Source organism: Amborella trichopoda, chromosome 2 (assembly GCF_054954075.1).
Source record: "Amborella trichopoda isolate Santa Cruz 75 chromosome 2, AtrichopodaSantaCruz75HAP2 v2.0, whole genome shotgun sequence".
In the NCBI taxonomy this organism is placed as follows: Eukaryota; Viridiplantae; Streptophyta; class Magnoliopsida; order Amborellales; family Amborellaceae; genus Amborella; species Amborella trichopoda.
The window spans coordinates 22409065-22481153 of NC_142337.1; the positions used below are offsets into that span (position 1 = coordinate 22409065).

The following is a 72089-nucleotide window of genomic DNA, read 5'->3' on the forward strand; positions in this document are numbered from 1 at the left end:
TTCCTTTGAATATGTATCACGAATAGTATCTCTTTAAGTATCGTCCATCGATAGGGGGCATTGCCTTCGCTCTATCAGGATGCACCAATATGTAGGCTCCATTTAGTGAGACTTTTTTACTATGGGACCTTCCCACTTATGCTCAAACTTCCCTTTATGTCGGCCATACATAACAATAGGCCTCTTGACAGCTAGAACTAGGTCGCCATGGGTGAATGAGTGGACCTTTAATAGACGTGCCAAAAGCCCTTTTCATTCTCCCTTGGTTGAGTTCATGGTTTTGCTAAGCCTCTAGCCTCTTTTCGTCGAGCGCATCCAATTCTTGATACCGAAGTTTGACTCTCTCATCTTCGGTTAATCTTTAATGTATAGCGACACATAATGAAGGAATCTGAATTTCGAGGGGTAAAACTGCTTCACCCCTATAGACCAAAGAATAAGGAGTGAAATCAGTAAGTAGCATTTCGTGTAGTAGTACTAGAGGCCCATAATGCTTCGGGAAGCTTCTCATGCCAGTTCTTTTTCGTCTTTGATACGGACTTTCTTAAAACATTGCACAGAGTCTTATTGAAGACCTCAGCCAAGCCATTCGCCCGAGGGTGGTACATAGTCGAGTACCTCCATTCGAAACCGAACTGGTTAACCAAGAGATCAATGTGGTGACTCCTAAATTGATGACCATTGTCAGATATAATCCTGTCGGGCACTCCGAAGCAATATATGATATGATGTCAAAGGAAGTGGGCCACCTTTGTCCTAGGAACTTGCTTACAGGAGACCGCTTCGGCCCACTTGGAGAAATAATTTGTTATAGCTAGAACAAAAAGATTGCCCATGCCGAAGGAGGGTCAATAGGCCCTACAATGTCCATACCCCATTGTGAGAAGGGCCATGATGCAACTGTAGGGTGTAAGGGCTCTGGAGGCTGGTGAACAAGGCTCGAGTGTATTTGGCACACTTGGTACTTTTTAGCATAGCTTAAGGAATCGGCGATTATGAAAGGCCAATAGTATCCCAACCTATGTATTCGTTCATAGAGCTTAGGACCGGACTGGTGTAGTCCACAAATGCCTAAGTGGACTTCTTCTAACACCTTATTTGCTTCTTGGACGTGCACACATCTAAGAAGAATACCGTCGAACGACCGTCTGAAGAGAGCCCTTCAAGGAGGGTATACTTAGTAGACATTCGTTGTACATTGTTACGCTCAGCACGATCTTCTGGGAGCTTATCATGGTTTAGGAAATTAGTGGTGGGCTCTCTCAAATCTTCTACTAGTTCAATTTCCACACATATTGGGTCATTTCTTGTTCAGTCTTAATTACTTCCTTAGCTTATAGAAGTGCATCAATAGGATAAGGAGGGCACTCCAGGAAGATATTTCTCTCGTCATTCGTGTCAACCTCGGTTCTTAGTTCAATGTGTCTCCATTCTGCCACCAAACAAGCGTGGGTCCTGATGAGGACAACTGAATTGTAGCGCCGAGTTTTGCAAGTGCGTCAGCTTGTGAGTTTAGCCTCCTAGGGATGTAACTCAGGGATACGTCCTCAAACTGCGCCATATATGATTTTCCAACATCGTGATAAGGCTTGAAAGTGTCTTTTCTGACATCATAGATCCCTTTGAGCTGTCGGATTACCAACTCAGAGTCGTCATAGATCTTGAGCTGCTCCGAGTCGAGGTCAAAGGCTATCTCCATCCTGATTATAAGGGCGTGATATTCTGCCTCACTATGAGAACCAGCTTAAACAAGAGAGAAAGAAAGTGGTAATACTCCTCCTTTCGGAGTCAGGAATACCACTCCAACTCCTTCTCGATCAGATTGAAAGGCTCCGTCGAAGTACATTTCCCACTCATGAAAGAGATAAGCACAAAACATTTCTTCATCAAGGAGGTCGCTTGATAGAGGAGACTCTGCCGGTATGGGTGAGCTACAAGAAAATCAGCCAAGGCTTGACCCTTGATGGCCTTCTATGGGACATACGTAATCTCGAATTCCATCAGCAATAATGCCCATTTAGCAAGATGTCTTGACAAGCATGGATGTGTCATGAGAAACTTTACAGGGTCAGCTTTTGATATAAGTTTCACTTCATGACCAAGTAATGGTGGAGTTTTGTACTGCAACGATCAGGGCCAAGCACAGCTTCTCAATAGGGGGATAATTCTTCTCGACCCCTTGCATCCTGCGACTATGCTAATATAACGCAGTGCCAACAATGCCTCGAGTGACTCATCCAGAGCAGTCACGTATAGGATAAGGGGTTTTCCCAACACCGGTGTAGAAAGCAATGGGGGGTTGAGTAAATAATGCTTGATGTCATCAAGGGCTGCCTGACATGCTTCATCCCAAAAGAATGGGGTATCTTTCTTTAGCAAGTGTGTAAAGGGTTTACAGTGACCCAAGAGGTTTGAGATGAACCTGTGGATGTATGCCAACTACCCTTGAAGAGAGCGCATGTCACACCCCAAGAATTTACAATACTGATATTCCTGAGATGTGACAGTCAAAACAAAGCAATTTTAGATATCTCCCATGCATAGAATCAAAATCAAAACCCCCTTTTATTTTATTTTTTTATTATTTTAGGATTATTATATAAAATCTGTCCATAACTAATATTAACATAAAGGTCGAAACATATATACAACTCTTAACAGGACAAATTTACAATGGCGAATTCTTACAAAGTAACAAAAGAAAATTTAAGCACAACTACAATATCTTCCAAAGTTGTTCCTGACGAGCACTCAAAATGAAACCACAGTTATCCTGAAAAAAATTGTTTACCATAGTTTGATAAGTTTGGCTACTCAATAAGTGATCATCATAATCCAAAATATAATCATGATTGAAAGATATCATTATTTTCAAGAAGGAGATCTATTAACAGAAATGCATCAACAATTTCACTTTCAAAAATGCATAATTCAGTGTAATTCAAATAATTGAAATGCGTATAACATTTTAATAGCAGTGCATAATTCAAAGGATTTCACAAAATACCCTACTGGCATCCCAAGTAGGTCACCTATATACCCCATCATCATCCTGATGGGTCCACTTAATCCCTATCGGTATCCCAGATAGGTCCACTTAATCCCTACAGGTCAACTTATATCTCACTGGAGTACCGGATGAGTCCACTTAATCCCTACCGGCGTACCGGATAAGTCCACTTATACCTCACCGGTGAACCGGATGCGTCCACTTGCATACTTAAAGTATTTCTAAATCTCTTTAAACATTCGAAAGCAGCAATATCATGTACTCAACATATCACTGCAATTAATATGAATTTCACTGAAACCATTAATAACAGTCACTTTCAATAACATTTCAAAAATAACCATTCAAATATTTTGGGCTCAAATTCAGAAAGGTAGCAGTTCATAAAGACGTTCTAGCATAATTGCCAATCTAGCATGTATAGAAAAACTCTTATAAAAATCCAATAAAAACGGAATTATCACAATTTACGCGATGTCAATTTGTAAATAAACATTTCACAGACAATGCTATAATCAAATGCAAAAATATCAGTTTTCAAATAATAAGGCAATCATTTGCACATGAATTTTACAATGTCTAAATATTCAAAAACAGTTGAAAGAAATCTCACAATTTTAGTAAAAGCAAAAATATCACATTTATTTCTAATAATTTTACAGTATCTAAAATTCTCCAACAATAGACAAGAAAAATAAATTTATTTCTAAGAATTTATAACATTTAAAATTTCTAATATAGATAAAATATCACAATTTTGTTTAAAAGATTATTTTTCAAAATAATGAGGTCGCTTGCGTATAAAATTTATCGCGCCTAAAATTCATGATAATAAGCAGAAGTAATTATTTCATTTCATTTTTTTTTTAAAAGACCAACTTATTTTTCAAGATAATGAAGTCACTTACCTAAAATATTTGAGGGGGAGCTTCCGATAAAAATTCAGGTAGAGAGAGGAGCTCACTGTGTTTGTAAGAGGGAGAGCGAGAGTGGAGTTCTGTAAGGCGACGCCTTACCCTTTACCCTATTTAAATCTTTTGAAATGCCTCCACCTCATGTATGAGGTGTAGCGTAAAAGTCCACCTTTAACACATGAAAACCACGTCCACTAAAGGACATGGCGATGCAACAAAGCTTAAACCAAATGAAGGTAGAAGCTTTTGAAAGTTGTGACCTAAGGACCATCATGCTCATATGGACCATCACTTATTAAAAGTTTTTTTTTTTTTTTTTTCGAAGGTTTAGGATTATTACAGCGCAGGCCTCGCAATTAGTTGGTGATGACATTTCTTGGATCGCTTTGATCTTAACCTGATCAACTTCAAGCCCTCGATGTCTGATAATGAACCCCAAGATTTTTCTAGAATGCTCGCCAAAGGCGCATTTTAGTGGGTTAATTGTAAGTTGATGAAGGGGCAACCTCTTGAATACCTTTTCAAGGTATCTCATGTGAGCATCCTTTTCTTCAAATTTTACCACCAAGTCATCTACATAACACTCCACCTCCTTTTGCATCATGTCGTTGAATATGGTCGTCATTGCTCTCCGGTAAGTCGCACCAGCATTTTTTTATCCAAAAGGCATCATTGTGAAACAAAAGACCTCTTTCGGAGTTAAGAATGCAGTAGCTTCCTCATCTTCAGGCGCCATCCGTATCTGATTATTACCAGAATATCCATCCATGAAGGAAACGATTTGATAGTGAGTCGTAGAGTCTATGAGCATCTCGGTAAATGGCAATGGGAAGTCGTCCTTGGGACAAGCGGTATTAAGGTTGTGCAAGTCAATGCAAAACCTAATTTGGCTATTCTTCTTCTTAACTGGAACAACACTTGCTAGCCATTTCGGATACTTGACTTTGCGAATAAAACATGCTTGTCTGAGTTTGCTAACTTCGGCATCTATGTGCATTTCAAGGTCAGGCCTGAACCTTCTTGATTTCTGCTGGACCGGTTTGACAATCCGATCAATGTCGAGACGGTGAACGGCAACTTGAGAGTCTAAGCCAAGCATCTCATGATAATGTCAAGCAAAGACGTCTCGATTTGCTCATAAGAAGGCAGTGAAATCTTCTTTCTCTTCTGAAGACATATTCACTGAAATGAAAGTGGGTTTGGGGTCCACTTCGTCTCCGAGGTTTATCTCTTCGAGTTCGTCAGTTGTGGCCTGACCGCCTTCTTCCCATTCTTCTGGGGCTTCCTGCAACTCTTCCTCGTTGTCTTCAGAGGTCTTTTGGTCGACCTCAAGTGTTGAGACCCATGATCCTGTCATCTCCGCCTCCGATAGAGGTTCAGGATAAATCATAATTTTTGCACCTTCCCGAGATTGAGGAACAGAAGGATCTTCCATAATTATAGATTGTTTCTCGGACTGGAGGAGTTCGACTTGGAGATTACAGGGAATTTGAGATTCAATGATTGTAGCGCAAGAAGTTTGCCCATGTGAATCACACAGTCTTTGAACGTGTGTCTGCAGTGTTTGCCCCGCGCTAGTTGGTACTTCACAGAGTTGTATCATGTGGAAAGTTTCCTAAGAATAGAAGCTTTTCCCTCTTGACTCTCTCAGTCTCTGCTCAAAGTTGGGCTCAGGGGGCCACTGGGGTTTCTTTAGCTTCGACTTTTTGTGCTTCTTTAAAGAAGGTGGTTGTGCTTTGGCTCGAGCTGCCAAGGCATCAGCAACTGTTAAGAATCCTGCTTTCTAGGTCAGCGTCTTTTTCAACCGCTTCCGTTGCATCCTACTTATGTTGGACCCTTCAAGTTCCCTGTCGAGAGCCTCAAAATCTAGACATATCAAGGTTGTACCTACAGGGGACAGAGAAGAGGAAGGATGAGAAGCAGAAGAAGAAGAAGGACGAGGGTTAGAAGGTGGGGGACTTTTAAGGTCGTTCCCCTCATCAGATCGATATGGGCAGCTTTTTGCATCATCACTAGGGTTGAACGTGTGCAGGGGGTGTTTTAGGTCTTTACCTTGCTTAGACCATTGGGGAGTGCTTTTAACATCGTCACCCTCATTGGACGTGCTCTGAGTGGAAGATGGTACAGGAACATCTTCTTGACAGGATGAAGAAGGAAGAAGGATCATGTCAGGGATAAGGTCTAGTAAAGTTGGCAATGGGGGAAGGGACCTGAGAAATTCCTGCTCAACTGGTGGTTGAGCGGTCTTGTTTCTCTGGCGAGCAGCCCATGGTACCTGTCTCCTTCTGGTTTTCTTAGGTGGTGTTTGATTCGTCTCACTAGGCTTGCGAACAACCCTAGCTTGGCGAACTGCTTCTTGTCTGAAGGACTTGAGTCTGCTTCGCCCGTGGTGGACTATCCATGGCTGGGAAGTTGAGGGTTCTGCAGAGTCTGAGTCATTGATAAGAAGGTCCTGCTTCGGGAGATCCTCTTGCAATGATGGAGCAGTGACTTGGGGATAACTTACTGGGACGTTGTAAAATTCATGACATTCCCGCATTTTCTTTGCAAATATATCATGGAAGCCGGTGCATTCCTACAGGTAATGACCCCATACCTGGTGATAAGGGCACCAATGGTCATCGGTCCCCTTAGCAATGCAACGGGGTTACCTTGCCTGCTTCAGTGTGATTATGTCTTTCTGAAGCATTATAATGAAGAAGGCGTAAAGGATACTAGGCATTTCATCTTCCTCATGGATGGTTACTGCATGGGAGGCCTCCGCTGCCCCGAAGGCCTTCTTTAAGTCTTCAAGCTTTATTTGACCCTTCTGAATCAGGGCCTCGATAATATCTTTTAGCATGTAGTAATCATCTGTGGGATGATTGATCCTCTGATGGTAGGTATAATAATCGCCTGTGTGTCAAGGCCAGCTTTCTTGAGGAATTTGGCTTTTGGAAGCTTAATCGTATTATATTCCAATAACAACTGGAACAGCGCAGGGACCCATTCCTTCTCAAAGGGGTAGACCTTGTTCCTATGCTTAGTGAAATAACTGGGGTACTCGATTGCATGATTATTGTTGCTTGCCTCCCTAGGGCATTGTTTTCGCTGTGCTCACCCCTTTAGAGAGGTCCAAAGTTTGGGAGGGAGCCTTCCTTGAATCCGTGATTGTGAGGGCTGCACTGATTACTCCTTTCTGTTGGCTACCCCATGTGTTGTTCCGAGAACTACCATTACCCCGATTGTGTGCTGAGCTTGCAGACAGTTGTCATGACCCACCATGGTGGTGTGATAGTCATTCTATGCGGACTGATTTAGAGATCACTTCTGACATGGAGGTTGGATTAGAGGCCTCGACATGCAGAGCGATCTCGGGTCTCATATTTGTATGTAAGTTTGGATTGCTTCCTTCTTGGGCATAGGATTAAGATGACGAGAAGCCAAATTTCTTCATCTTGATATGAACTGGTCCACGGGCTCATCGAGATCTTGAGTCAGGGTGAGAAGTTTGACGGTTTGAACCTCTCTTTCGACCTCATAAAAGCGTTGATAGAACAGTTTCTCTATTTCCTCCCACGTATGCACTGAGTTTGGACGAAGTCGAGCATACCATTGAAATGATGGGCCATCGAGGGTCTTAACTAACTGATGGAGAAGAAGTCTCCCGTCAACCGTTGTTTCTCGACATGCTGCCTGGAAATGGGCAATATGCTGGTTCGGGGACATGGTTCCGTTGAATAAAGGAAACTTCCCTTTCTCGTAATCTAAGGGAAACGAGATCTAGTCAATATATAAAGGGTACGCCCTTTGGTAAGGGGTCGCACCCTGTATCCCTGGGATCTTTCTGTTCTTTAGGCTATGGGTAACCATAGCATCATTGTCCATCTGAGAGATGGGATGAGGGGAGCATTGTCCTATGAGGAAGAGGGAGGGGGCTGCCTTGGATGTGCACCATCAGAGTGATGGGAAATAACATCATGCCTAACTGACTAGTGTGCGGCGTCTATACGATCAATCTTTTCCATCATCGCACGCACCATATCCTCAAACTTGTTCATGCGCTCTTCTTACGTGTCACCAGGCTCGCTTACAACCATTACGCTGACTGTTTCTTTAGGGAGATCAGCTTTAGTTGTAGTTGAAGGTTTGCGAACTTGACGAGTCGTACGCGGTAGATCGGTCATCAGGGGGTCAGCATGCCATGACTGGACTCTACTCTTATATACCAATCGCATGAGGACCGGTTCTCGACGGTCTTGGGACTGTGGCTGACGAGTGGCTTGGTCACTTTCCATAACATTAACCACAGTGCAAGGCTCATGGAGCTTTTCTATAGGCTTAGTCATCTGAAGAGGGTAGAAGGGATTTAGGCGAGCTGGCTACTCTGACTGCCTTGGTTATTTGTTTGGTCAGAATTTGCATACTTCTATCATGTTTAGCCTTGAGGTTTTGACAAACCTCATGCCAAAACTGCGATCTGAGTTTCAACTGGTCAGCTCTTCTAGCGCAAGAGAGAGTTATCTCTATCAGGTGCGGCAGAGGATGAGGGTCAGAGACTGATGTCATCTTGAGCCGGGGAGGATGAAGGATTCAATCTTCCATCAGGTCATTGCCCCGAGCTCTCTTGTTGGCTTTAGAGACATGACCAAAGCGACAAGGCTGGTTCAAGGTAGTACTCTTGGAGAAAACCTTCGAGTATCAAGGCTGAAGGTGCTTGCTCGAAGAAGGAGGAGCAGACAGGAGGAGGGTTGACTCATGAGGAGGTTTAAGTCGAGGGTGAGGGGACATCTGTGATGACTACGTGTGTGCGCCCCTTGAAGGAGGGTCACGGGTGACCTGGGGGTCAACCCGGGCTCGAGCAAGTGGTCTGGCCTTAGGAGGCCGAGGACTGCGAGAAGGTGTCTGCAAGAGAACAGGTGAAGACCTGCCCCTTACTGAGTGTGATTGTGTGTGCTGAGTAGGAGCACCAGGAGGTCATCTCCTGTGTACTTGGGTTGGCGCAATGACAACGTTGCCCTGAGTAGTGAGATGCATATGATCAGCGTGCTCAGAACCTGACCTTAGGAGGTCTGATTCTGGATGTTGTCTCGAGGTAGCATAAGGGTTGCCCAGAGGTGTGGCTCGAGTGGGTGACCCACAAGCCTTGTGGTGTGTGTGAGGAGTGGATACCTCGATGTGTTGAGCCTTTAGGGATAGAGACTGGTGGTGCAGGAATGTGGGGGGTAGCCTTGCAGCGACCCATAGAAGCAATGGCAACTGGTTTACCTTTTGCAGAAAGGGACTGGGCAGCCTTCCGGCGTACCGCAGGAATACGACCGGTCAATGACTTGCGGGTGGCTGAGTGCATGTTGTATCTTGCAACAGAAGTGATGCCAATGCAAGGTGCCTCAGTGGAGTTTCCACTAGAGTGAAGAGATGGGGAGTGAGGGACCTTTAAGTCCCGCCTCACACTGGTCTAGGTTAAGACCTCGGAGCTAGACAAGGGGATTTTTGCTCAAACGAATGGTTGGGAACGAAGTTGGAAGAACTTGTTCCTTGGGGATAGTTACGAATGTGGGGATAAGAAAATCCCTGATTCGGATGAATGGGTTACAGAACCCGCAAGCCATAAGTGTGAAAAGATAATGAAAGCAGATAATAAAAGAAGAAACTAGCCAAACAAGAACGATCCGACTAAGGGGTATTAAGTCCCCAGTGGAGTCGCCAAGCTGGTTAGGTGCCTCGATCTTACCCTCCGAATGTGGATGATCGGGCGGCACGCATCTTTGTTTTCAGGGAGACCCGAGACTTTGAGATCGCTCTCTCGGGTACCTCGTTTGAGAACAAGGGCACGTATTACCAACCGGTAAGAGAGGAATTTAAGGTGGGTTCGAGACTTACGCGGGCTGACTCACGTGGGTGTCCTCTTAGATCACGAAAAAAGCCCCTCAGTAATAAAACAGGTTCGGAATCGCCTCCCTTGGATTGTATTCTCCGAGTTTGTACAATCACACATATATGGCAAAGGTTATAAGACAGATGGGCCGACAGACCTCACGTTTTACTCTTTGGTGAACATACACAAGCAGGCGCATTCAAAAGAAGAAGAGAAGAATAAGAGAAGAATGATGGGGGAAAGAAGAATTTGACCAGGCGTAGAGAACAGTGCAGTGACTAAGCTGGTGAGTGATTGGCCTGACGTGGTAGTAAAATAGACTCGGTAACTCAAACAGGCTCATAGGATTACTACTAGACGTTAATACCGATATGACTAGCTAGGAACGATAGTTAGTCTGTCATGATAAGAAAGTGGGCACAGTAATTCTGGCACAACAACATTACGGCTAAATAATAAGACTACCATGAGAGGCTAACCTCAACCCTTCTTGATCAAACGAAAGGATACATCATAAAGAGATAAAAGTAAGAGAATAAGAAAGAGAAGAGAAAGAAAGAGAGGAAGAGAAAGAAAGAAGGAGAAGAGTGCGAGAGAAGAGAGAGAAGGAGAAAAAAGGAAAGACACAGTTGGCACTAGGCATCGCCGGCAGGGTTGAAAAGAGAAGACAGAGATGGACACAGTTGACGTCAAGCTTCATCGGCTGTGTTTAAGAAATGAGGAGAGAGAAGACATAATCGGCACTGAGCATCACCGGCTGGGTTGGAAGGAGAAGAGAGAAAAGATGCAATCGACGTTAGGCTTTGTCAACTGTATTTAAACAGAGGAGAGAGGATGCAGTCTGTGCTAGGCTTTACTTTGCTGACTATGCTAGAAAAAGAAGAGAGAGTAGAAGTCGTCGGTGCTAGGCTTCACCGACTGTATTGGGCAGAGAAGAGAGAGAAGATGCAGTCGACGATAGGCTTCACCGACTGGATCAGACAGAGAAGAGAGAGAAGATGTAGTTGGTGCTAGGCTTCACCAACTATGTTATACGAGAAGAGAGAGAATCCAGTCGACGCTGGGCTTCATCGACCATGCTAGACAGAGAAGAGAATGAAGATGCAATCGACTTTAGGTTTCGCTGACTGGATCAAACAGAGAAGAGAGAAGATGCAGTCGATGCTAGGCTTTGCCAACTGTATTAGATAGAGAGGAGAGAGACGATGCAGTCGACGCTAGGCTTCACCGACTGTATTACATATAGAGGAGAGAGAAGATACAGTTAACGTTAGGCTTCACTAACTTTATTAGAAAGAGAGGAGAGATAACATACAGTCGGCGTTAGGCTTCGCCAACTATATCAGACAAATAGCATAAAGGGAGATATAAATAAGAAGAAGAGAGAGAAAGAGAGATAGAGATAAGGAGACGAGAGAGAAATGGAGATAGAGATGAGATAGAAAGAGAGAGAGGGATAGAGATGAGAAGAAAAGAGGGAAAGATAAAGATGAGAAAAGAAGGGAGAAGAGAGAAAGAGGGGAGGAGAGAGAAAGTTACCTTATCGAAGGGTACCGACCCTTTCTTCTCTCTCCTCTCTCTCTCTCTAAGACGTACCCACAAGCCCAAGCAAAATTCAGAACTTTATTGATTGATCCAAGAAAATGAATCCAACCTTTCTACAATGAGGCATTGCCTGTTTATATAGAATTAGGCTAAAACATGGGTGTACGCCCAAAAACTACCTAGAATTGAAGATAATTACAATTTAATTTAATTAAAAAAATTCTAAAATTGGGTGCAAAAGAGATGTTTTGCCCCTGTCTAACAATGTGTGGAATTTCAAAACAGTCTCTGTGCTGCCCGAGAACTTCAGTTTTCTTCCATGACTGATCCGAGGTTGTTCTTATGCCCGTTTGATCGAAAGATAATTATTTTCTTGTGGAGCTCGGCATGGCAATCTTTTTTATACCAACTTCTAGCCACAAATCATGTTTTTGAGCCATGATCATAAGACTTGAATTTTGGATAAATCTTGAAAACTTTGGATCGGTTGTGTGCTCATTCCTTGATGTTTTTCTTTAGTTTCTTCGTTGAATCATATTGAGCATGCTGTCACGATCACGTTTCAACAAATGCAGCTCGATTTCGTGTCCGGAAGAAGATTTCGTCATCTTGTGTTTTTTGACCGCAATCTTGAAATCTGGGGGCTAGAATTTACAGCAACTTTGATGCCACTATGTCTGAAATCCAACTGTCATCGTACGTGGGGTTCGGACAAGAGATAGCCACGGACCTTACGCACTTAATGCAATTGGTTTCATGCCGATCGGGTATGCGAACGTCGTGATTCGGCCCCCGAGGTGGGGCATGCTGCTGCTAAATTTTCTGCAACTTTCTTCATGAATCAGCAACTTGTCTCTAGTTTTTCTCCCTACTCGGGCATCACCATGAGGCGTATCACATATCGAATCGCTGGTCTTGATGAGACGAACACACTCACCAAATTTGGGAGTAATCTGACTTGGAACGAGTGAGATATAGGCCCCGAAAGTGACTACCCATGACTGTAAAACTGCCACCTTTAGTGGTGTTTTAGTGTAAGGTGGCCACACGGGAATACTGTGCGGCCCACCTCTTTACGGTATTTTACCGATAACTTTGTCTTGGAGTGCCCGATTAAGCCAAAACTTGACCCACAAGAGTTTTCAACAGTTTTGAATCCAATGGTGGCCGTATAGTTGTTTGATGCACCAAAAGTACAGCTCTAGTTATAGGGTCCATTTTAGGGTGCTAGAGACCGATTTTGCCGAAATTGTTTCTTTGTGTTCACTGCCTTAAGCATGTCTGATCGTGATGAAACTTGACAGGTGGTCTTTTGAAGTGTTGATGAAGCTCTTGACCAATTCTGAGGCAATTATGAGACAGTCAAAATTTCCACTTATTTTGTAGGCTTTATTGACCTGATTCCTCTTTATTCCGCATCGGGGACCAAGGTGCTGAAAAATGCGTTCAAACAATAACGTCTCTAAAGTTTTAAGGTAAAAACCACGGCTACCAATTCCAAATCATGAGTGGGATAGTTCTACTCGTACAGCTTTAACTACCTAGAGGAATAGGCTATAACCTTTTCCCTTTGCATCAATACACACCCAAGCCCTTTGTGTGAGGCATCAGTAAAAACCACAAAATATTAATTCCCCTCAGGTAAGGTCAGTATCGGGGCTATGATCAGTCTCTTCTTCATTTCTTGAAAACTTCTCTCGCAGTTATTAGACCACACAAACTGGGGGTAGAGAAGTTAACTCTTCAAGGAAGACCTCTGGATATTCTCTTACCACCGATATCTCTTCTAATTTAGATTGAACATTCCGATTTTCTACTACATAAGCCAAGTATCCCACACATCGTTTGGCCAACAAGAGAGAGGCCCGAAGGGCTGAGATGATGTGTAAAGGAGGAACATCCTTAATGCCCTTAAAACATAGTTCAGGTTGACCCGGGCATCTAAAAGTTACAATCTTATCAAAACAGTTCACTATAGCATAGTGGGTAGACAACCAATCCATACCCAAAATAATATCAAAGTCTTGAACATCTAAGAGTATCAAATTTATAGGTAACAGATGTCATTCAATCACAACCCCACATTGTTTATATATTATATCAGTTTCTATTGATTCTCCCATAGGTGTACATACTACCAAAGTTCAAACAAGTTGTACAGGCTTAACATTCAAGTGACATGTAAAGTGTGGTGCAACAAATGAATGGGATGATCCAGGATCAATTAAAACTTTTGCTTCAATTCCACATACAGAAAGTGCACCTCGAATCACAGAGGTTGATGCCTTAGCCTCTTACCCAGTCTGGGCGAACACTTGCCCTTGACCCCTTGGTCGGTCCTCTGGCCCTCTAACTGGACAGTCCTTGATCAGATGGCCCGGTTTGCCACACCGAAAGCAGTCCCTGGTCTTCCTGAAGCACTCAGCAGCTGTGGTTGCTCACACCATAGTGAGGGCAGACAGAGCACCAGTTGTTCCTTGCATCATTTGGGACAACCCCTTGAATCTTGACACCACCTTGATTATTTCTTCTTTTAAACTCTCTCCTCTGAGGTGGATGTGCTGCTTTCTTAAAATTTCTGGGCTGTGCAACCCCCAATCTTCCTTCTCTTCTAACCCGAACTTCTTCACAATATCTCTCTATCTTTAAGGCCAGCTCCACCAATGGGGAGAAGGTCTTGAGGTTTGTAGAGATAATCCTCCCCCTTATATCAGGCCCGAGGCCCCTCTCGAACTTACTGGCCTTTCGCACCTCAGAGTTAATGATATGTGGCACATATCTAAAGAGTTCATCAAACTTTGCTGCTTATTGCTCTACTGTCATCTTTCTCTGTTGCAGCTCTATAAATTCTACCTCTTTCCTCTCCCTTACAGAGTCGGGATTATACTTCTCAGAAAATACTTCCAAGAAATTCTTCCAAGTAGTCACAATTCCCGACCCTTCTCATGATTGTTTTATTGAGCTCCATCAGTGCTCAGCTTCTCCCTCTAACATAAACGTACCCAGCCTAACCTTTTGCTCGTTGGTACAGTTTAGCAATCCAAAAATCTTTTCTATCAGTCTTCTCCATCTCTCAGCCTTCTCTACTCCTTCATGCCCCACAAAGTTTGGAGGTGTCAGCCTCCTAAACCTTTCTATCGAATTACTATCATTCATATTAGAGGCGGGGGTAGACAGGGCCGGTATAGCTTCTCTCATCATTTGTGTCATGGCCCCCAAAGCTCTGGCGAGTTCACCGGAAGCCTCGGTGTTCCCATTACTTGAACTCGCGTTGTTGGTATGAGTCATCGGCATCTGCAACCTAAAACATAAACACCCACTTACTAGTCTATCAAAGAACTATCCTACAGACACTCTTAAGACTCCCTAGCCCAAGAATCCTATCCTAGCTACTCTGATACCATAACTGTCATGACCCCGCCATGCTAACCCCTGCCTGAGGGTGACAGAGTGTCGGATCACGACCGAAGGTCGCCAACATCACTCAGGTGGGAGTGGCTCAATGCATAAAAACACAGAATTGATAGCAAACCACGAAAGAAAACTAGAATAAATCCATTCATCAAACAATTATCGATCCAAAAGTACAACCATTTCATTCATTCAATATCCAAAATTTCTTACAATTCCTTTAAAGCACTATTGGCCCAAAAAAACAACACCGTATAAAGATTCCATCACAAAGGTAAGCCCACCAAAACATACTATGAAAAATCTTGGGGAGATGGCTCCACAAACTTCTCAAACTTGATGCTTCAACCACCTGAACACAAAACAACCACTTGCCTTAGCACAGATGTCAACACCCTTCACTCGACAATTATGTAAATAAGATGGAATGAGCTAAAAGCCTAGTAAGCAGATCTAAACCATTGTATTTCAACTAGCATAATAGTGATAACAATATGCAATGCAAATATGTATATGTATATGTTCACAAGGTATCAAGTGAAGTCCCTCAACGTGCTTCTCAACACTCAAACAGTAATATGATAAAAGCAATTCAATATACAATGCATAAGATTAGAAGATGGAATTAGGATGAAATAAGAATAAAATGAATGAAAATAAAATGAAGAAAAGTAAAATAAAATAAAAAGGATAAAAGGAAATGAAATAAAATAAGATGGGGTAAATAAAATAAAATAAAGTGGTAATTGAAATAAAGTAAAATAAATAATTAAAATGGAATGAGATAAAATTAGGTAAGATAATTAAAATAAAATAAATTGATAGAGTAGAGGAAGGTATGGTGGGATGAGGGATGTGAAATAAAACAAATAAAATGCACGACAAGGGAAAATAAAAGGAGTGAATGAAGTAAAATAAGATGATGAAAAGGAATTGAAGTGGAATAAAATAAAGGAAAGGGGTGGAAGAAAATAACATGAGGAGGTGGGATAAAATATTTAGAAAACAAACTAGTTTAAAAAGATGAGTGGGTTTGGGACGGTTAAAGTTCTAAAGAGAGAGCTTTTGCTGGGTTGACCGAAGTAAAACAAGTGGTGAAAACGAAATTGATGAAAACTTCAAACGAAAGAGACGAAATTGACAAAAACCTCAAGCTTTCGTTTGGAGAGTCTTAGAGAGAGAAATGAAACGTGAAGGGATCAGTATTGGGTTTTGGTGAGGGAGGTTGGACGAAGACGAATCGAGCGAAAGGAAGAAAGGAGTTTTCACTGGGGAGGGGGGGGGGGGGTCTTAGAGAGAGAAAGAAGAAGCGGAAGGTTGCTGGAATTTGCGAAGAGCTCGGAGGAGATGACCGTGAGGCGTGGTGATGGTGCCTGGTTGAGAGAGGCGGAGGTGGTTGAGGACGAAGGTGGAGCAAGCAGGGAGCGAAGGGGAGACGAGGTGAGAGCGGCCACTGGTTGCAGCTGGTTGGAGGTCAGTTGCAGCAGAGCGGAGATGAAGGTGTACGCAACAGAGTGGAGGAGGTGACAGGGGCGGACAAGTGTGGTGGTGCGAGGATGGAAATTGCAGGGGCTTTAGAGAGAGGGAGCAGGGACTGACTCGTGCTGAGTCAGGGGGCGATTGGTAGAGAAAGGCGGCTGCAGCAGGTGGAGAGTACGGTAGTTGAGGTTGCTTCCTAGTTCTGGTGCAGAGGAGAAGAAGAAAGGGGAACGAGTGAAGGTGAGGTGTGGCTGCATAGGTTAAGAATTAGTGAAGGTGGTGGAGGAGTTGTAGAGAGAGAGAGTAACAGAATGGATGGGAGTTGCAGGGATGAGAAAATGAACAGTGGCTGGTGGTAGTTGGCCACTAGTTGGAGTAGAGAGGAGGATGGAGATGGTAGGGATGGCTGAGAGCAGGAGGGCGGAAGAAAAAGCCAAAAAGGAAGATGGAGGCGAGGGACTACTAGAGGAGGTGGTGGACCCGAGGGTCCACATGGAGGAAATGGTCATGCAAGGAATAAAAGAGAAAAAAAAAAAGAAAGGTGGTGGTCATGAGGGACCACAGAGAGGAAAAGAAAGAATAAGAAAGGCAGAGAGAATGACACCTACAGCAGAAGAGAGAAAAAGAGAGAAATACTAAGCTTCAAGGTATCGACCCAAAAATTTCTCTCCTTCCTTTCTCTCCCAAGACGTGACCCAACAATAGGTAAGATAAAAATTTCATTAAGCAAATGAAGGGCTTGTGTAGAATGTTAGTACGTGATATATATAGAACTGAGAAAATATCCTATTATCCTATATTTTTAACTTCTATATCTCATCAAACCTAAGAATTGAAAATATTACTTGTAAGCAAATGGACTCATCTTTTTTATCTTCCAACTCCTTAAACCCTTTTGACCATGTTTTATTGACCTCAACAACTTATGAAATGATTCTATCCCTCTATTTAAAACTCCATCTTTCTCTCACATCATCGTCTTTATCTCTCAAAACTCTATCTCTCTCTAAAACCCAAACTCTATCTCTCTCTCACATCATCGTTTCTCTCTCAAAACTCTATCTCTCTTCCTAAAACTCAAACTCTATCTCTATCTCTCTCTCTCTAAAACTTCATCTCTCTTTAAAACCCAAACTCCATCTCTCTCTCTCTAAAACACCATCTCTTTCTCACACATAAGAAGGTGTGCTCGTGTTTGAGCTCAAGCTAAACCCTTTGGATGGTAAACTCACCAAAAAGCGAAGAGAGAGAGATGGAGTTTTAGATAGAGAGATGGAGTTTGAATAGAGTGTCATTTTAGTATTTGTTTGGGTAAAAAATTTAAAATCAAAAGGATCTAGGGGGTTATAAGATAGAAAATATGGAGACCTTTTGCTTACAAGTAATATTTTCAATTATTGGGTCTCATAAGATATAGAAGTTAAAAAAGATGATAAGGAGATATTTTCCCTATAGCATTTGCCCCAAACATAGGTTGATGATCAAAAGTAACCTTAATTGTTTAAAATTAAGATTAAATTGAATTAAAAGAAATTAGAAAATAGGGTGCAAAATGACAAGTGTATCCCTTCTTAGCAAATTGTAGAATTCCAAAACAGTCTTTGTGCTGCCCTAGAACTTGCATGATCTTTCATGGATGATCCAAGGTTGTGCTAATGCCTGTTTCATCGAAAGATGATTGCTTTCTTGTAAGGCTCGGCATGACGATCGATTTGACCCCAACTTCATGTCATGGATCGTGTTTTTAGGGTACGATCATGTGACTTGAAATTTGAATTAATCTTGAAACTTTGGATCGATAATGTGCTCGTTCTTTGATGTTTTTTGGTGATTTCTTCGTTAGATCACACTGAGCATGATATAATGATTGCGGGGCAACAAACACAGCTCGATTTCGTGTCCGAACAAAGATTTTACAACTTGGAGTTATGGCTAGAATCTGGAATTCCAGCGACAGAATTTGAAGTCATTTCGTTGGCTTCGTATGTGGAATCTGACTGTCCAGCATGTACGGGGTTCGGGTCAGAGATAGCCCAAGACCTTACGCACGCGTAGAATTAGTCTCCCATTGATCAGGCTCGCGAGCGGTGTGATTTGGCCACTCGAGTGAGGCACGACGCTGCTGAATTTCTTACACTTTCTTTCCGGATCAGCAACTTCTCTCTAGCTTTTCTTCGCGCTTGAGTGTTGTCACGGGACGTGTCACTTATCGAAACGCTCGTCTTGATGAGGCGAATACGCTCACAAAATTTGGACTTGATCCGACCTTAGACGAGTGAGATATGAGCATAAAAAACTACTAGTCGTGATTGTCCCTTCAATGGTATAAAGTTGTAGGGTGGCCGCACGGGAATAGCCTGAGGCTCTTCCTCTTTCAATATTTTGCTTATAACTTTTGCCTGGAGTGTCTGTTCAAGCTGAAATTTGACCTTTAAGGGTTTTCAACTGTACCGGATCCAAAGGTGGTGGTCCATACAGTTAATTGAGATACTGAAAATATAGCTCTAATTATATAATCTGTTTCAGAGTGCTAGAGGCTGATTCTGCTAGAATTGTTTCTCAATCTGGACCGCCTTAGACATATCAGAATGCGGCGTAACTTGGCGGGAGACTTTTGAGAGGCCTCATGAAGATCTTGGCCAGTTCTGAGGTTACTCTAAAACTGTTAGGATTTTCACTGTTTGCTAGGCTTTTATTGAGCGGGGGCCCCATGATGATGAAAAATATCTTCCAACACCACATCATAATCACAATTGCCACCGTAGTTATCACTATTAAGCCCCCGCCACTGCTGCCGCCACCACCACCATCACTCTACTACTACCGCTTAGCTGCCACCACCAACACCATTACTAAGGCACCTCTGCCTAACAGCTGCCGCCACCAATCACCAAACAGAAGTTATATATATCCTTTGTGGCGCCTTTGTGGTGCCCTTGCATGTTAGTGACAGCTTTGAAAATCAGTTATATGTGACTCATCTCTTTATTGGGTTCTTTCTTATCTTTGGTATTCAAAGGTGCGCCAATCTATTGAGAGGTTATGACATAATTTCTTATGGGCTTGTAATGCAGATGCTCGAGGTCTTCATTTGGTGATTTGGGATGCTATTGATTTAAAACTTGGAAGAGGGTAGCTCTAGTGTACGTAGCCTCCTTGAATTTAAAAAAGCTGGATTAATGAATATGGCGTGGAGAATAGTATCTAATCCTAATGTTTTGATTTCAGGATTATTTATGCATTGATTCGGATTATGGTCCTATCGGGTAGAGGAAAGTTTTCCATGTCCGGAGGGATATCATGATGAGTCTGAATTAGATATAGAATGTGTTTAGATGCCTTGAGGGATATCATGATGGGTCTGAATTTGATATATAATGTGTTTAGATGGTCGTTGAGTAGTCAAACTCTCCCAAAATGGAAAGAGGATATTTTTAGGAGGGGATTTAACTCTCAAAATGGAAAGAGGATATTTTTAGGACGGGACTAAATGGTATTGTAGAGAAAGATAGTAGATGATATGAAAGGGTACATGAGATATATCGGTTTGGGAAAAGAAATGAGATGGGTGAGACTATTCTAGATTTTACTATGGCCTATGACCTAGTAATGGTAAACACTTCCTTTAAAAAGCAAGATGAACATTTGATAACCTATAAAAGTGGGTCATATAAAAGCCAAATAAACATCTCCCTAGTTAAGAATGTAAATTGATCATCATGTAAAAACTACAAGATTATCCCAAGAGAGAGTTTGGCTATCCAACATGAGCTTGTAGTTATGGATATCTGTATAAAGACGTGGAAGAGAGGGAATAAAAGTAATGGGTGTCCAAGAACTACGAGGTGAAATTTAAAAAATAAAAAAATAGACTTATAAATTAGTTGAAGAAGGAAAATGGAACTCTGAATATGATGTCAATGTAATGGTTGATTGTATCAAGAAAGTGGCAAAAGAAGTTTTAATAGAATCTAGATGGAAAAAAATTATGAGGTTCAGAAGACCATTAGTAAAAAATGATCATATTATAAACATAGCAATGTAATAGAAATGATCAAAACTGAGAATAATATAAAAATGTTAAGAAAAAAGCTAAACAAACAGTAAATAAAGTTAAACTTAAAGTATATGATAATCTATACAATAAACTGGGAACAAGAGAATGTAAAAAAAGAGATATTTAAATTAGCAAAAATAAGAAAAAAAAAGTATAGGGATTTAAACCACATTAAATGCATTAAGAGTGATTATCAAATGGTCTTGGTGAAGAATGATGAAATCAACGAAAGATAGAGAGTTTATTTTTAAATATTAGTAAATGACGAACACAATGGTAGAAGGAACTGTTGGTATAAATGAGGATGGAGGTCATAGATACATTCGTAAGATTAGGATATCGAAAGTGAAAGAAGCTTTGAAACAATGAAGATAGGAAAGGCTTTTGGACCAAGTAGTATCTCGATAGAGATTTGAAAATGCATGAGGGAGATAGACATTGACTAGCTGACGAAGTTGTTCGACAAGGTGTTGCAAACAAAAAAAATGTCAAACGAATGGAGGAAAAGTATTGTGATACATATTTACAAGAACAAAAGAGACATACCGATTACTATGAAGCTCTGGGAGAGAGTGATTGAGCAACGACTGAGACACGAAACAAGTGTATCTGAAAACCAATTTGGTTTTATACCAGGAAGGTCAACAACTAAAGCTATTTCCTATTTAGGCAACTGATTGATAAGTTTAGAACGAAGGGAAAAGACCTCCACATGGTCTTTATTGATCTAGAGAGAACCTCGAGATTTGATTTGGTGGGTGTTGGAAAATAAAGGAGTCCCAAAACACTACATCGACTTTGTGAGATTTATGTATGATAGAGCGCTAACTAGTGTACAAACATCTAGTGGAGAGACGAGTGAGTTTTCAATAACAATAGGTATACATCAAGAGTCAGCATTGAGCTCGTACCTCTTTGTCTTAGATGTGGAAGACTTAACTAGGCACTTACAGGATGAGTTACCTTGGTATATGTTGTTTGTAGATGACATAGTTTTGATCGATGAGACCCGAAATGGCGTCAACACAAACCTAGAACTTTGGAGGGATCCAAAGGTTTAAAAATAGCCAAACTAAGACAACATACAGAATGCAAGTTTAGTAATAATTGGAGTAGAGACGAGGAAGTAATTAAAATTGACAACCATGAAGTGCAAAAAGGATCGTACTTTCGATATCTTAGGTTGATAATCTAGGAAAATAGAGGGATTAAAGATGTCGCGCACAGAGTTAGAGCTGGGTGGGTGAAATGCAGATGTGTAACTGGAATTTTTTGTGTTCACCACATACCACTGAAGCTAAAAGGCAAGTTCTATAAGACAGTTGTGAAACCAATGTTGCTCTATAGGGCAAAATGTTGGGCGGACAAAAACCAATATACTCATAGAATGAGTGTAGCAGAGATGAAGATGTTGAGATGGATGTACAGCAAGACAAGAAGGGATAGAATTCTAAATGAATACATCGATAGAATTTAGGTATGGCACCAATAGGCGATAAGAAGAGAGAGAGAGAGTAAACTTAAGTGGGATTGGCCATATATGGTGCTGACCAAGTACAACACCTATTAAAAAGTGCGAGTTCATTCCAGTGGAAGGACTGAAAAGGGCAAAGGGTAGCTCAAAGAGGATGTAGTTGAAAATAGTCCGAAAAGCTATGGGAACTTACGGCGTCACTGAGGTATAGCCTTTAATTAAACAGAATGGCAGACCAAGATTTGTGTAGCCAATCCCTATTAACTAGAAAAAAGCTATGACGATGATGATTATTGGTAATGGGCAGAAGGTGAACTTTTAGCCTAACAACTGGTGGTAAAATTTGAGATATATATGATCAGGATTAACACAGGTAGGTTGGTGTTGATTTGGATGTTGAAGTGGCTGCCTTTATTCCTACTACTTCTGGGGACCTTATTCAAGCATCTAATTCCATCCTTGCATTCCATTTAACTGCTGAGCCTATGGAGGACAGATTACTCTGGATTCTTGATCAGGAGGGTGCTTTTTCAGTTAAAAGGGCTTGGGAATTGATTGGACATTGCGGGCCTAACAGAACTCGTTTTAAAAAGCCATGGAAGGCAAGTGTCCATCCGAGGATTAAATGGTTTTCCTTGCTGACTCTTCATATTCAGTTGCCGACTTCCAAATTGCCGCAATCTCGGGGAATTCCCTGAGCGTCTCGTTACCCTTTCCGCTATGATAATGAGGAATCTACCCACCACCTAGCTCTTTCCAACAAGTTTTCGATATCACTATGGAGATCCTTAAGTTCGATGTGTGGGAGATATTTTAATGTCGAGCATGATATATGAAGGGGTGCGGTTTGTATAGAGCCGAGGCTCTAAACAATCAAATTAGAGCCCACATTCAAAAAGTGTCGAGAAATGCAGTTTTATTGTGATAAATTTAAAATATAATTTCATTTTTAATTATAAAATTTAAGGCTTAAAAAATTGTGTAAATCGAACAAATCTATATAATCTTGAAAATTAATAATCCAAAAATGCGTTACAACATACACTATTTCCAAAACTTGAAATCCATTTTTTTTTTCATGTGTATGCATCTTGATGCCCGGAGGATCAATTTGAAGATATTTGAGCATCAAAACAACCTCTTTGAGTGAAATTTCTAAGGTAAGCTCGAATTTGATTCTTTAGAGCCTTGGCTCTATATAAACTTTTTCCTATATGAATTTCGTTAAAATGACTGCTTTGTTTCTTTGAATGGAAAGAAACAAACAAATACATGAAGGCTGTTTTCCTACTAAAGAGAGTATCATTTGGAAGATAAATTCTTTTGTAGGGCAGTTGGCTGACAAAAAGTAATGGAGGTTTCACCGCTATGAACGACATTTGATCAACAGCCTTAAAAGTTTAATTAGTTGCAATCCCCCATAGTATTCCATGTACAATCCTCGGTTCCAACCTCTGATTTCCTTAAATTAAATGTTAGTGGAGCTTCTTTAGGAAATAGTGGGAGGGCTGCTATCGTTGGTCATGTATGAGATCGTCATATCCAGTTTTTGAAGGGGTTTGGCTTCACCCATTGGTACGGATTCAAACCATGGATCATAAAGGGCACGCATATCTACATTTGAGTCAGGGGACTCAAACACCATTGCCTTGTTTAGTTAAGATCGATAGGGCCCATCTCCTCATTCATTTACCCAAAAAAAGAAAGTGAAGAAACCAATCCCTTTGGCCAACTATGCCACTAACATCAACGATCCTTGCCTATCAACTAGTCCAACCAAGTCACCCAAGCCAGCCACATGATGCAAACCTCACTTTACGTACACCTTCATAACGGTTCCTGGCCCTTGCTTTTTCCACCTTGATAGAAGGCTCCATCTCCAACATAGAATTAGGATCTGGGAAGATAATTATTCCACGGTATAAATGTGGGGGAGTTGTAACCCAGTCGACATAGGAAGTCCTTACCAAACCTTTACAATTATGAGCTCAAACCCAATTTTGTCAAAAGCAATGAATGAAATAGCACAATCTTCAAAAACCTTGGAACTCAAATCTGATTCACTGGAGATCTCTTCAGATAGACTGCCTAAGACGCTTCTAAACTTAATATGCTGAAAGGAGAACAAGATACATGAACGTACTGTATCTGATAAGTTGCATGATTCACACAAGCAAAGTATGAGAGGTACATCAATGTGAAGAAGGAAAAAAAAAAAGCATGAGACGTACTTCAAGGAAAGATCTGGAACCATCAAATAAAGCACTTCCACAGTACTGTGATGCTCGAAGCGATTTGAAATACATCAAATCCATAAAATCAGAGAACTACATTTTTCAAAAAGATATTTTGATATAAATATGTAATTTTACTTACATACTTACGGTTAGTTTCCTCCACACACCAGTGCAGAATTGAATCATGTGCAGTTTCAATAAAGAGATGCAAAAAGGGCAAGGGCATGATAGAAAGATAAAACAATCTAGGAATTAGAATGGAAAAAGAATTACATCTAGTTGGACTAGAGTTTCAAGAATTATTACAAATACAATAGCAATACAAACAATGAAAACTAAAAGTATAGAAAAACAGGGAAAATATTTTTGAGATGCAGAGGTACCCAGCTCGTTATCACACTTAATTAGAGCTCTGATTGATATGTGACTTGAGTATAGCATTGATAAGCTAGTATGGCATTTCCAGCAGAAGTCAGAGAAGATGTTTCTTGATTTCTTCCTTTGAAGGACAACCGGCTATGCAGAAATCATCTCTTCAGGTCCGCATTTTTTTATTCCAATTTCCATAACATTGTCATAAGATGAGGGTAGCACACCACAACAGTCCCTTCTCCGCATCTGCAATGGTAAAATTTCTTAATGGCGCAAACTATCTCTACTGGCCAAATAGAGCAAAAATATTATTAAGCTCCATATCAAACCAAAAAGCTCAAATACCTGATTAAGGTCTGAATCTTGCTTCTCGGAATGCACAATGATCTGCCCCAGATTCCTTGCTGAATTCCTACGGAAATTACAATTTACCATCATATGCCTGCTGTATTTGCTAATGATTTTGTCTGAATAAGTGTTGACCTTGTCCAGGAAAAAAGTGGCTGGCCTTTTACATGGATCTCTAGGAAATTCCTGAGTATTGAACATATATGGAGCTGATCCATTTGTTCGGCCTCTTCTCCATGGCATAAATGTCCGCTGTAAAGGTAAGAGATCAGGAAAAAGTACAATACCGTCAAACACCTGGACTGAATAACCCCACGAAACTGAAATAGTCCATGCTTTTGATTTGTCATAGCACACAGTTCGTTGGAGAACCCTGCTTGGATCAAACCCTATGGCTTTATATAAACGTTCCAAAGCCTGGATTCTGGTCATGTTGGGAAATATTGGTTCCACAGTATCAACATGATGAAGAGATACGAGAGGCTCAAGTGGATGTGAAGATAAAAATCCAAATACATTGCCCCGGATATCAACCTAGAGATCAGATACAAGAAAGACTCAGCACTAATATTAACAATAGAAGCTGGCGAAAGCAAGGAAGCTTGCCACTTTTAATTTCAAAATCTGCATATGAAGAAGTGCAACATATGGATGAAAATCAGTGGAAGCCAACTAGTCACAATTATTTTTGTAGAAGAATAACAATTGCCAGGAATTACTGACTACCTATTAATTGGGCCCTGGGCGCTTGCAAACAAATCAAAAATAGATGCAGTTTCTATCCGGATTAATTTAAGTAAGATTATATCAGTACAGCTTATAAAGAATATTTAATTAACTGAATATTAAATTAATGAAGTCACATCCAACTATATCTCTGAGTATACCAGTCCAAACATTTCAGAAATCACCAAAGCAGCCACTAAGGACAAAAGCATTTAGTAAAAGCAATAATCTTGGTTCAACTGTTTATCATTGCTAGTTCGGTTTTTTATTCATCTTTTTGCGTTTTGTTAGAAAATCAACCCTATTAATGCACTGGCTGCTAGTCTGATGATTGGAAAAACTAAAGAGGTAGGATGCCCTGCAGTTTGGGTTTGTGGTTTCTTGCAGCCATTTAGATGAGAAAAAATGATATAATCCTTTTTGGTTTGAAAATATTATATGTAACAAGAGAATTGAAGCATTTCATGGAATGGTTACACTACTCAGAAAAGCAGCCATGGCATTAAAGAATTGGTTATTTGCAGTCAATTCAGCAAGGTTGACTCAGATGAAATGTATGAAAATATGAAAATATGTTTTACAGCTCATTGCCTAATCATGCACCAAACACAATTAATAATAACAATAGTGAGGAGCACATTGTACCAATAAAACACCATGGTTATGGCCATTTACAAAAGTGGAATAAAGATACATACGAATACCATAATGTGTCCAAAATCTGCATGCCGAAATATCCTTTATGAAAGTCACCATAAATGTCCTAAAACTAACTCAGACTCAGCTCAGGACTCGGACAAGTTCTGAGATAAGCCAACTTACTGAACCCCAAATCTACTTAAAGTGAGTCTCTAAAAAACATAGATTGAGTCTTATCCGTGTTTTAGTGTCCCTATCAACTGCCATACTGACTTAAAAAACGCAAGCTGCAAAAGCTTTTTAACACAAGGATTACCACAGAACCTCTGGGCCAACCAAGCCAGCAAAAAGACAAAATCCAAGTATTTATTAATTATGATATCTAAATCCCACAGCTTTTCCTTTTTGCTAGAACCAAATCCCAAAATCAGAGATGGCACAATCAGAAACCTAAGTATCAGAAAACTCGAGTTCAATTGGTTTCCAGGGAATTTCAGTGCTATAAAAACGTTGGTACTCCAGAACTGGTTTATTTAATAGTTTGTCAAGAGATTTAAATAGTCCTTTAATGGTCTCGAACCGTCTATTATCAAATATTAGAAGAATACAACAGGGGTAGCTAAGCTTGTTTAGTTTTCTTGGACAAATTTCAAGAGTTTGAGTCATTGATAGCAGTACAATAATTTAGTTGAATATATGAATTCCTCAGCCGTTAAACCTTCATAGAACTCCATGTTCTCAATTTTGAGTCCGGTTTCCCACGTCCTACTCTACCTATTTGTACGATCAGCTACCACTCTCCTTGGAGCTTGATCATGAAAGGGATTTATGGATTCCTCATCTGCCTCGATCTCGTTCTCATGGGATGGCACTTCCATTTGTACCAAATGTAGAGCTAGGGTTTCGACCAATCTCCTCAAATCTACTATCCCTTCTCACAAACTAGCATCAAAGGCTTCTACTGTTGCTGCTTTTCCTCTTCCTATGTGGAGGCATGGTTGTTTGATCTGGTGCACAAAAATCGCATGTACTGTTCCGCCCTTTTAATGCTACAACACCGTCCTTACATCGCTAACGTACTATCCTTACAGTTCTATAGAACATCCATACTGGTCGTCGGCATTTGATACCAACCTGACGCTAGTAGCTTGGTGCTAGGGTTTAGCAAAGAAGAAGATAGGGAAGATCCAAATTTAGAGAAAGATGCAAAAACTAGATATAAAAGAAAGAGTACTAGCTGCTCCAATATTTTGAATAAAGTCCATAACAAGATTCTTCATTATTCTTAGGCCATTCCTTGTATAAGAAAACCCTAAACAAGACTTAATCCTAGCCATCCATCTAATCTAATCATCGCCATTCATTGAATGGATGGATGCATGGTAGCGGACATCGGAGTTTAAGGAGGTTCATGAAACAAAGAAAGTACCTTTAGTCGCCTTTAAGCTAAGAGCTTCAGCCTGGTGAGAGCAATTGAAGGTGAGGCCTACACATCACAAATTGGGAGGAGACAAGGCGTAAGATGAGAGAGGCTTTTCTGCCTTTCAATTACTTAAAAACTTTGTATCAGCGTTTAAATAATCTTCGGTAAAGAAGTAGGTCAATGGATGACTATACAAACGAGTTATATCAATTGGTTTCACTGAACGAGCTCTCTGAGGACAATGAGCAACTTGTGATGCGACATATTGGAGATCAAGCAGCCAATGTTTCAAAAAGCGCTAAGCGGCACCTAGGTGGTCGGGGGGGCCAAGCTGCCCAAAACATGGGCGGCCTAATAGAATTTTTTTTTTTTTGGGTTTTCTCTCTCTAAAATAGCCTCTAATGGGTTTTAGGTTATAAATGAACCTAAAACACACAATTTTTCCCTTTTAGTATTAAAAAAATGACCCAAAAATACCCTCAAGGAGCCGCATCTCCGCCCTTGAGCGGGGCGCAGGCCATGTGCGACCGCCCGGTGGAGGTGGCCAAGCGGCTGCCTAGGCGGGTTCAGGCGGGTTCTCAGGCGCCTAGGCGGCGCCCAAGGATATCTGCCTAGTTTGGCCGCCTAGGCCTGGGCGATGCATCCAGGCCTTCTGGACCGCCTAGGCGTTGGGCAATCCGCTTTGTAAAACTATGTACGCAGCCTCTTCGGGATGTGTCGAATCTCCACACCTTCTGGACCATTTCAAAGACATATCAACGTGCCTTGGTGCTAGAGAAACAACAAAACCGAGGTTAGTTCAAATCTAGAAATATGCCAACAGTAGGGGCTAAGGATTGGACATGTGCAAGAGTAGGTTAGGGAAGTCCGGCAACAACAATCTGGAGTCTAAAGAAGTGGCTCAGCCCCACTAATGGGGCGTGCTCATAGTAACCCGAGGCAATCTGGAAACCGAATCCACTAAGGAATCGCAAGAGCGAAATTGGCCTAGAAGATTCCTATTATCATAATTGACATCCATACAAGAGGAATTATGAAGGATGAGATTCCTATTTTCAAGAATCAAGATTTGACCAAAATACCATCGAGATACTTACATAGATGGAATCAAGATTCCTAGATCTTTGGAATTGAGTTTCCGTAGTTGTAATCAACCAATATATAATTGAGATTCTTTCATTTATGGAATCGAGATTATGATATTTTTGAAATTGTGAAGTAACAAAGAGGAACAAAATACATGTATCAATGCTATTCATTGACCGACATGCCATTCATTGACCGGCATACCATTCATGCACGTTTACATTATTTTTAACATATTGGAGTTGCAATCCCTCCATGGGATCAATATAATACATACTTAAAAGAATTAAGTAGGAAACGTGCACCACCACTTTGGTTTCTATTTGTCATTTCATGCCATAAAAGATGACCATACCTTATAGCCTGAATTGAGTATCTAGCTCGAGTGGTTTGATACCTTGAAAACTTTTAAACGGGCGATGTGGAAGAATTCCGGTAAATGTGGAAAACAGTTTCAATAAGTGTAGAATTGAGATTCACCAATTGTGGAATAAAAATCAGTAAATATTGAAAATGAGATTCTTTAAGTGTTGGAATCGAGATTCCTAAAATAAAGAATCGAGATTCTAGACTTCACATAAATGAGTTTCATGAAGATTCCTAGTCGGAACCACCAAATTGGGTTTCCGAATTGGAATCGCGACCTTCGATGAGAGATTCGAGTAACTATGAGCATGCTATTGGTCAGGATCAGAACTTGAGAAATCAGGGTGGTGGTTCGGCAATAGGGTTTCTAGTGCAGAGAGGCAAGGCCACAAGGTCAAATGATTATAGGAAGAACTCTAGCCGACAGGGAAAACAACTATTGATCAAAGAGGATTCCTCAATTGATATAGAGGCAAGTGTTGATCATGTTTTTTATCATTATGGTGATGAAGAGGTCGTTGTTATTCATGGAGATATCGGCTGAAGCATCAGTGGCCAGAAGGAGCTTCTTGGCACGAAAAGACGACACACAAGAAGATTGGCTGCGAACCACTATATTTCACAGCTCATGCACAATTGGAGGAAGAGTTTGTACCATGGTAATTGATAGTGGCAGTTGCGCAAATGTTTGTCAAAGGAGACTATGACAAAGCTGCATTTAAGTGTGAAAGACCATCAACATCCCTACAAATTGTCCTAGATCAAAAGGCAATGAGGTAACAATATCTAAACATTGCCTAGTTTCTTTTTCCATTGGCCAGTGCTATAATGATAATGTGTGGTGTGTTGTGGTGACAATAGATGTGTGCCAATCTTGTTGGGGAGGCCTTGGCAGTATGATAGACAGTCCATACATGACGGGCATAATGTTCAAGAAGGCGGAGGCGAGCGGTCAGGGGCCCAAACCACCTAGGTGGACGCCCAGATACATGAGAGCCCATTTTTTTTTTTTTTTTTTTTTTTTGGGGGGGAGAGGGGTGAGGGGGGGCATTCTTTTATGGTTTCAATTTGTATAAAAATAATAATATTAATATCAGACAATATGCAGTTGTACAAGAAAGTAATATTAATATCATGGCTATGTGCATGTGTTATTGTGTAAATGTGCCACGTGTGCTTTTTTCAGAGCCGTACCCTTTATCTCTTCTAAAATTAATGAAAGGTACTTTACTAAATAAAAGAAAAAGAATAGTTTACTTTTTAAAGAACTATGCCAATTAATTTACTTTGTTCATGAAAAAATTTAAAGAAAAGATACTTTTCTTGAAAAAGGATACTTTTTTCTTTCTAAAATAAATAAATAAAAGTACAAAACAATAAAAAATCTCTCCCCATAGACTTAATTTTCCCTCACTAAATAAACAGAAAAAAATTAAGGAGGTGGTACCACGCTCGTGCCAAGACCTGCCTACACGGACGCCTAGAAGCCTCTTAGGTGGGCTAGGCCTTAAACAAGTCTGCATGGAACCCCCACACCTAAGCAGTTTGAGAAATAGGCCACCTATGGATTTGAGGGGGCGAATTTTTGTACATTTGTACGTTTTGGAAGGATAACATGAAAATTATTCTAGCCCTATCAAGGGAGATTGGACCTAATCCTAAACACAGGGAGGGTGCCAATTTTCTTTCTTTAGTGACAGATGAAATGAAGAAATCTGTTTGCAACTTGTGAGAAAGGAGGAACCGGTGAGTAATTTTGTCCATGAGGTGGTTCGACCACATCTCAAGGTTTCAAAAAATGCTAGGCAGCCCCTAGGCCGGCTTGGCGCCCAATGCCTAGGCGAGCACCCAGAACCTTGGGCACCCTAAAGTACAAGTTCTATCTCTATATATATGTATATATAATATACATATATTTGTGTCAATTTTGTAATTCATTGCATTTGTGTAAATTTTGTAATTCAATTTTGTAATTCATTTTTGAAGAAAAACTCAAATTTTATTAGCAACTTGAGAGTTAGTGCTCACATTAAAAGGATCTTTGGATGCACAATTACAACCAAGGCCTATGCTGCTCCTATACAGCCACATAATGCACTATGTAGCTGCAGTTAGTAACTAAGGACAGATTATAATGATCTTTTTGTCTTTTGCATCACTGCGTTCTGGTCTTGAACTTTTTGTTTTTGTTCTTGAACTTTTTGTTTTTGTTGAACTTGCCAAGCACTTAGTATTTGGCTATATGCAGGAGTTGCTACCTTCTAATTTCTTTTAATAGTATCATGCTACGCTTACTTTCTAAAATGCTTGGTATAAGATATATTCTTTAGTTTTCTATTGAATTTGATGAAGGGATTGTTTTATTTTAATGCTAATTATACTAGAGAATGTGACTAAAAGTGTCCTAGTTACTATATCCACAACTTAAATCACTAATATATTAGAAAGAAATAATAAATTAAAATCCCTACTGTCACATATTCATGCTACTCTTTTTATATATACTATATTAACAAGAGTTAAGGGGTGTACATGTGATGCAAGAATTAAAGGGATTAGGGGAACCTATCCTCTGAGAGGGTATAGGGTAGGTGGCCTTTAAATAGAGGAGTTTAAAGCACCGTATAGGGTAAATGAATTCATTTTCTTAGGATAGAAGATAAAGAAAAAAGTTCCACATAATGATTAAACTAGTATGGATATAATTCATTTTGATGAAAAGTGAGAGAAATGTCAGGAATTTTGGTAAGTTAGCTATTTATGTGATTCTCGTCAAATCTTTCTCATATCAATACTAAGTGGAAGAAATTTCAAGGTAGATCTCTCCATATCTTTTCTGCCCTAGAGAGTAGGATAAAATTTTCGATAGGACTCCCCAAATCTATTCCATCCTAGAGAGGAGAAAGTGTATAAATCACCTACTCGTATCTTTTATTTCACACATGGTAGTAGACCTATCTTGCAGAGAGAAGAATAGAGTAGGATAAGTCTCTGCAGATTTTTCTATTTTCTTTCAACATTTCCATTTATTTTCTGTCCTAGGATATTTTTTACCCTTGACATAAAGCTTTTTTAATTATTTTATATTTATTTTCAACCCTTTCTCAAGATCCAAGACTGCTATGTTTCTAGTAGACATGAGATGGAATTGGAGCACCCCCACACGGTCCTAGAATTTTGCTTATTTTCTAAGAAGTGAAGCCATAAGCTTTTCGGTATAACAATGATACCATCGTCATTTTTCAATAGTTTGTTCTTTTTATATGGAGATAATGTTGTTTGTTGCATGATGATATACTCCTAACCCGTTTAGCCTAGCAGATGAAACTTTTTAGTCATCTTTCAGAGTTCAGATAGTAAGAACTCATTCCCCAACCCCAAAGACGCAAACTTTCAAATGGATTAAACAAAGGAGAATAGTTTCTGTTAGGGGGAGCAGAACAATTCTTGGTAATGCACCATCTGAAGTTCTGTACTCTGGAATGATTATTAGAAGTATTCCAAGCCCCACAGAAAACTTCCATGCCAAATTCGGTCTGGGATTTCACTCAAGCCGTACACACTCAACTCCATTGAGTAGTAAATCGGCCAGTGTCTGTGTATCCACTCCTCCCACCACTACTCTCTCTTAAGACTTATCTGACTCTAACCAGCTTCTCTCTTATCAAAGTTCAAATCCTATCCTCTCTTCTCTAAAGCCCACACAACCCATCTCTCTCATACTACCTTGGGTTTTCTAAAAGGGAAGAAAAAGAAACAGACAGTGAAGCCATACTACTCTCTTTCATATTGCCTTGCGAAGGCAAAGAAATCTTCTATTTCTTATGAATTTCAAATTTTTTGAATTTTCATATACTTATCAGCAGTGTAGGAAGCCATGTGCCTGCAAAGCCGCTGGATTGAAGCACACAGGGACCCCTAGTGCCTCACACTGCATCCAACAATGGAGCTTAACAAAAGAGAAAAACAAAAGACAAGCAACAATGGAGCTTAACAGATTGAATGAAATGAAACGAACCTTAAGTTGGATGCTAACCAGTGTTGCCGTGCATATCATAAAGATCAAATCGTGAGGTTAGGCAAATGTGAATCCCACTAAGTTATGCCATCTTTCAAGAGGTAAAGGGCATGAAGCATGATCCATCACGAACGAAACTTTTAACTTGAAATAGGTACAACTAAAACAGGGGAAAATAATAAATTCTCCTGAAAATGCAATTAAAACATAAAATTTTCACTCCAGATGACCACAATTCATATTTCAAACGACAACAACCAAGAAAATCACAACATTATTCACTCCAACTAGAACAAATATGAAAAGAACCAACCCCAAAAACCAGACGGCACAAAAGGGGAAAACAAAAAGGGAAAATTAAAACTAACCTGATAGAATCCAGACAGCACAAAAGGGGGAAACAAAAAGGGAAAATTAAAATTAACCTGATGGAATCCAGCCTCTGCTGTCAACCCAACTCCAAGCTCCGAAACGCAAGCATAAATCCTAGCGTCGCTCCCATAAACATGAGGATACCTCCTCAAACACGAATCCATGACCCTTGCTAAAACCCTAGCCAGCCCATAACTGATCGCAAAACCCCCACCCCCAAACGCCATTCCAAATGCATACATGTCATTCTGCTCAACGCTCTCAGAATTGGCACCCACATAATACAAACCCCGATGATCATATTTCCTCAAAACCCTAACCAAATTCTCCACACAAAACACCGTATCATCATCTCCCATTACGAACCACCTCACATCATCAAGCCCCAGCCTAAAACTCTCCGTTACGATACGCGACACACGTATTGCAGACCTCAGGCCACCCTTATACGTGTACGAAAATGCAGAAGTGTCTTCTGATAACTTCAGCTGGGGAAGAGGAGAAGAAGTTAGGGTTTCGCTTTGAGGAGGCAGGCGGTCCAGCCATGCATATCCACGCATAGTGTTCTTCCACCACAGGCGCACATACGAACTGCGGGGCGGCCAGGTTTTGAAGGAGGAGGCGATGCCAAATACGATGTGGTGGGGAGAGGTGAAGGGTGGTGGATGGTTGGTGTTCATGAAGCAGTGTAGCCATGGGTGAAAGAGGAAGATGAGGAGGAGGCAGAGAGAGGTAGAAAATAGGAGGAGGTTGGCTTTCAAGGATGAGAATGGCAAGAGGGATTTGCCGCAACGTCCACTACTACTTCTATTGTCGAATGGCATGGCCCGGCCCGGCCCTGCCCTGCCCTGCCCTGCCCTGTTTTGGGTATCAGTGAAATGCAGGAGTAGATTTGAAACGAACTTTTTCACCCGTTCCGTGATATATTTTGGGCGTGCATATAATAGGCTACCTACCTCAGGAACATCCGATGTATTTAGTCCCTCGTGAAAGGACTCCCTTGGGATGTTATTTCCGATCTCAAATTTTGGGAACAACCTAATAACATACGGACGATTATCTCTAACATAAAAATAAAAAAATTAGATTTTGAGTCTTCTAATACTTAGATATGAAAAAAGTTTATATAAAAGTGAGGGTCTAAACAATCAAAATGCACTACAAAAGTTCACTAGGGACGCGTTTGGTTTTTTGAAAGATATTTTCTAGAAAAATTGAATGTTTTGCTCTAAAAGACTTAAATAAGTTTTGGGTACTATGTTTGATAACTTGCTGGAATGTTAAGAACGTTCTAAGTATTGTGTTTGATAACATATACATATTAACTATATAAATATAAATATATAACATAATATAATATATTTTATTAATGAGTAATGATTCTATAAGACTCTCTCCCACTCATGTGTGTAGGACCTCAAAGGATCACTATTAAATTTGGCACATATCTCTAAAAAAATCAAGTCCCACACCTATGTGATAACTTTTCTAGAGATCTATACCAAATTTAACGGTGATCCTTGAGTTCCTACACACATGGGTGGGAGAGGGTCCTATAGGATCCTTACTCTTTATTAATATATTTTGTATATTATGTATATAATATTTATATTATTATTTATTATATTATTTAATATTTATTTATATTATTTATAATATAATAATATATATCATATATAATATATGATATTTATAGATTATATATAATATAATAATATTGATTATATAAATCTAGTATGCATTATATATTATATATAATATATAATATGATATAAGATATTTATATAATATTTATATAATATTTATATTGTTATTTATTATATTATCTATAATATTTATCTAATATAATAAATATATTTGTTATACGTCATTTTTTATGTACTTGTATCTTTGAAATAAATAAAGAGAGAGTCAATAGCAACCTGGTCCTACCGGTACCCAAGATATTGCCAGACCATGGGAACACTGCAAAAATAAGCCTAAAACTGGGGCAACCTCTAAAGAAGTATGGGAACGGCTTCAAAATGCATGAAAAGGGTAGTTTGGGATACTCGAAGGACACTCGCAAAAGTTTCGTCACATTCTGATAAGTTTGGATATGATCTGAACGAAACTTGGTTTTCAAAACCAACTCCAATCATGCTGAAAGGCGACCCTATAACTACAGCCTGATTTTTTGAGTCTCAAACAGTACCAGACCACAGCCATTGAATCCAAAACGTTGAAAAACCCCTAGATACCAAATTTAGGCTCAATCAGACCCTCCGGACCATTATGGGCCTAACTTATCATAAAGTGGTAGGTTGTACCCCATTGCGGTGCAGCCTCAGCGAACCAGTTCTATTTATAGAAACCATGTCTTCTCATTTCGGGATGATTTGTAAATGATCATTTATTGCTCGTTTTCAGTCCGATTAAGCTCAAATTTGGACACAAGCTAGATCTTGACAACCCAATCTTTTTGATATAAAGCACACATCTTGAGGTGACCTGAATTGAGAGAATTTCTAGAAAGAAGATATGCTAAAAAACATGGATATTCATGAGAAAACATCCAATTCTTTGAAAGGTCATAACTCAAGATTTCAGTGACGAATCATCGCAAATATGAGTCTGTTGTGACCGTACGTCGAAGAGCTACAATTTGGTACAAGCTTTATGTGTAATCTAAAGCCCGATGATGCAAATTTTAAGGTTGACACAAGGCACGTTTTTCTGATTGTCGAAAACCCATTTTTCGACAACCTCTCGAATTTGGACAAAGCTCAATTCCAGACGAAAACGGACGAAAATTACTGTAAAATAATTGTGAAAGCGTTCTCTCCAATTTGTGACAAAAATGTAGACTTGGAACATCACAAATCAAGCAACATTGATGATTAAAGAATTTTAAAGTTTATATATTTGGCCGGATTTTGGTTACTTGTAAAATCCATTGCAAGACGATTAAAGGGTATCAAAACATTCATAAAAGTTCAAACATCAATGCTACGACGATTGTTCACCCAAATTACCATCATAGGTGTCCAAAAAAGCTCCCGAAGACAAGTCATGGCAAGAGGCCTCTCATGGAGGGATGGTTCTGTCATTTGCTGAAAAATACTAAGGAGTATTTTTTTCATTTGGTCCAAATACGGGATGATTATTTTAATTCAGTAATTGTGTATTTTTTTACAATTTAGGGTAATTTTGAGCATTCCACCCATGTTTATTGGTTGCTCTATATAAGGAAACCGATGTCACTTGTAATAGGGTCTTCAAATATTAGTCTTTGAACTCTTGATCATAACAATATGTGAGCATTTTGGAGTGAATTTTTGTTTATTCTCTTTGCTTTGCTAATAAGTTCAAGACTAAAGGGGGAGGAGAGAGAAACATTTGTTAGAGAGAGAAATACCCCTAGACCACCCTACACCACAGCCCTTTCCCTACTCCACCCTAATCCATTTCCTACACCATAGACCACCCTACACCTAAACCCTAGCCCTCTCTCTCACATGCATTCAAGAAGACCCATGAAGGGGTACTTAGGCACACATATACCATAGGTCCACTCTCTCTCTTCCCTTTCTTTCTTTCTTCTCTTCTCCCCTCTCTCATTCTTTCTTGCCTGAGGTCACCGACGCACGCCTAGGTCAGGCCTAGCTCCTTCTCTGCATGTACCCACACTCTGCTGCGTGTTTTGTTACCCACGCTCTACACACTCATCTACCCGTGCTCTATGCACACTAATCTAGTCGCGCTCTATGTGCACTCATCTACCCGCACTCTAATGTGCCCTCGTTCACCCACACTCTGCTGCGCACTAGTACTTGTGCTCTACGCACGTTCCTACTCATGCCCTTCTGCGCACTTGTACCCGTGCTCTACGCACATTTCGACCTGCGCTCTGTTCGTGCACCTGTACCTTGATGTGCACTTCTACACACAATTCTACCCACACCTTGATGTGCACTTCTACACACAATTCTACCCACACCTTGATGTGCACTTGTACACGTGCTTTACACACATTCCTACCCACGCTCTCTTCGCCCACCTCTACATTTGCTCTACGCACACTTCTACCTGCGCCCTATTGTGCACTTGTATCTGTGCTCTATACACACTCATACTCGCACTCTCTACAGTAGACCTTCACCTGCACTCAACTCTGTGTATCGCTACTTGCATTTAGCCACCCGCATTCACCTCTTTATTTTATTGAATGTACTTCTCGTCGCTTAAAACATTTGAACTTGGAAGTTCATAAGACAGTATTTTAGAGTCAAAATTTTGGATTTTCTACTCTAACTACCTTCTCATATAGTGAATCGAGGTTGTAAGAGACATTGCTTCTCTAGCTCCTGTTTGACTCAAGTTGTTGTCGTCTAGAGTTCGTTTTCTTCATAATTTTGATTCTCTTGCTATCTCGACCATCTGGTCATATAGTGTTCCAAGCCCCGAGAAGACTTTCTTCTCTCCCATTTCTAGGCCATATATGACTACTCACTCACAAAACCTACTAAAGAGAAGTACTTACATTTGAATTCCAGTAAGCAGATTCTAAGAAAAAACAGAGATGAAGTGTTGACGTTTGAGAGGGCTTCGCATCCAAACCGCGCTGCTGGATAGCCGAAGGGCTTTCGTGAATTGATCTAAGAGGGTGTTTTGCTCGGGCTTTTCCCATGACCCCAATAGCGGTGAGGTAGGTGCTCTAGTTCATCTCTTCATCGTTCTTTAAAATCCTCTCACAAGTTGGACCCACTTATCTGCACAAAGTAACACCACGAGACGCGTGAGCGACCCTCGTGAGGCCACGCGGTTGTTCGAGAGGGGCTCAGACGCAACCGATCCGACCCAGGCCCCGACCAACTGGTGACTCCACTGGGGAAAAGCCACCCTATAGTTAGCACAGACTGCTCTCAAACATACACTTCATCTCTTTCTTTCTTAAAAACTACTATGGAGTCCTCTTTCATCCAAATTGAGGATTTCATCATCCCCACATTTTCGAATTCACCCATGGTAAGTGAGAGTTTTCAATCCGCTGCTCCCATGTATTTCTTGAGTGGTCACTCTGGACCTATCACTCTAGCTCAAGCTAAGGGAAACGTGGGAAAGGGTACTCAAACCCTTCATTTCCTATCTATTGACATCAAAGGCAAGTCCATTGATGTCAACTGCATGAGTGGTCCTAAGACCACCTCTCTTCATGCTCACTGTACTACTGGTAAATGCTCTACCAGTCATAAGCTTAAGAGTGGTTCTAACACCAGTCTTCTTCTTATAGTTGGTTCTTCTAAGACCACCATCTCCATAGGTAACCGTAGTTTAGCATGGATTGAGTTGAACAATGTAGGTGGCTACAACCCACTAACACCAACATTGACGATATTGATGAATCTTTGATTCTGCTTTTTTGAGACCATGGGGTTCGAAGGTTAAGAAGTGTCAGCGATTGCATTTGTGAGGATAACGTAGCAGAGAACTCAAAAGCATGAAAAGATAAGCACAAGAGGTAAACCAAAGATAAACACAAGAAGGTAAACTGCGTTATGAAGATAAAGATCACACCCAGCAGAATCTGTGATCCAATTGGTTAGATAAACTCAAGATGAAGATAAAGGGTGAAGATCAAAAGATGGGAAATGCATTGTTATCCCTTGAATAACTATAATTCAGCACTATAAAAGTTATTACTTCTCAATTGAAGAGGAGGTCGCACATTTTTTATAGACACAGTCTAATAGAGAGATAAAGAGTTCTTCAAAGGTTGTGCCTCAGTAAGAACCAAGAGTAGAAAAGAAAGTAATATTCAAGACATGAGGAAAGAGATAATCATCTCCTACGATTCATTTGAGGCTCGTTCCTTTTTGAAGACCTGACTCGAAGGATAACAAGTCCCTACTTTGTTTTACATGCATATGGGCTGATATGCCATCGACGTTATCTTTTCCCTTTAACATGTATGTGTTTTCTTATTTAGAAACAAATGTATAGGTTTCAAAGTCAGAATCAAAGGTGTTCGGCTTATTTTAATTCTTCAAAGTCAATGTAAATGTAACATAGGATTAAACCTCTAGAATTGCTCAGTACCCAATATAAATAATAAAGTCTGTGTTTCTGATATGAAGTGCACGAGTGAATTTGGCCCCGAATGTGATGACCTTTGGTTTCTATATGGAGTCTAATGTGTATCTAACCATTCCACATTTCTTTTAATGCATCCACATTTCAAAGAGACTATAGCTGGAGATGCAGCTGACAGGTACGACTGACTCAGTGGATACTAACTCGGAAAAAGAGCTGAATAGGCCACCTGTGAAGAATGGTGAGGGACCGAGGCAGCCTGAAGGGGTTGCATCAGTTGGTGACTATACATGAACTAAGGAGGGTCACATCTGGATTGACTATGGGATGGATGGTCCTGTGGTCGAGTTGGCTCTATGAATGTTGGAGGAAAGAAGATTGGCAGTGCCAGCTCGCCAACAGGGTGGAACTCACATGACTTTGTTGTTCAGGGCACTAAAGAGGTCCTTTGACTCTGACCTGACCGATGACTCAATGCCCTAGGTGAGGCATGTGGCTCAACAAGGCCAGCACACCTCAGGAAGGCCTAGACTACAGGTAAGTTCTTAAGACACTCAATTGAAAGGGACTCGTAGTCTGTAGAATTGGATAAGTGTGAACCTTGAGAAATAGAGGCATGACTTGATGAACTCTTGGGTTTAGGCAAAGATGTTTGACTATCTAGTTTTCCTTGGTGGCTAGCTGTCACAACCCTGCCCCTGACCCCTTTACCATACGCGACGGAGGGTGACCGGGTTCCTTGACTTTAAGGTAGCGTGTGTCACTCAAGTTAGAGTAGAGTCAACGCCTTTATTTCAAAAGTCAAAGCAAACCATGGAAGAATAACTAAATCAATAATTCTAAGTGTAAATGAATAATTAAAATTTGGAGAAGCCATACATCATAAAAAGGGCATTACATAATATTCTTTTAAAAAATATTACACTTGAGTCTGGGGCACCAGGGCCCAATAGTACATACTTTCCAAGATAAACAAAATTCAGGGCTAAATTGCCCAACCACCTACAAGATCTGAGTTTCTTCTCAAGTTAATAAGACTTCAACTCCCAACTGCCAAACATGAGCTTCTAGCCCTCGGCCTGATGCTATCAATCTCCAAGAGGGGAGATATAGGGGGATGAGCTATAAAGCTTAGTAAGTAGATCTAAGTACTGGTCCATTCATGCATCATAAGCAGTTCTTCCAATTATAAGAAGTCATAATGCAGCAGTCATGGAATCAGTAATCAGATCAATGCATCAATTACAGGCATCATATTCAAATGTCAGTTATCATTCAATCATTAGCATTCACATTCACTATTCAATTATTACCCACTCACTCTGTAGTTCACCTACTCCCGAAGTAGAAGCCCTATCCATCAGGCTAAGCCAATCCCATTGCTTATGACCTCTACCGTACCTCAGGAGGGAGAGCAATGACAAGTGGGTAAATCCACTTTGTAATGCCCTCATACTCACACACACGGTCCCCAGCGTGCACTGGGGTTTTCGATAGGCACTTACCTTGCACGACATCACTCACTAGTCTCATCATATAATTTTTGGGGGGTGCGAACCTCCCATTCCATTTCACCTAACCCCCTCATATCATTCAGCAAGTTAGGGAACATTGCCAGCATCACTTTTCTCAGTGTAATAGTATCCACTATCGATGGGTGTCCCATCGCGTAGCGTATAGTATCAGTTGGTTAGGTGCCTCAATCTTGCCTTTCGGGTTGGGATGACCTAGTGGCACGTGTCTAGGGTTTCGAGGGAACCCTGAAGTTGAGATCGCTCTCTCGGGAACCTTGCTCAAGAACAAGGGCAGGTATACCAACCGATGAGAGAGGAACTTAAGGTAGGTTTGGTACTTACTCGGGCTGGCTCGAGTGGGCGCCCTCTTCGATCACGAAGAAAGCCCCCAATCCTACAACTGATTTGAAATCGCCTCCCTTGGTCTGTACTCTCCTGTTTATGTAATCACACACACATGGTTATTATTACAGGACAAGTGGGCCAAGAGACCTCACCTTATCTTTGGGCGAATGTACACAGACGTACACATCCAAAAGAAGAAGAGAAGAATGAGAGAATAGAGATTGGAGTGAGAAGAATTTTACCAAGCGGTTAGACTAACACGGTGACTAGACAAATAGATGATTGACTTGACGTGGTAGCAAGATGATCACGATAACTCGGACCGACGCAACAACATTACTACTAGACGACAGTACCAATATCGACTAACTTGACACAATGGCTAGTCTATCGTGGTAGTAAGACAGGCACAGTAACTCTGATCGGCACAATGGCATTACAGCTAGACGACATGACTACCATGACAATGTTAGTTTGGACCTCCCTTGAAGAAGAAAGAAGAAGGAAAAGACAAAGAGGATGAAAATAAAAGAAGAGAGAAGGGGAAGAAAAGAGAAGAGAGAGTAAGGATAAAGAGAAAAGAAAGAGTGAAGAAGAAGAGAAGAATAGAATGGAAGAAGGGAAAGAAAGAAGAAAGAAGAAAGAAGAAAGAAGAAAAATGGAGAAAGGTGGAGAAAGAAAGAAGAGGAAGAAGAGGAAGAAGAGAGAGAGAAGAGAGAGAAAGGAAGAGAAAGGAAAAGGGAAACATGGTCGGCGATGAAGTCCCGTCGTCCATGACAGGAGAGAGAGAAGAGGATGGAACATGGACGGCGATGAGCTTCCGCTGTCCATGACGAAGAGATGAGAAACGGCAAATTAAAAACATAGACGATGATAAGCCTTCACCGCCTATGACAGAAGAAAGAGAAAACATGGACGGCGATGTGCTTCCACCGTCCATGACGAAGAGATAAGGACAGAGAAAACATGGACAGCGATGAGCTTCTCCTATCCATGATAAAGAGATGAGGTGAGAGAAAACACGGACAGTGATGAGCTTCTGTTGTCCATGATGAAGTGATGCGGAGAGAGAAGACACAGACGACGATGAGCTTTTACCGTCCATGACGAAGTGACAAGGAGAGAGAAAACACAGATGGCGATGAGATTCCACCGTCCATGATGAGGAGAGAGAAAATACATGGACGGTGATGTGTTTTTTTCGTCTATGATAAGAAAAGAGGAGAGAGAAAATACATGGATGGTGATGAGTTTCTACTATCCATGACAAAGGAGGAGACTCAGACAGTGGCCCGGCCCGCGGCCCGGCCCGCCACTCGGGTTAAGGCTCGGTCCATTGTATGTGTTTTAGAGGAAGTCATCATGCCCGACGATAGATCTCATTGTGCATGAATGGAAAAGAAAAGGAATAGGGAGAAAGAAGGAAGAAGAAGATGAAAGACATACACGGCGATTGCCCTCTGCCATGCATGTTGGAGAAGAGAGAGAAAGAAAAAGAAAGACAAAGGTCAAAAGAGGAGAGAGAAAGAGAGAGAAGAGGAGGAAAGAGAAAGATATAGATGAGAGGAGGAGAGAGAAAGATATAGATGAGAGGAGCGAGAAAATTATCTTACCGAAGGTTATCAGCTTTGTCCTTCTCCCTCCTCTCTCTCTCTCTCTCTCCAAGACGCACCCACGATCTCAAGGAAAATCTCAAATTGTATTCATAAATGGGTCTTTTTACAATTAGGTTTAGCATGTATTTATAGAATTGGGCCCAAACATGGGTGGATGCCAAAAAACTAGCTAATTGATGATAACTACAATTATTATGAATTAAAAAAATCTAAAAATAGGGTACAAAATAATATTTTTGCCTCTGCTCAACAATACATGAAATTTAAAACAATCGCTATTACTGCCCTAGAACATGTGTGATCTTCCATAGGTGATTCGGGGTTGCTACAATGCTCGTTTTGCCGAAAGATGATTACTTTCTCGTTGGGCTTGACATGATGATCGATTTGATACCAATTTCAATCTACGGATCGCGTTTTTAGGCCATGATCACACGACTTGAAATTCACATGGATCTTGGAAACTTTAGATCGATAGTGTGCTCATTTCTTGATGTTTTTCTTGGGCTTCTTTGTTATATCGCATTGAGCATGTCGTCATGATCGCGTTGCAACAAACACAGCTCGATTTTGTGTCCAAATGAAGATTTCATAACTTTTGGGTTTTGGTTGGAATTTACAGTAGCTTTGACGCCTGCGTGTGCTAAATCCAACCATTCGTCGTACGAGGTGTTCGGACCAGAGATAGCCCTAGACTTACACACACGATGGAACTAGTCTCGCGTCGATCCAGTGTGTGAGTACCGTGATTTTTCTGCTCGAATTGGTCATGGTGCTATTGAATTTTCTGCAACTTTTGTTGCGAATCGTCAACTTCTCCCTAGCTTTTCTCCCTTCCCATGTGTCTTCACGGGGCGTACCACATATCGAAACACTCATCTTGATGAGACAGACGCGCTCATTGTATGCCTGGGCTTTATTGACCAGCTTCCTCTTTATTCCGCATCGGGGACCCAAGGTTCTGAAAAATATCTTCAAACATCAGTATAACAGTATCCACTACCGATGGGTTCCCCATCGCGTAGTGGCCAACATCACAATATCATAACAAAACAATACACACTACCAATGGATGTCCCATTGTATAGTGGTCATTATCACGACATCATAACATGCTCAAGCATTAAATTAATTCATGCTAAATCAATGCCTTATGACAGATAATTCAGATTTTCATCATGCAAAGTTTGAGTCTTACTCAGAACTATCCAGTAGTCACATAACATTGTGACATCTAGAATAAACACCCATTATATGAGGCCTGTCACATTGCATTTACGCTTAGTAGTCAGCATTAGTATTATGGCACTAGTCATGCAACACGAGTCATGGAACTATTACAGTAGCATGTCATTTACCAATTTTCACACAACACATAGCTGCATAGTACCGTTCACATAATATTATGACATTTAGTATTCATCACATGAAAATTATCATATAGCACTCACGCTTATCTATCATCAAAGATGACGCTATGCCACTTGAGTTGCTTAGTGAGCAATCCAGTAAAAGGTAACACAATACGAGCATAAGACTACAATTTTTGTGACGTATAATGGTGATGTACCCCTTTTTTCGAAGGTGTAACTCCCAATTTAGGGAGAATTTCCAAATGATTTAAACATGCAACTGTAAGCTCGCACATAGATATTTAAAATGGTGGTGGTTTGAAGAAGTTTGGACATCGTTTGACAAGTTAAAAGCTCGACACAAAGTGAGTGACAGTTGCTGGAATTTCCTGCAAATGTGAACAATGACATACCCTCATATTTCGGGGCATAACTCTTGATTTATGAGGAATTTCAAAATGAGTTCAACGTGAAACTTTAATTTCATTCATAGATCTTTCAAATGGTAGTGGTTTGAAGACTTTTCGATATCATCTGGTCACTAAAAAGTTCGGTGCAAGAAACACTCACAGTTCATGAAAATTTACTTTTTACAAGTTTGGCATGCTTCAATTAAAATACAACATTTCATAAGCCAGAATGAAATTTGGTGTAAAACGTTATTCATGTTAAACTAACTTGCAAGTGAGCTACTCCATAAACTTAACAAGTTTATTTGTAATACTCAATCAATCATTCAGCATCATTTTGATGCAACTACAACCATACCCTTTACGTCATAATTTTCCTCATCTTATTCCTTGAAATCTATTACTATCAAATCAATTGATGCATGAGCCCTAAACCTACTTACTTGATGCTCACGGTGTCTTCAGAAGTCCCACTCGCAGGCTACTTCAAGGTCCTAGCACAAGCTCTCTCCAATTGCAGCAGTTGGTTCCAACTTTGGCTCTAGGGAGAGAGAGTATGAGAGCAAGTGAGGGGAAGAAAAATGGTGGTGGAAAGGGTTGGGAGACTCAAGGTGGGTGGGATCCACTGTGGCTGACCGGGTAGGTGGAGACGTTACTGTAGCTGACAAGCACGGTACTAATAAGTGCAGCGCTGACATGTACGACAATAATACGTCTTTTCCTTCTTCTCTCTCTTCATTGTTGTGTGTGTTTTCTTCTCTTCTCTCTTCACTGTCGCAGACACTTTGCCGCACGCATTTTCTTCTCTTCTCTCTTCACTGTTGTGCTTGTTTTCTTCTCTCCTCTCTTCACTGCTGTGCGCACTCCACTGCGTGTGTTTTCTTCTCTTCTCTCTTCACTGCCGCATGCACTCTGGCACACATGTTTTCTTCTCTTCTCTCGTCACTGTCGCACACACTCTGCCGCGCTCATTGTCTTCTCTTCTCTCTTCACTGCCACACGCACTCCGCCTTGCGTGTTTTCTTCTCTTTTCTCTTCACTGCCACTCATCGGGAAGGTCTGGGTCATTACATCATCCCCCCTTTAAATAGGATTTTGTCATCAAAATCGTATTGCTGTTAACCAAAAAGGTGGGGTTACTTATCCGAGATTTCGTCCTCCCATTCCCATGTCGATTCTTCTCTTGAATGATATTGCCACAACACCCGGACCAAGGGAATCTCTTTATTGCGCAAAACCTGCATTCTCTTGTTCAATATCTCAATTGGTTGCCCAACATAGGTCAAGTCTTCCTTGATCGGGATTGGTTCGTACTCCAAGACATGGGACATGTTAGACTAATATTTTCTTAGCGCTATACATGAAAAAAGTCGTGAATGTTGGCCAATACAGGCGGTAGCGCAAGCTGGTATGCCATGTTTCCAACTTTTTTAAGGATTTCAACAGGCCCAATGAATCGCGGGCCCAATTTTCCTTTTCTGCCACAGCTCATTATGCCCTTAGCTGGTGATACATTCTAGAAGACCCGATCACTCACTTAAAACTTGAGGTCTCTCCTGCGATTGTCGACATAACTCTTTTGCCGACTTTGGGCTACCCTGAGTCACTCTTGAATTATGACAACCTTCTCAAAGGTCAATTGAACAATTTCGGGCCCCAACAATTTTCTTTCGCCCACCTCATCCCAACAGATGGGTGATCTACATTTCCTTCCATATAGAGCCCCATAAGGCACCATTTGAATACTGGCTTGGAAGCTGTTGTTATAGGCAAATTCTATTAGAGGCAAATGGTCTTCCCAGCTTCCCTTAAAATCAGTAAGACAAGCCCTTAACATGTCTTCTAAAGTCTGAATGGTTCTCTCTGATTGCCCATTTGTCCGGGGGTGAAAGACGGTATTAAAGATTAGTTTGGTTCTCAAGGCTGACTGCAGACTCGTCCAAAAGGCTGAAATGAACCCTGTAACTAGATTTATATATTTGGTGCGTCAAACAGCACTAGGACCACAGCCATTGGATCCTGCATGGTTGAAAACCTTTATTGGGTCAAATTTTGACTTAATCGGGTACTCCAGGATAAAGTTATACCAAAAAGGGGTAAGCCGCACACTATTCCCATGTGGCCACCCTGCACTAAAACGCCATTAAAGGTGGATGTTTTTACAGTCACGAGCAATTAATTTTGGGGCCCATATCTCATTAGTTCTAAGTCGGATTGTGCTCAAATTTGGCAAACGTGTTCGTCTCATCAAGACGAGCATTTCGATATATGGTACGCCCCATGACGTTGCCCGAGCAAGGAGAAAAACTAGAAAGAAGTTACTGATCCATGAAGAAAATTGCAAAAAATTCAGTAGCAGCACGCCTCACTCGAGAGGCCAAATCACGACGCTCGCATACCTGATCAGCACGAAACCAATTGTATTATGTGCATAAGGTCCGTAGCTATCTCTGGCCCGAACGTCGCCAACGATGAACAGTTGAATTCACACACGAAGTTGTCGAAGCTGCTATAAAGTTCGACTATCGGATTTCATGATTCTAGCCAAAAACTCAAGACGACAAAAATCTTCATCCGGACATGAAATCAAGCTGCGTTTGTTGCAACGCGATCGTGATGGCATGCTCAGTGTGTTTGAGCCAAGAAACTAAAAAAAACATCAAGGAACGAGCACACTATCAATCCAAAATTTTCAAGATTCATCCAAAATTCAAGTCTCATGATCATGGTTCAAAAACATGATTCATGGCTCGAAGTTGGTATCAAAACGATCGCCATGTCGAGCCATACAAGAAAATAATTATCTTTCAATCAAATGAGTATCAAAACAATCCCGAATCAATCATGGAAGATCACGCAAGTTCTCGGACAGTAGTAGGACTATTTCAGAACTCCACACATTGTTAGGCAGGGGCAAAATAGTCATTTTGTACCCATTTTTAGAATTTCTTTTAATTCAAGTAAATTGGAATTATCTAGGTAGTTTTTGGGTGTACACCTATGTTTTAGCCCAATTTTATATAAACAGGCAATGCCTCATTGTAAAATGGCTGGATTCACTTTCTTGGATCAATAAATAAAGTTCTGAATTTTGCTTGAGCTCGTGGGTACGTCTTGGAGATAGAGAGAGGAGAAAGAACAAAAGGGCTGGTACCCTTTGGTAAGGTAACTTTCTCTCTCCTCCCCTCTTTCTCTCTCCTCTACTCTTTTTTTTCTCATCTCTATCTATTTTTCTATCTTCTTCTCATCTGTATCTCTTTTTCTCTCTCTTCATCTCATCTCTTTCTCTCTTTCTCTCTTTTCTTCTCATCTCTATATCTCTCTCTCCTTCTCATCTGTATCTCTCTCTTTTTCTCTTTTCTTCTTATTTATATTTCCCTTTCTAGTCTTTGTCTAATACAGTTGATAAAGCCTAGCACTGACTATATCTTCTCTCTCTTCTCTATCTAATACAGTCGGTAAAGCCTTAGGACGATTGCATCTTCTCTCTCTTCTCTGTCTGACATAGTCGGTGAAGCTTAGCACCGACTGCATCTTCTCTCTCTTCTCTGCCCAATATAGTCGGCAAAGCTTAGCATCGACTACATCCTCTCTTATGTCTAGCACAGTTGGTGAAGCCTAGCACTCGACTGCATCTTCTCTCTCTTCTCTGTCTAGCGTAGCCGGCAATGCCTAGTGCCGACTGTGTGTCTCCCTTTCCTCTCTTCTTAAAATACAGCAGGCAATGCCTAGTGTCGACTGTGTCATTTTTCTCTCTTCTCCTTCTAACCCAGCCGGTAATGCCTAGCGTCGACTGTATCTTCTCTCTCCTCACTTCTTAAACACAACCGACGAAGTCTAGCACCGACTGTGTCCATCTCTCTCTTCTCTTTCCATCTCAACAGGACAGCCAACGAAGCCTAACGCCGACTGTGTCTTCTCTCTCCTCACTTCTTAAACACAACCGACGAAGCCTATGCTGACTGTGTCTGTCTCTGTCTTCTCTTTCCAACCCAGTCGGCGATGCCTAACACTGACTGTGTCTTTTACCCTCTTTTCTCCTTCCTTCTCTCTTCTCTCACATCTTCTCCTTCTTTCTTTCTCTTCCTCTCTTTCTTTCTCTTCTCTTTCTTATTCTCTTACTTCTTACTCTCTCTTTATGACTTTCATTCCTTCTGTTATCCTTTCATTTGATTAAGAAGGCTTGAGATTAGCCTATTATAATAGTCCTATCGTCTAGCTGTAATATTGCTATGACAGAATTACTGTGCTCGATTGATTGCCACAACAAACTGACCATCGTGCCTAACTAGTCAGTATCGGTATTGACGGTTAGTAGTAATCATGTGAACCGGTTTGAGTCACCGAGCCCGTTTTATTCAACCGCTTAGTCACTGTGCTGATCTCCCCACTTGATCAAACTCTTCTTTCCCGCATCTTTCTTCTCTCGTTCTTCCCTTCTTCTTTTGAATCTACACGCCCATGTAAGTTCACCTAAAAGGGCAGGTGAGGTCTACTGACCCACCTGTCTTATAACCTTTGCCATATATGTGTGATTGCAGAAAACTGGAGAATATGAGCCAAAAGAGGCGATTCTTAACCAATTTTATTATTGGGGGGACTTTCTTCGTGATCCAAGAGGGCGCCCATGCGAGCTAGCCCAAGTAAGTCCCGAACCCACCTTAAATCCCTCTCTCACCGGTTGATAATACCTGCGCTTGTTCTCGAACGAGGTTCCCTAGAGAGCGATCTCAAAAGTCTCGGGTCTCCTATAAAACTCAAGATGCATGCCACCCTATCGTTCCATAACAGGAGGACAAGATCGAGGCACCTAACCCACTTGACGACTCCACTGGGGGACTTACTATCCTCAGTCAGATCATTCTTGTTTGGCTAATTTCTTCTTTTATTATATTTTCACACATTACTTATGGATGTTGGGTTCTGTAACCCATTCATCCGGATCGAGGATTTTCTCATCCCTGCATTGACGACTGTCCCTAGGGAACAAGTTCCTCCAACTTTGTTCCCAACCCTTCTTTTGAGCAAAGACCCTGGGTCTAGCTCCCAGGTCTTAACCTGGATTGAAGTGAGCAGGGACTTAAAAGTCCCTCACTCCCTTTCTCCTCGCTCTCGTAGGTCATCCACTCGAGTAACAGCTTAGGGCATCCCCTGTTCTACCTCGAGTCAGCATCTAGGATCAGACCTTTTAAGGCCAGGTCTTGCGCATGTTGATCATATGCATCTCATTGCTCGATGCAACGCCGTCATTGCGCTAACCCGAGTACATAGGAGACGACTTCCTCGTGCTCTTACTCAAAAAACACAATCACACCCTGTAAGGGGCAGGTCTTCACCTGTTCTTTTGTAGACACCTGCTCGCAGTCCTGGGCCTCTTAAAGTCAGACCACTTGCTCGAGCCCAGGTTGACCCCCTAGGTCACCCGTGATCTTTCTTCAAGGGGCGCACATGTGTCGCCTTCACAGACGTTCCCTAACCCTCTACTCAGGCCTCCTCATGAGTCAACCCTGCTCCTCCTTCTTCGAGCTAGCACCTTCAGCCTTGGTAGTCGAAGGTTTTCTCCAAGAGTACCATCCTGAACCAGCCCCGTCACTTTGGTCATGTCTCTGAAGCCCACAAGAGAGCTCGAGGCAATGACCTCATGGAAGATCGAGTCCTTCATCCTCTCTTGCCCAAGATGACTCCAGTCTCTGGTCCTCATCCTCTGCCACACCTGACGGAGACAGCTCTCTCTTGTGCAAGAAGAGATGACCAACAACAACCCAGATCGTAGTTTTGGCGTGAGCTCCATCAAAACCTCAAGGCTAAACGTCATAGAGGTATGCAAATTCTGACCAAAGAAATGACCAAGGTGGTTAGGGCAACCCTTTTTGAGGATCCTCTTCACCTAAACCCCTTCTACCCTCTTCAGATGACAAGGCCTGAAGAGAAACTCCATGAGCCTTGCACTGTGGTTAATGTTGTAGAAAGTGACCCAGCCACTCGTCATCCACAGTCCCAAGACCATCGAGAACTGATCCTCACGCGATCGGCATATAAGAGTCAGATCCAGTCAGGGCATGCTGATGCCCTGATGACCGATCTACCGCGCACAACTAGTCAAGTTTGCAAACCCTCAACTGCAACTAAAGCTGACCTCCCTGAAGAAACAATCAGTGTAACGGTTGTCAGCAATCCTGGTGACGCGCAGGAAGATCGCATCAATAAGTTTGAGGATATGGTATGCGCGATGATGGAAAAGATTGATCGTATATATGCTGCATGCCAGTTAGCTAACCATGAGGTCAATTCCCATCACTCTGATGGTGCACCTCCAAGGCAGCCCCCTCCTTCTGCCTCACAGGAAAATTCTATTCCTCACCCCATCTCTAAGGCAAACATTGACACTATGGTAGCCCATAGCATAAAGAACAGACAAATCCCAGGGATACAGGGTGCGACATCTTATCAAAGGCCGTACCCTTCATATATTGACCAGATCCCGTATCCCTCAGATTACAAGAAAGGGAAATTTCCTTTATTCAACGGAACCATGTCCCCGGACCGGACCAGCATATTGCCCACTTCTAGGCAACACGTTGAGAAACAGCGGCTGATGGGAGACTTCTTCACTGTTAGTGTGTTGAAACCCTTGACGGCCCAACTTTTCAATGATATGCTTGACTTTCTCCAAACTCAGTGCATACGTAGGAGGAAATAGAGAACCTGGTCCATCAACGCTTCTATGTTGTCGAGAGAGAGGTTCAAACCATCGAACTTCTCACCATGACTCAAGATCCCGATGAGCCCATAGACCAGTTCATATCAAGATCGAGAAATTTGGCATCTCACCATCTTAACCCTATGCTTGAGAAGGAAGCAGTCCAAACTTGCGTGCGGAACATGCGACTCGAGATCGCTCTACATGTCGAGGCCTCTAATACGACCTCCATGTCAGAATTGATCTCTAAATCAATCTGCATAGAAAGTCTATCATGCCACCACGGTGGGTCTTGACAACCGTCTGCAAGCTCAGCACACAATCGGGGCAATGGTAGCTCTCAGAACAACACACGGGGCAGTCAACAGAAAGGAGTAATAGTGCAGCTGTCACGATCATTGATTCAAAGAAGGTTCACTTCCAAAATTTGGACCTCTCCAAAGGGGTGAGCATGCTAAAACAACGCCCCAAGGAGGCAAGCAACGACAGTCATACAATCGGGTAACCTCCCTGGGCAACCTTGATCGGGGTGATTATTTCACTAGGAACAAGGTCTACCCCTATGAGAAGGAATGGGTCCTTGTGTTGTTTTGGTTATTATTAAAACATAATATGATCCAACATCCATAATCTAAGTTCCCCGGGCAAGCTGGCCTTGACACTCAGGCGAATTATTGTGCCTACCATCGAAGGATCAATCATGATATTATCAAGGCCTTGATTCAGAAGCCCCAAATAAAGCTTGAAGACTTAACGAAGGCCTTCGGGGCAGCTGAGGCCTCCCTTACAGTAACCATCCAAGAGGAATACGAAATGCCTGGTATCCTCTATGCCTTATTCATTATAATACTTCAGGAAGGCATAATCACATTGAAGCAGGCAAGGCAACCCCGTCACCTTGCTAAGGGAACTGAAGATTGTTGGTGCTCGTATCACCAGATAAGAGGTCACAACCTGTGGGAATGCACCGGTTTCCATGATATATTCGAAAAGAAAATACAACGTCCTAGTAAGTGATTGCCAAGTCACTGCTCCGTCGGTGCAAGAGGATCTCCTAAAGCGGGACCTTCGTATCAATGACTCAAACTCTGTGGAACCCTCGACTTCCCAACCATGGATAGTCCACCATGAGTGAAGTAGACTCAAGCCCTTAAGACGAGAAGCAATTTGCCAAGCTAGGGCCGTTCACATGCCTAGCGAGACGAATCAAACACCACCTCAGAAAACTATAAGGAGACGCACGTCAAGGGCTGCTAGCCGGAGAAACAAGACCGTTCAACCACCAGTTGAGCATGAATTTCTCAAGCCCCTCCCCCACTGTCAACTTTACTGGACTTTATTCCTGGCACGATTCTTCTTCCTTCTTCATCCTGTTAAGAAGATGTTCCCGTACCATCTTCCACTTAGAGTATGTCCAATGAGGGTGATGACATTAAAAGCACTCCTCGACGGTCTAAGCATGGGAAAGACCTAAAAGATCCCCTGCACACGTCTGACCCTAGTGATGATGTAAAAAGCTGTCTAGATCAGTCTGATGAGGGGAACGACCTTAAAAGTCCCTCGCCATCTAACCCTTCTCCTTCTTCTTTTTCTGCTTCTCATCCTTCCTCATCTATCCCCTACAAGTACAACCTTGATATGCTCAGACTTCGAGGCTCTCGAAAGAGAATTCGAAGGAATGAATATAAGCAGGACGCAACGTAAATTATTGAGAAAGACCTTAGTAACAGTCGCTGATGCCCTGACAGCTAAAGCCAAAGCACAACCACCTTCTTCAAAGAAGCACAAAAAGTTGAACCCAAAGAAATCCCAGTGGCCCGCTGAGCCCGACTTTGTGCAGAGGCTGAGAGAATCAAGAGGGAAAAGTTTCTATTATCAGGAAGCTTGCCACATGATACAAGTCTGTGAAGTACCAACTAGCACGGGGAAAACACTGCATACACACGTTTAAAGACCGTGTGATTCGCATGGGCACACTTCTTGCTCTACAAACGTTGAATCTCAAATTCCATGTAATCTCCAAGTTGAACTCCTCCAATCTTGAGAAACAATCTCTATTTACGAAAGACCCTTCCACTCCTCAATTTGGGGAAGGTGCATAAATTATGATCCACTTTGGACCTCTATCGGAGGCGGAGATGTCAAGATCATGGGTCTCTGCACTTGAGGTTGATCAAAAGATCTTTGAAAAACAACGATGAAGAGTTGCAAGAGGCTCCAGAAGAATGGGAAGAAGGCGGTCAGGCCACAACTGATGAACTCGAAGAAATAAATATTGGAGATGAAGCGGACCCCAGACCCACTTTCATTTCAGCGAATATGTCTCAAGAAGAGAAAAATGATTTCGCTACCTTCTTGCGAGCAAACCAAGACGTCTTTGCTTGGCATTATCATGAGATGCCTTGCTTAGACCCTCAAGTCGTCGTTCACTGTCTCGGCATTGATCTGACTGTCAAACTTGTCAAGCAGAAATCAAGAAGGTTCAATCCTAACCTTGAAATGCAGATAGACACCGAAGTTATCAAACTCAAACAAGCAGGTTTTATTTGTGAAGTCAAGTACCTGAAATGGCTAGCAAATGTTGCTTCAGTCAAGAAGAAGAATGACCAAATTAGGGTTTGCATTGACTTCCATGACCTCAATATTGCCTATCTCATGGACGACTTCCCACTATCATTTACTGAGATGCTCATCGACTCTACAGCTCACTGTCAGATCTTTTCCTTCATGGATGGATATTCCGGGTATAATCAGATACGAATGGCGCCCGAAGCTGAGGAAGCTACTGCATTCTTAACTCCATAAGGGGTCTTTTGTTACACAATGATGCCTTTTGGATTAAAGAATGCTGGCGCCACTTACCAGAGAGCAATGATGACCATCTTCAAAGACATGATGCACAAGGAGGTGGAGTGTTATGTAGATGACGTGGTGGTAAAATTTGAAGAGAAGGATGCTCACATGAGAGACCTTGAAAAGGTGTTCGAGTGACTACGTCTTAATCAGCTTAAAATGAACCCCCAGAAATGCGCTTTTGGTGTGCTTTCAGAAAAATTCTTAGGGTTCATTGTTAGACATCGAGGGCTTGAAGTTGAGCCAGTCAAGATCAAGGCGATCCAAGAAATGTCATCACTAACTACACTGCAAGAATTGTGCTCCCTTCAAGGGCAACTAAAGTACATCTGCAGGTTCATCTCAAATCTCTCAGGTCACTGTAAACCCTTGACACACCTGTTAAAGAAAGATACCCCATTCATCTAAGTTGAAGCATGTCAGGCAACCCTTGATGACTTCAAGCATTATTTACTCAACCCTCTAGAGCTCTCTACAACAATGTTGGGAAAACCCCTTATCTTATACATGATTGCTTTGGATGAGTCACTCGGGGCATTGTTGGTGTAAAACAATGACGAGGGAAAAGAACCAACATTGTATTATCTTAGTCGCAGGATACAAGGGGCTGAGAAGAATTATCCCCCTATTGAAAAGATGTGCTTGGCTCTGATCTTTGCATTACAAAAGCTTTGTCATTACTTACTTGGTCATGAAGTGAAGCTTATATCAAAGGCTGACCCTGTAAAGTTCCTTATGACATGCCCATGCTTGTCAGGACATCTTACTAAGTGGGCATTATTGCTGATGGAATTCGACATTACGTATGTCCCACAAAAGGCCATCAAGGGCCAAGCCTTGGCTGATTTTCTTGCAACTCACCCTGTACCGGTAGAATCTCCTTTATTAAGCAGCCTCCCTGATGAAGAAGTGTTTTGTGTTGAGCTTCTTCATGTGTGGGAAATGTAAATCGACAGAGCCTTTCAATCTGATCGAGGAGGAGCTGGAATGGTATTCCTGACTCCAAAAGGAGAACTATTACCACTTTCTTTCTCTCTCGCCGAAGCCGATTCTCATAACAAAGCAGAATATCAGGCCCTTATAATTGGGTTGGAGATAACCTTTGACCTAAACTTGGAGCTCAAGATCTATGGCGATTCTGAGTTTGTTATCCGGTAGCTCAAAGGGATCTATGATGTTAGAAAGACACTCTCAAGCCTTATCATGATACTGTAAAATCATATATGGCCCAATTTGAGGACGTATCCCTGAGTCACATCCCCAAGAGGCTAAACTCATAGGTTGACGTACTTGCGAAACTCGGCGCTACAATTTAGTTATCCTCAACAGGACCCACTCTTGTTTGGGTGACAAAATGGAGACACATTGAACTAAGAACCGAGGTTGACGCGGATGACGAGAGAAATATCTTCCCAGAGTATCCTCCTTATCCATTTGGAGCACATTTATCGGCTAAGGAAGTAATTAAGACTGAATAAGAACTGGCACGGAGTCAAGGAGCTAAGGGCCAAAACCAAGAACCATAATTCTTTGACCCAATATGCACGGAAATTGAACAGGTAGAAGATTGGAGAGAGCCCATCACTAGTTTCCTAAAACATGGTAGGCTCTTAGAAGATCGTGCCAAACGCAACAGCGTACGTCGAATGTCTACCAAGTACACCCTCCTTGAAGGAGATGCTCTCTTCAGATGGTCGTTTGATGTATTCTTCTTAGATGTGTGGAAGTCTGAGAAGTAAATAAGGTGTTAGAAGAAGTCCACACAGGCATTTGTGGACTACAACAGTCTGGTCTTAAGCTCTATGAACGAATACGCAGGTTGGGATACTATTGGGCCTTCCATGATCACCGATTCCTTAAGTTATGCTAAAAAGTGCCAAGTGTGCCAAATACACTCGAGCCTTTGTCATCAGCCTCTAGAGCCCTTACACCCTACAGTTGCTTCATGGCCCTTCTCATAATGGGGTATGGACATCGTAGGGCCTATTGACCCCTCCTTCGATAATGAGCCATGTTTTTATTATAGCTGCAAAAGATTATTTCTCTAAATGGGCTGAAGCGGTCCCCCTTAAGCAAGTTCTTGGGACAACGGTGGCCCACTTCATTAGACATCATATCATATATCACTTTGAAGTGCCCGGCCGAATTATATCTGACAATTATCCTCAATTTAGGAGTCACCACGTTGATCGCTTGGTTAACCAGTTCGGTTTCAAATGGAGGTACTCGACTGTGTACCACCCTCGGGCGAATGGTTTGGCTGAGGTCTTTAATAAGACTCTGTGTAATGTTTTAAGAAAATCCGCATCAAAGACGAAAAAGAATTGGCATGAAAAGCTTGTTGAAGCATTATGGGCTTATTGTACTACTACGCGAAATGCTACTGATTTCACTCCTTACTCTTTGGATTATGGGGGTGAAGCAATTCACCCTCGAAATTCAGATTCCTTCATTACGTGTCGCTATACATCAAGAATTAACCAAAGATGAGAGAGTCACACTTCGGTATCAAGAATTGGATGCGCTCGATGAAAAGAGGCTAGAGGCTCAGTAGAACCTTGAACAACCAAGGGAGAATGAAGAGGGCTTTTGACAAGTCCGTCAAGGTCCACTCATTTACCCGTGGTGATCTAGTTCTAGTTGTCAAGAGGCTGATTGTTATGCATGGCCGACGAAAATGGAAGTTTGAGCCTAAGTGGGAAGGTCCCTTTATAGTAAAAAAGGTCTCACCAAATGTAGCCTATATGCTGGCACATCCTGAGGGGGAGGAGGCAATGCCCCCTATCAATGGGTGATATCTAAAGAAGTACTATTCGTGATTCGTATTCAAAGGAAAGTGACTCAACACAAAAAATAAGCGAGACAGTCCAAACAAAGTCAAACTCCTTTTATTGCAGTAAAAACGAGTTACAAGTTACAAGTTACAAGCTAAAAAGCCCATTATTAGGGAGGTTACAATTCTCTTGCATTTTAGGATAAGAGTACGGTTACAAACGAAAATCTGTAGATTTGCTCTTGCATCTAAGGATAAGAAGACAGTTACAAGCTAAAATAATTTCTCTCCTCATGAAGAAGAAGCAAACCCACGAAAGAATTGCTCTCCTTGAAGAAGAAAATCCACCAAGGAAAAAACTCTTATCAGGAAGAAGAAGCGAAACCACTTGGAGAAGTTAACTTCAGTTCATCTAACGAGTAAGAGGACGATTACAGGCTAGAAGACAAAGCGAACCCACTTGAAGAAGTTAGCTTCAGTTCATCCAATGTGTCTATCAAACATACAAGCCAAATATCTCATCGACGTGTATATCAAACATACAACGTAGGATCCATTTGACGTGTGTATCAATCATATAAAGCAGACAACTCTGGCAAGGAACTGGCCTATTATGGAGAGCATACCCTGTTCACAGTAGATGCCCTTCCACAGAATAACATGGACTTCATTGTTGTGCAGGAGGACTTGGCTTCCAACAGGTATTACAAGCCATGCCTTAGCATCATTCACCACCTTTTGCCAACCCATGACAACACCATGCATGAATATCACTGCACGTAGCCCATCATCGAGTGCCGCAAAGTCCTACATGTGACTCACTGCCATGTGCGAGCAACACTGTGTGTGTCATGGCAGGCCACACACGTTGATGAGCGCCATTTGAAGACAGCGCCGGCTGTGCCCTCCAAAGGCTAGCGCCGACTGTGTCCTCCAAAGGCTAGCACCGGCTGGGCTCCTAACTCTTAGCGCTGGCTGGGTCAGCACCGGTTATACTTTTAACCCTCAGGGCTGACTGTTCTTTTGTTAGTGTCGGTCCTGCCGTGATTGTTCGCTTCCCGAGACTCCTCATTTTCAAGGCCTAAGTTTTTACACCTCCTTATTGGTTGCACGATTTCCAAGGAAAACCATCCACCTCCTTTAACAGTCCACCTTCTGCGACGGTCCACCTCTTGCAACTGTTCGCTTCCCCTGTGACGATCAACCTTCAGCGACGGTTCATTCTCTCCTTCGGTTTCTATCAGAACTCCCCTTCAAGTTGCAGGAAAACCTTTGCAACACCACCAACGACACTGGAAAACTTTAGCCCAAAACTCGTCCTCTAGGAAAATTCCCAGGAGAACTTTCTTTTCTTGCTCCCTTTTGCTGCAACTTCACCAATCTTTGGCAGAGTCCTGCTCGCTAAAACCTTCCGTGTAAAACCTTTGTTGGAATCCCATTGCTTGCTGAAACTTCTACCGGGCACCCTCTGCTCACTGGTAAATTTTTTGTTTAAATTTTTACCCTCGGGTAAAAGTGAAGAAAATGGGGCCCTTATATAGCAAACGCTACCCTCAAATGTGCCTCACAAACTGGGAATCCCAGTCGCATCCAAGGAAAGCCAAACGATGATGGGCCGGGTCGGGCTTTGACCTGATGCCTTAGGCAACTCTCATCGTCGCCGAAAAATTTCTTTTAACAAGCAGGCTGGACCGGGTCGGGCTAGGGTCATGGCCCGATTGTTGATCCACACCCAACACTGGCTGTATGTTCGGCAACTCAGTGCCGGCTGTGTTCTTAAACAACTCAGCACCGTCTGTAATCAAGCACATGCCGTCCTCAACGTCGGCTGTGTTTTTAAGCTTCCAGCGCAGGTTGACTGGTTAAGAAGCAGTGTTGGCCGTCTTCACTGCTAGTTGCATTTTTGAAGACTTAGCACCTGCTGACTGCTCAAGAAATAATGGTTGCTGCACCTAGCGCCGGCTGTATTTTAAGCAGCGTAAGCCTAAGCAGAAGCTGTGAGTGCCCTATCATTATTATCACCAGTGAAGTTGCACTTGACTTTGGCCTATTATCCCCGACAAAGTGGAACCCAGGTTGACTAATCTCAGGCCATGACTTCTCATCCCCAGTAAGAAAACCATGCATGTACTATTATCCCCAGTAGAGTAGGGTCATTCTTACTGCTGCAACCCCTAGTGATCTCTAATGCCTATAACAGACCCACATTTGTCACCTCTTCCCCAATAAGGTTCGCTTTCCTATTTAGACCCCTCATCGGTCTGACCTATCTTATCCTCAAGGAGTCAGACTGCTGCCCATAGACCTATTTCCTATGAAGTCTCACCTACATGGTGACCCAAGCTATGGTCCGTGCTGCGTGACTTTAAACTGCACAACCTTGGTCTAGTTGCATGACCTTAAACTGAATGGTCCGCGTTGCATGACCTTAAACTGCACAGCCTTAGTCCACGCTGCATGACCTTAAATTGTACAACCTTGATCCAAATTGCATGACCTTAAACTGCACAACCTTAGTCCAAACTGCATGACCTTAAACTGTAGCGGAGATCCGTGCTGCATGACCTAAAACCGCACAGCCTTGGTCCGCGCTGCATGACCTTGAACTGCACATCTTTGGTCTAGATGCACGACCCTAAACCGTATGGTCCAAACTATAGGACCTTAAATTGTAGCGGAGGTCTTGTTACACGATCTTAATCTTCATGGTCTTGGTTGCATGACTTTAAATGGCATAACTGTGGTCCAAACTATATGACCTTAAACTGTAGCGGAGGTCTAGTTGCACGACCTTAAACTGCATGGTCCTAGTTGCATGACTCTAAATTGCATAACCTTGGCCCATTTTGCATGACCTTAAACTGCACAGGCTTGTGTTTGAACGTATTTTTCAGCACCTTGATCCCTGAATCGGAATAAGTAGGAAGCAGGTCAATAAAGCCTACAAAATAGTGGAAATTCTCGACAGTCTCAAAATGGCCCCATAGTCAAGATCTTCATTAGCACATAAAAAGACCACCTGCCAAGTTTCATCACCATCAGACATATCTAATGCATTGAACATAAAGAAATTATTTCAGTGAAATCGGTCCCTAGCACCTTGAAATGGACCCTGTAACTAGAGCCATAATGTTGGTGCATCAAACAACTGTGGGACAATAACCATTAGATCTAACACGGCTTAAAATCCCTATGGGCCAAGTTTTAGCATAATCAGGTACTCCATGACAAAGTTATGGGTAAAATACTAAAAAGGGTAGGCCGCACACTATTCCCATGTGGCCTCACTCCACCAAAACACCATTAAAGGTGGCAGTTTTTACAGTCACAGGCAATCATTCTCAGGGCCTATAACTCACTCGTTCCAAGTTGGATCGCTTCCAAATTTGGTGGGCATGTTCTTCTCATCAAGACGAGCAATTCGATATGTGGTACGCGCCGTGACAACGCCCGAGCAAAGAGAAAAACTAAATGAAAGTGGCTGTTCTGTAAAGGAAGTTGTAGAAAATTCAGCTGCAGCACGCCTCGTTCGAGCAGCCAGATCACGACACTCGCATACCCGATCGGTACAAAACCAATTGCATTATGTGTTTGAGGTCTGAGGTTATCTCTGGTCCAAACTCGCATACGATGAACGGTTGGATTTCACACATGAAGACATCAAAACTACTGTAAATTTTGGCCATTGGATTTCAAGATTCCAGTCAAAAACTCAAGACAACAAAATCTTCATCCGGACAGGAAATCAAGCTACATTTGTTGCAACGTGATCGTGACGGCATGATCAGTGTGATTCAGCGAAGAAGTCACAAAGAAACATCAAAGAACGAGCACACAATAGAGTCGAAGCTTTCAAGATTCATCCAAAATTCAAGTCTCATGATTATGGCTAAAAAACATGATTCATGGCTCGAAGTTGGTATCAAAACAATCGCCATGCTGAGCCCTACAAGAAAACACTAATTTTTCGATCAAACGGGCATCAGAACAACCCCGGATCAGCAACATAAGATCACATAAGTTCTCAGACAGCAGCAGGGACTATTCCAAAATTCCACACACTGTTAGGTAAGGGCAAAACAATCCTTTTGCACCCATTTTTAGAATTTCTTTAAATTCAATTAAATTGTAATTATCTTCAATTCTATGTAGTTTTTAGGCATACACCCATGTTTTAGCCCAATTTTATATAAAAATGCGAAGCTAAATAGTAAAGAACAAGACAGGACCCTTCGAATCATTTTTCATCGATTCAATAAAAACTTCCATTCTTACTTGAGCTTACGAGTACATCTTGGAAAGAGAGAGAGGAGCAAGAAAAAAATGGCTGCTACCCTTCGAGCAGGTACCTTTCTCTCTCCTCCCCTCTTTCTCATCTCTATCTCTTTCTCTCTTCATCTCTATGTTTTTTTCTCTCCTCCCCTCTTTTTCTCTTCTCCCCTCTTCTTGTCTCTCTCTTTTGATCTCCTCCACTCTTCTCATATCTATCTCTATCTTTCTTCTTCTCATCTCCATCCCTCTTTTTCTCTCTTCTTTCATTCCCAATGTTGGGTGGGGTCTTCTCTCTCCTCTTCTTCTTTCATTCCCAACGTCGGGTGGGGTGTTCTCTCTCCTCTGCTTCTTTCATTCCCAACACCGAGTGGGGTCTTCTCTCTCCTCTTCTTCTTTTATTCCCAGCATCGGGTGGGATCTTCTCTCTCTCTTCTTCTTTCATTCGCAATGTCGGGAGGGGCTCTCTCCTCTTTATTTTTCATTCCTAACGCCGGGTGGGGTTTTCTCTCTCCTCTTATTTTATTCTTGATGCCAAGTGAATTTCTCTCTCTTCCCTTCTAATGCAATTGATGAAACCTAGCATCAGTTGGATTTCTCTCTCTTCTCTTCTCTCATAGTCGGGGAAGCCTAGCGTCGATTGTATTTCTCTCTCTTCTTTTCCCTCACAGTTGGTGAAACCTAGCGTCGATTGGATTTCTCTCTTCTCTTCCCTCACAATCAGCGAAGCCTAGCGTCGGTTAGATTTCTCTCTCTCCTCTGTTGCAGTTAGAGAAGCCTAACACCGACTCGATCTCTCTCCCTTGCTTCTCTCTCATCACAACCGGTGCAAGCCTAGCACCGGCTGGTTCTCTTCGTCTCTTCTCTTTTAGCACAGTCGGCGAAGTCTAGCGTCGACTGCTTTTTCTCTTTCTTCTCTTCTGACACTATCGGTGAAGCTAAGCACCGACTGCTTTTTCTCTCTCTTCTTTTAACACATTCAGTGAAGCCTAGCACCGACTGCATTTTCTCCCTCTTCTTCTGACACGATCGACAACGCTTAGTGTCAACTGCATCTTCCTTCCCTCTCTCTATTTTATCTTCTTGTCTCTTCTATTTTTTTCTTCTCCTTCCTTTTGTTTGTTCCCTTCTTCTCTTACTTCATTCTTTCCTCAGAACCATTACTTTGCTACTATTTCGTTTGACTAAGAGGGATTGAGGTTAGCCTCTCATGGTCGTCCTGTCGTCTAGCCGGAATGTTGTTTTGCAAAGATTACTTGGCCCGCTCTATTGCCACGACAGACTGACCATCTTTCCTAGCTAGTTGGTATTGGTAATGATGTTTAGTAGTAATCTTGTGAGCCGATCTTAGTTACCAAGCTCGTTTTGCTACCTCATCAGGTCAATTATTCAACAGCTCAGTCACCACTCTGATCCTCTCACTCAGTCGAACTCTTCTCTCCCCCGTCTCTCTTCTCTTCTTCTTTTTGAATGCCCATGCTTGTGTATGTTCATCAAATAGGAAAAGGGTGAGATCTAACCCACTTGTCTTATAACCTGCCATATATGTGTGTGATTGTAGAAGAAGAAGACGAGCCAAGGGAGGTGATTCTGAACCAGTTTTATTACTAAGGGGGTTTCTCGTGATCTAAGAGGGTGCCCACGTGAATCGGCCCGAGTAAGTCCCGAACCCACCTTAAATTCCTCTCTCACCAATTGGTAACACTTTCCTCCGTTCTCGAATGAGGTTCCCGAGAGAGCAATCTAAAAAACGTCTCTGGTCTTCCCTCATAACCCGAGGCGAGTGCCGCCTGATCAACTAGATCTGAAAGGCGAGATCAAGGCACCTAACTAGCTTGGCGATTCCACTGGGGACTTACGACCCCTTAGTCGGGGCGTTCTTGTTTGGCTTGTTTCTTCATTATCTGCTTTCATTGTCTTTCCACATTTTTTTATGGCTTGCGGGTTTTGTAACCCATTTATTCAGATCATGGATTTTCTTATCCATGTATTCGAGAGTGTCCCTAAGGAACAAGTTCATTCGACTTAGTTCCCGACCATCCTCTTGAGCAAAAACCCCTTGTCTAGCTCTTAGGTCTTAACCTGGACCGGTGTGAGGTGGGACTTGAAGGTCCCTCACTCCCCATCTCCTCACTCTAGTGGAAACTCCACCACAACACCCTTCATTGGTAACACATCACATAGCATGCACCTAGCCATCGGCAAGCCACTTGCCGATTGTGTTCTTGAGGTATGCCGGAATGCTGTCCAGTTCCTTTCTGCAAAAGGCAAGCAATTTTCCATTGCTTTTGTGGGTCGCCATAATGCTACCCCCCACATTTCTGCACCATTGGTCTCTATCCTTATAGGCTTAACACATCGAGGCGGAAACTCCACAGTCTCCACCCCTCACACACACCACAAAGCTCATGGGTCACCCACTCGAGTCACACCTCGAGGCAACCCTTATGTTACCTCGAGATTGTGTCCAAGTTAGAACCTTCCAAGGCCAGGTCCTACGCACGTTACTCATATGCATCTCACTGCTCGGGGCAATGCCATTATTACACTAACCCGAGTACACAGGAGACGACCTCCTCGTCCTCCTACCATACACACACAAGCTCACCCTATCTACACCTATTCCCTTATGGACACCTGCTCGTAGCTCTCGGCCTTCTAAGGCTATATCACTTGTGCAAGCCCGGGTGGACCCCCAGGTCCCCCATAATCCTTCTTCAAGGGGCGCACACACGTTGCCATCTCAGGTGTCCCCTCTCCCTCGACTCAGGTGTCCCCTCACCCTCGACTCAGGCCTGCTCACGAGTCAACCCTACTCCTGTCTGCTCCTCCTTCATTGAGTAAGCACCTTCAGCGTTGGTACTTGAAGATTTTTCCCAAGAGTACCATCCTGAACTAACCCTGTCACTTTGGTCGTGACTCTGGAGCCCACAAGAGAGCTCAGGACATGGACCTGATGGAAGATTGAGTCCTTCTTCCTCCCCAGCCCAAGATGACTCCAGTTCCTGGCCCTCATCCATTGCCGCACCTGATGGAGACAACTCTCTCCTGTGCAAGAAGAGCAGACCAGCCACGACCTAGATCGTAGTTTTGGCACGAGGTCTATGAAAACATCAAGGCTAAACGCGATAGAGGTTTGCACATTTTGACTAGGGAGCTGACCAAGGCAGTCAAAACAGCCAATTCTGATGACCCTCTTCACCTGAATCCCTTCTACCTCCTTCAGATGATGAAGCCTGAAGAAAAGCTCCATGAGCCCTATGCTGTGGTTACAGTCATAGAAGAAGGCCCTGTCACTCAGTAGCCATGGTCCAAAAAACTGTCGAGAGCTGGTCCAAACACGACCAACATACAAGAGTCGAGTTCATTCAGGGCATGTTGGCCCTCTACTGACTGACATACCACATACGACCCGTCAAGCTCGCAATCCCTCAGTTACCACTAACGTTGACCTCCCTAGAGAAACAGTCAGCGTAATGGTTGCAAGCGAGCCCGGTGATGCGCAGGAAGAGCACATGAACAAGTTTAAAGATATGGTGCACACGATGATGGAAAAGATCGATTGCATCGACGCCGCACGCCTGTCGGCTAACCATGAGGTCAATTCCCATCACTCTGATGGTGCACCTCCACGGCAGCCCCCTCCGTCTACCTCAAGGGACAATTCTGTTCCTCATCCAGTCTCTTAGTCAGATATTGACGCTATGGTAACCCATAGCCTAAAGAACAGACAAATTCCAGGGATACAGGGTGCAACGCCTTATTAAAGACCATACCCCTCCTATATTGATTAGGTCCTGTTTTCCTCAGATTATAAGAAAGGGAAGTTTCCTCTATTCAGTGGAACCACGTCCCCGCGTCAGCATATTGCCCACTTCCAACCAGCATGTCGAGAAATAGCGGCTGACAGGCAACTTCTTCTTCGACAGTTCGTTGAGACCCTCGAGGGCCCAACATTTCAATGTTATGCCCGACTTTCCCCAAACTCGGTGAATACATGGGAGGAGATGGAGAAACTATTCCATAAATGCTTCTATGAGGTCAAGAGAGAGGTTCAAACCATCGAACTTCTCACCCTGATTACATACCCTGAAGAGTCCGTGGATCAGTTCATAGCAAGATGGAGAAACTTGGCTTCCCGCCATCCTAGTCTTATGCTTGAGAAGGAAGCAGTCCAAACTTGCATACGGAACATGCGACCCGAAATCGCTCTACATGTCGAGGCATCTAATCTGACCTCCATGTCAGAGTTGATCTCTAAATCAATTCGCATAGAAAGTTTATTATGCCACCATGGTGGGACATGACAACCATCTACAAGTTCAGCAAACAACCAAGGCAATGGTAGCTCTTGGAATAACACACGGGGCAGCCAACAGAAAGGGGTAATCAGTGCCGCCGTCATGGTCACTGATTTAAAGAAAGCTCCCTCCCAAACTTTGAAACTCTCTAAAGGGGTAAGCAAGACAAATGTAACACCCCAGGCTGGCAAGCAACAACAGTCGTACAATCGGGTACCTCCCGAGGGGTAAGAAGATCTCACAAAGCAGGACCTTCCTATCAATGACTCTGCGAAACGCTCGACTTCCAAGCCATGGATAATCTACCATGGCCAAAGCAGACTCAAGTCCTGGAGGCGAGAAGCAGTGCGCCAAGATAGAGCAGTTTGCCAGCCCAGCGAGACGAATCAATCATCAATTCATAATACCAGAAAGAGACAGGCACAAAGGGCTGCTCGCCGGAGGAACAAGGCCGCTCAACCAATAGTCGAGTAGGAATTTCTCAGGCCCCTCCTCCACTGCCAACTTTACTGGACTTCATCCTTGGCACAATCCTTCTTCCTTCTTCATCCTGTTTAAAAGACGTTCCCATGCCATCTCCCACTCAGCATACGTCCAATGAGGGTGACGACATTAAAAGCACTCCCCATCGGTCTAGGCAAGCGAAAGACCTAAAAGACCCCTTACACTTGTCCAACCTTGGTGATGATGTAAAAAGCTGCCCAGATCGATCTGATGAGGGGAATGACCTTAAAAGTCCCCCACCTTCTGACCCTTCTCCTTCTTCTCTCCTGCTTCTCATTCTCCCTCTTTTATGTCCCCTGCAGGTACAATTGTGATACGGCCAGACTTTGAGACTCTCAACCGAGAATTAGAAGGAATCAATATAAGCAGGATGCAGCGGAAATGATTGAGAAAGACCCTGACACATGCAGCAGGATTCTTAACAAGTGCTGATGCCTTGGCAGCTAAAGCCAAGGCAAAGCCACTTTCTTCAAAGAAGCACAAGAAGTCGAAGCTAAAGAAACCCCTGGGGCCCCCTGAGCCTGACTTTGAGCAAAGACTGATTGAGTCAAGATGGCAAAGCTTCTCTTCTCAGGAAGCTTGCCATATGCTATAAGTCTATGAAGCACCAGCTAGCACAGGGCAAACACTGTAAGCACTTGTACAAATACCTTGTGATTCATATGAACATGCTTCCTGCCCAACCACCACCGAGCCTCAAGTTCCCTCTAACTTTCGAGACAAGCTTCTCCAACCTTACGTGTTTTCCACATTTGGAGTTAACCTCTCCATCACTAGGTTCGAGAAAAACGCAGGGATCATGACTAACCCTGGAGCTCTATCGAAAACAAAGATGTCAGGGTCATAGGTCTCCGTGCATGAAGTTGGTGGAAAGGCCTCTGAGAACAACGAGGAAGAGTTGCAAGAAGCCTCGGAAGAATGGGAAGAAGGCGGTCAAGCCACAACTGAAGAGCTTGAGGAGATAAGTCTTAAAGAAGAGTCGGATCCCAGACCCATTTTCATTTCAGCGAATGTCTCCAGAAGAGAAAGAGGATTTCACTACTTTCTTATGAGCAAACTGTGACGTCTTTGCTAGGCATTATCATGAGATGCCCGGCTTAGACCTCAAGTAGCTGTTCACCATCTCGGCACTGATCCAACTGCCAAACCTGTCAAACAGAAATCAAGAAGGTTTAGGCATGACTTTGAAATGCAGATAGGTGCCGAGATAACCAAACTTAGACAAGCAGGCTTTATTGACGAAGTCAAGTAGTCGAAATGGCTAGCAAATGTTGTTCCAGTAAAGAAGAAAAATGGTCAAATCAGGGTTTACATTGATTTTTACGACCTCAATATCGCATGTCCCAATGATGACTTCCCATTGCCATTCACCGAGATTCTCATCGACTCAATGACTCACCGTCAAATCTTTTCCTTCATGGACGATTACTCCGGGTATAACCAGATAAGGATGGCGCCTAAAGATGAAGAAGCCACCGCGTTCTTAACTCCGCAAGGGGTCTTCTGTTACACGATGATGCCTTTTGGATTAAAGAAATCTGGTGCCACGTACTAGAGAGCAATGAAGACCATCTTCAAAGACATGATGTACAAAGAAGTGGAATGCTATGTAGATGATTTGGTGGTAAAATCTGAAGAGACGGATGCTCACATGAGAGATGTTGAAAAGGTATTCGAGCATTTGCGGCTTCATCAACTTAAAATGAACCCGCTAAAATGTGCTTTCGGCGTGCGCTCCAAAAAATTATTGGGGTTCATCATCAGACATCGAGGGCTTTAAGTTGAATCAGTAAAGATCAAGGAAATCCAAGAAATGCCGTCACCGACTACTCTTCGAGAACTGCGCTCCCTCTAAGGGCAACTGGCATACATTCACAGGTTCATCTCGAATATCTCAGGTTGCTCTAAACCCTTTATAACCTCTTAATGAAAGATACCCCATTCATCTGAGACGAAGCATGTCAGACAGCTCTTGATGACATCAGGCATTATTTACTCAACCCTCTAGTACCCTCTACACCAATATCAGGAAAACCTCTCATTCTATATATGACTGGTTGAGACAAGTCACTCGGGGCATTGTTGGCGCAAAACAATGAAGAGGGAAAAGAGACTACATTATATTACCTCAGTTGCAGGATGCAAGGCCAAGAAGAGTTATCCCCCTATTGAGAAGATGTGCTTGGCCCTGATCTTCACAGTACAAAAAATCCGTCACTACTTGCTTGGTCATGAAGTTATCTCAAAAGCCGATCCTATAAAGTTTCCCTTGACATGCCCATGTTTATCGGGATGCCTTGCTAAGTGGGCATTATTGTTAATGGAGTTCGACATCACGTATGTCCCACAGAAGGCGATCAAGGGCCAGGCCTTGACTGATTTTATCGCAGCACACCCCATGCCGACGAAATCTCAGTTATCAAGCGACCTCCCCAACGAAGAAATATTATGTACTGAGCTTGTTCATGCTTGGAAATTGTACTTTGACGAAGGCTTCCAATCAGATCAAGGAGGCGCCGGAGTAGTCTTCTTAACCCCGAAAGGAGGAATATTGCCACTTTCTTTCTCTCTCGCTCAAGCCTGTTCTCATAATGAGGCAGAATATCAGGCCCTTATAATTGGGCTAGAGATAGCCTTCGACCTAGATTTGGGGCAACTCAAGATCTATGGTGACTCCAAGTTGGTTATCCAGCAACTCAAAGGGATCTATGATGTAACGAAAGACACCCTCAAGCCTTATCACGATACTGTAAAATCATATACGACCTAGTTTGAAGATGTATCCCTGAGTCACATCCCCAGGAGGCTAAACTTGCAGGATGATTCACTTGCAAAACTCGACGCTACAATTCAGTTGTCCTCATTAGGACCCACGCTTGTTTGGGTGACATAATGGAGACACATCGAACTAGGAATCGAGGTCGATGCGGATGACCAGAGAAATATCTTCCATGAGTGCCCTCCTTATCCATTTGGAGCACTTTTATCAGCCAAAGAAGTAATCAAGACTGAACAAGGAATAACACAGAGTCAAGGGGCTAAGAGTTGAAATCAAGAACCAGAATTCTTTGACCCAATGTGCATAAAAATTGAGCAAGTAGAAGATTGGAGGGAGCCCATCACTAGTTTCCTAAAACATGGCAGGCTCCCAGAAGATTGTGCCAAACGCAACAACATACATCGAATGTTTACCAAGTATACCCTCCTTGAAGGAGATGCTCTCTTCAGAAGGTCATTTGATGACATTGATCTTAGAAGCGTCGATGTCCAAGAAGCAAATAAGGTGTTAGAAGAAGTCCACTCAGGCATTTGTGGACTACACCAATACCGTCCTTAGCTCTATGAACGAATGTGGAGGTTGGGATACTATTGGCCTTCCATGATCTTTGATTCCCTAAGCTACACTAAAAAGTGCCAAGTATGTCAAATACACTCCAGCCTCGTTCACCAGCCTCCAAAGCCCTTACACCACACGGCGGCATCATGGCCCTTCTCACAATGGGGTATGGACATCGTAGGGCATATGGACCTTTCTTTGCAATGGGCCATGTTTTCATCCTAGCTGCAACAAATTATTTCTTTAAGTGGGCTGAAGCGGTTCCCCTTGAGCAAGTTCCTGGGACAACGGTGGCCTACTTTGTTCGACATCATATCATATACCCTTGCGGAATACCCTGACCGCCCTCAAGATAATCCCCACAATAGAATTTCATCCATTATGTAAAGGTGACCTTGCCATTGTTTGAGCGGTCGACAATCGACTGGTAGCCCTCAAGGATCTTTTGAAGACTGACCGGCGGCTCTTCATCCCCCAAGTTAGCACCACCAAAGAAGACTGGGTTTGATGGCATGAACTCGTCATACATAGCCCCAATAATCGGGAGACCTCCAATAAAGTGAAGATCTAGTAAAGAGATTCCCGCTTCCCCATGATCAAGAAACCAAGTATTTCTTACATGGATCTATGTCTCCAGTAACACCTTTATTGTATTAGAGCAACGATCGTAGTACCTGCCCGAGCACTAGACCACTGCTAATAGTGAAGCATGTTGAAGAGTGCTTCTGTACGATGCCAATACCTTGGTACTCCAAGAAGAGTATCCCTTCAGAAATTGGTGTTCCCCTTGAATCCGGAGGCCTTTGGTTGACCACCTTAGTAGTCCCTTTGCCTGTACCATTCACTTCCTTAAGGTAGGGAAGTTCTCGTCAGAGGCTATGCTTCGATGCATACAGTAAAGAAGTGCCATCCCTTCTTCAGTACTGACATTGCCGTTATTGCCCTCTCGTACTTCGAAATAAATGGGGTCAGTAATGAAAGTTACACTAAGGGGCCACTCTGGTTCGCACATTGGCTGGGTCCGCCAAATGGGTTCACCCCTTGATAAAACCTTGCTTGTAAAATCACAGGCGCCGATTTCTCCTTCCCTTGGAAGCCTCTTCACATCAGGAATTTGGTAAGAAGAACCAACCATTATAAAGGAACTTAGTGGTTCACTCCCAAAAGTTGCTAAGACACTGGATCAGCACCGACTGAGTCTTTCAACATTCAGCGTCGATTGAGTCTGTCTAACACTCAGTGCCAGTTGAGCTTGTCAATGCCCAGCACCTGTTGTGTGTCAACGATTAGCGCCTTTTGAGCTTGTCAATGCCCAGGACCGGTTGTGTGCTAATGATTACTGTCGGTTGTGTGTCAACGATTAGCACCTATTGAGCTTGTCAATACCCAGCGCTGGTTAAGCTTTTCAAAGGCCAGCACCGGCTGTGAGCGGATCGCTCACATGTGCAACAAATTCTAGTCATGACACCTCGAACTCAGTTGTGCCAATTGACAATCGTCGCCATGTCCTTCGGCACCGCTTGACACACGAGCGAAGGCCAACCGTCACCACATCTCCCGTAACCGTAAGCCTTCCCGACGATGGTTCACCTCTTGCAACTGTACGGCCTACCTCTTGTGACCGTTTGTCTCCCACTAGAAGTTCTCTTACAAGGCCGAAAACCCACTAAAAAAGTTTCCCGCCTATGTTTTTGTCCTGAACGTCATCTCACCGAAAACTCCTGCAAACTTCCCCTAAGTTCCTGAAAACCTCTGCAGCACCACTAACACCGTCGAAACGTTACCACAACCTCCGGGAATCCCCTTAAAAATTCTCGAAAAACTCCCAAGACGTGTGAAAATGTTCACTGTTCCACTTCCCGCCTCTTCTACCAAGAAAAAACTGCAGTCGAAACCTCTTCTGTTTCCCAAAAAAAATCCATGGAGAACTCTCCTTTCCCCATTTCTTTCTCTGCAACTTCACTAAATTCTTGGCAAAGTCTGCTCGTTGAAGGTCTTGCTTGCAAAAACCACCGGGATCCCATTGGCTGCCGAAAACCTTCTCTGCAAAACTTTTGCTGAAGTCTCACTGCTCGTCGAAACTTCAACTGGGCACGCTCTCCTCACTGTTAAAGAAACTTTTGCTTAAGGTTTTTTTACCCTTGGTGAAAAATGAGGAAAAACGAGATTTACCTCCTTATATAGAGTACACTGCCCTCAAATGCCCCTCACAAACTAAGAATTCCAATCGTGTCCAAGGGGAGCCAAGCGACGATGAGCCGTGTTGGGCTTAAACTCGAGGCTCGAGGTAACTCTCATCGATCCATGCTCAGTGCCGGGTGAATTTCAAACAATCCTAGTGCCGGTTGACCAATGCCGGGTGAGTTTCGAACCACCTTAGCGCCGATTGACTTAGCACTGGTCGTGTTCAAATAATGTCACGGCTCGCACCAGCTAAGTTTTTAATAACCCAGCGCCGGTTGTGTTTTTGAGAACTCAGCACCTAGCGCCGGTTGTATTACAAACAACCTATTGTCACCTACTCCAGGATGAAGCTGTGCATGTCCTACCGCTATCCCTAGTGGAGGTACATCCAAGCCGTGATGTGCCATCCCCAATGGACTTGCACCCAGGCCATTGCATCCAAACCATGACCTCTCCAATGGAGTCAGGAGCTGTCCCTTATCCCCCAGTAAGAGTCACACCCATACTGCAGCCCATTATCCTCAA

At 42.4% G+C, this 72089-nt stretch overlaps 1 protein-coding gene and 3 long non-coding RNA genes across 9 annotated transcripts; 2 read left to right on the forward strand and 2 right to left on the reverse strand.

Moving 5' to 3' along the window:
• Positions 1-14899: 14899 nt before the first annotated feature.
• Positions 14900-15982, reverse strand: LOC148783162 (uncharacterized). Its single transcript, XR_016050469.1, has 2 exons — positions 15886-15982; positions 14900-15089 (listed from the first exon to the last, which is right to left on the reverse strand). It is a non-coding gene; the product is annotated as an uncharacterized LOC148783162 (long non-coding RNA).
• A 70-nt stretch (positions 15983-16052) lies between these two features.
• Positions 16053-18725, forward strand: LOC148783163 (uncharacterized). Of its 2 annotated transcripts, none has more exons than XR_016050471.1 (2): positions 16053-16863; positions 18060-18725. It is a non-coding gene; the product is annotated as an uncharacterized LOC148783163 (long non-coding RNA). The 2 variants fall into 2 exon arrangements; XR_016050470.1 differs by having other exon boundaries at positions 16834-16921.
• Positions 18726-24214: 5489 nt separating this feature from the next.
• LOC18440256 (uncharacterized) lies at positions 24215-34191 on the reverse strand. 5 transcript variants are annotated; one of them, XM_006850407.4, is made up of 3 exons: positions 33388-34191; positions 24702-25238; positions 24215-24602 (listed from the first exon to the last, which is right to left on the reverse strand). In XM_006850407.4, exons 1-3 carry the CDS (start codon positions 34156-34158, stop codon positions 24501-24503), a joined length of 1410 nt encoding a protein of 469 aa, XP_006850470.3. In that variant the 5' UTR covers positions 34159-34191; the 3' UTR covers positions 24215-24500. The 5 variants fall into 5 exon arrangements, 4 of the variants coding, with proteins under 4 accessions (XP_006850470.3, XP_088716042.1, XP_088716044.1 ...); XM_088859916.1 differs by having other exon boundaries at positions 33331-34191; XM_088859918.1 differs by lacking the exon at positions 33388-34191 and adding an exon at positions 32963-33150.
• On the forward strand, positions 27543-34107 carry LOC148783164 (uncharacterized). Its single transcript, XR_016050472.1, has 2 exons — positions 27543-29720; positions 29806-34107. It is a non-coding gene; the product is annotated as an uncharacterized LOC148783164 (long non-coding RNA).
• Positions 34192-72089: the final 37898 nt, after the last annotated feature.

What these genes read in the sequence shown, in the direction of transcription:
- LOC18440256 (XM_088859916.1), bottom strand. Translation starts at nt 34,158, where the DNA reads ATGCCATTCGACAATAGAAGTAGTAGTGGACGTTGCGGCAAATCCCTC. An exon ending in TGCTGTCTGGATTCTATCAG is followed by an intron (nt 25,239 to 33,330) that starts GTTAGTTTTAAT and finishes TCTGATCTCTAG; the next exon opens with GTTGATATCCGGGGCAATGT. An exon ending in AAGATTCAGACCTTAATCAG is followed by an intron (nt 24,603 to 24,701) that starts GTATTTGAGCTT and finishes TTACCATTGCAG; the next exon opens with ATGCGGAGAAGGGACTGTTG.